The sequence below is a fragment of the Hibiscus syriacus genome, unplaced genomic scaffold (assembly GCF_006381635.1).
Source record: "Hibiscus syriacus cultivar Baekdansim isolate YM2019G1 unplaced genomic scaffold, ASM638163v2 tig00110704_pilon, whole genome shotgun sequence".
NCBI classification, from domain to species: Eukaryota; Viridiplantae; Streptophyta; class Magnoliopsida; order Malvales; family Malvaceae; genus Hibiscus; species Hibiscus syriacus.
The window spans coordinates 1,419-59,916 of NW_024062830.1; the positions used below are offsets into that span (position 1 = coordinate 1,419).

Genomic DNA, 58,498 nt, shown 5'->3' on the forward strand with positions numbered 1-58,498 from the left:
ATGAGAAAAAAAATCAATCATCATTGACAAAAGTAACCAAGTGGAAGGTGTCTATTCATACTCATTTGGAATAAAACAGTGCTTATACTAAATATTAGGATAAAGCAAATAAGAGGTTATTTTGACTACTGAACTTTTAAAAGTTATAAAATGGTTAGTACAGTGTTATAATAAGTGTAAAAAATTAATAAATTTAATCGTTATTTTATAACAGTTCAATAAAACTTAATGATTATTTTATAAATTTTAAAAGTTCAAAGACTTAAGTAATAATTTAAATATAGTTCATTATTCTTCGATGTATTCTACCCTAAATATTAAAAAAAAACTCTAAATCATATGCTTAATTGGCTTTAAGTAGGATCCAAGGTAATGAAAGATTGGTATTTAATTAAGTATTTCAAAAAGAAAATTTAAAAAAAGGTGGAAAAAAGGACTTTGGGGCCTCACCTCGAGTGTCCCAAAGGCAAAGGAATCACCCACATGTGATGACAGACCCTTAATAAAATGCTATAGAACTTTACTTGATAAATGAAGGGAACATGTCCCTTAAATGAAAGAATTTAAGTTCGAATAATAGAGACGATGTTATTAAAATGTAATTAAAAAAAAATATTTTATAAATTGTAAAACGAACATGAAAAATACCTTAATTTTAAAAGAAAATACCAATTAACCCTTGAAAAATGAGAATTTTATCCTACATGTTTAAGACATTATAATAAGATTCGTCAGTAGTTGTGAGCTATTTGATACATTAACACTCCAGTTTTTTAACTCCACAAATAGGATTGAGATTTCACCAAATATTTTTAATTGATTTTTTAAAAAAACAAAATATAAATTAATAAAACACATGACTGAATAATAATCCAACTTGTAAAATTTACAACAACAAAAAATCATTGTTATTGCATTAAATAATTATTCTTTAAAATGAAATTGAAAGTGTACAATTTGTTCTTTGAATGTGAAATATGTAGTTCTAATGTCTCCTCCTTGGGCTACACAAATTTTTTCAAGGACACATATACTGCCAAAAATATATAATAAATTTAATTATAAAAACATAGCATGTACAAGTGATCTCAGTGGTTAAATAGATTATTGCTCGAGCATAACATCTATAGGGATGTTTGAGTACTCATTGTCAAATGGTTGAGAGTCTTTCAAATATTATAATCATCTTATACTAATAAAAAAAATCTAAAAGCATATAATATAAAATTTAATTTTTTAATATTCTTAACAGATCGGGTCGGATTCATATAGAAGTTTATTTTTTTAAAAGAAAATTAGACCTCAACCTGACATGTATATCTTTCCACTGCACCCAATTTCGTAAAATCACACTTTAAATTTGAAGGTGAATAAGTCACAATTCAAAATTCTATTAAAAATTTAATTAGGATGTAATTCAAATTTCTCAATTAATCATTCAAGTTTGTAATAGTAACTGTTGAGACTAACATTATAAAAGTAAAAAAGAAAAAAAATCAGATTATGTCATATTAAAGAAAATTGACTAAACCCCAAATTCAAATATGATACAAGGGCCAAAAACCAAATACGACCATTGTCTAACCGTGCATGCATGTATGTGTGTGTGGTAAGGGCATGATTAAAGGAAATAAAATTATAAAAATTCATTGTTTCTCTTCATTTATTTCCTTTAATTGAAATGTAACATAAACTGCAAAATTGTCATATTCACCATTATGTCTGGTTTTGCAAGCTCTGTCTTTGGTCTGAGATGTTAAAATCAGCCCTCCACTTTGTATCATTGTGTCTGTAAGATTGTCAAAAACCTAAAATTTATGTTTTATTGATTCTTCAATACTTGAATTATGGATAGCTCTTTTAGATTTGGTTTTGGTCTGGGTTGTATGTTGTTTTTTATTTTTTATTAAAAAAAAATATAAATAAAGTTTATTTATAAAAGGATATATTTGGATCTGATACTTAGATGGATTTTGTTAAATGAAAATATTAGATGTAAGAGAGTGATGTGATGCCGTCTCGTGTAGTTTATGTTTTTTTTTCTATTGATGATTTAATTTCATTCTTCAAACTTTTAATATAACTCTTTAAATTTATACACCATGCTTAAAATCTTACGTCTATCTTTCATTGACTAAGTCAGTTAAAAATGCAAAAGAGATTGCAACAGGTTCATAAAACCATATATCAAATTCGGGTGAGAAATGACTCGTAAAACTCACGCTATATGTGTTAAAATTAAACTATTAATAATATTAATATTTATGTTATTTTTTATAAAAGAAAATGTAATATAAGATTTTCATGTGCTTAAAGTTTATTTTGGAGTTTGAGTTCAAGCTTAAACTTAGCTCAAGTTTGAACATCAATCGAGCTAAGTATGAGAATATTTCATATTCAAGTTTTTTTTAGCTTGAGTCGAGCTTGACAATTTTAAATGCACGAGCTTTCAAATCGAGCTCAACTTTAAGCTTTTTTGAGTGAAGTCAAACTTAACAATACTCAACTCGTTTACAACTCTAATCTTGCATACGAGCTATGGTATCATTTGAACTGATTGTTGAGAAATCTTCAACTCATTTATAAAAAATCTAAAATATATTATCCGTAGGTTGAACTCTTAATAATCAATATTAATAGTTTGATTGATTATCATGTAAATAATACTTCGGAAACTTTTTATAAAAAAGTTGGAGATTAATACTAATTTATAATGTATTATGGGTTGCGAAAGAAAGAAAGAAAAATTTTAGGTAGTCTGAAGTGATTACAAGATAATATTTGTATAGAATCTTTTTTAGTCATTAACAACATACACCTTATAAATACAATTATTGAACTCAAGACCTCTAGAAAAATAATACACTTAATACAAATCATGTTGGATTACAAGGTTTAATTGTCCAGGATCATTTGGTTTTTTGGTGAAAAAATGTTTCTGGGTATTGAATTTGATGCTAGAAAAGATGATGATGTTGGTGATCTTAATGCAAATCATGTTGGAGTTGATGTGGTAAGTCTTGAATCTGTTAAAGTTTGTGATTTATCGTCTTTGAATCTGAAGTTGAACAATGGGGAACCATTGAAATCTTGGTTGATTATGATTCAGGCTCTAAGATTTTACAAGTTAGATTGAGTAAATCCGGTGCAAAACGACCTTTCAATCCGATTCTAATGTATCGTATGGATTTTTTAGAAATGTGGGGTGATAAAGATGTTTATGTTGGTATAATATCAAGTAATATTGATGAATCTTCACATGGTACTAGTAGTAGTAGCAATGTGTATTCATGGAGTTTTAGAGTTAGGCATGTTTCGAGTTCGATGCATTCATTTCCTGCCGAATCCGCAACGTATTGTGGATAAGGACAGTGATGAATTTAGATCAGGGGAAAGTGAATTTTGTGCATTGACATTCTTAGTAGGGTTGATCTTCGGTACCGGGTGCGGAGCCTTGTTTGCATTCGTGATCCTGTTTATGTGGGCGATTTTAGTTAGTAGGCACACGGTCTTCCCCATCGGGAGTCAAGCGAGTTCCGAAGAGATAAGGTACGAGAAAATTGATGTTATCATAGAGAATGACAATCAATTTGATAAGAATTAGTAGACGAAAACTTATATATAGTTAGCGTGTGATCGTCGTCACTGACTTGTGTGACAAGCTAATGTATTTTTGCTGTTGTGCACTGCTCTGTATGTATATAGCCTGTAATGCAATGCAGTCATTGCCTTTTGCAAGATCTGTTGCTTCGATTTGAGTTGAATCTTTAAATGTTTCTTTGAGTTCAAGAATCGTCGTGTCGGGGAAAAGAGCGGGAAAATGGAGGAAAGAGTTATGTGCCATGAAAGAAATGTTTCATCTGAGAAGTTCCTTATGAATGTATTGTGCTTTAGCTTTTGATTCACACAGCAAGTGTTCTAGTTTTTTAAGAAGCTTATATTGTCCGAAATCTATATACGACATGCGATCGGTTTACGGAAACTTGTCTATTCTTTCATCAACAGAAGTATATAAATTTGATTATTTGATTCATTGTATCGGGTATATACTCGTATCCGATATCTATAGTTCGGTCTTATTGATGAATTTTATATGATTAATGGTATCTATTGTCTTTTGACTAGTAAGTTGTTACAGCCTGAAATCTTGTTTGCTTTTATTTCAATGTAAACTTAATGTTTAGTTGCCCTTATTTAATTTGTGAAAGTTATTGTTCCATTGTCATGGAGCTGAGAGTCCATTGTGGAACATAAGAAGATATTAAATACACATATTAAAGAGGCTTGTTGCATTTAGAACTATAACTCACTTTGATCCTCATTAATTTTTACCTATTCCAGTTAGACTTCTTCATGGTCGGCCCAAACCCAATCCAATGTCACAAACTTGCAGTTTTTTCTATTATTTTTTAGACATAATGTTAAAATTAACCCTCAACGTTTATCAAAATTATCATTTTGTCTCTTATTCTATTTTTTTGGAGCATTTTAGCTTCTAACTTTTTATTTTTGGGCAAAAATGTCCCAACATTTGATAAATTAGTCACTTTGTCCCTTATTTTTTTTCTGGGGCATTTTAACCATCAACATTCCATTTTAGGTTAACAACGGCACTATTTTGGAGCGTCAATCGTGTGTTAACTAATAGTTTTTATCTATAGAGGGAGTTTTTTCCCTAAAGGGAAATGTTGAGAGGCCAAAATGCTCAAAAAAATAGGGGCCAAAATGGTCATTTTGGTAAACGTTGTGAACTATTTTTGATATTATGTCTATTTTTTATTACACTTTAAATTGTGGGTTTAATCTTTATATTTTAATATTATTATTTTTTAATTTATGCTTTTAAAATTTAAAATTCTAAATATATAAGAATTAAAACCTATAATTTATACATAGTCAATGGGCGAGGACGACAAGCAACCAAGACGATATTGTCCATAGAAAAAATAGAAACAAGATTTTACATTAGGGTTGCATACTTAAGAACTTATATTATAAATTTAAGGAGTATAATATTAGATTATCAATAATAAATATAAAATATATAATTTTAAGATTAATTAAGTTTGATTATTAATTTTGTAAATCGTTTTTAAGTTAAAAATGCATTTTAAGTATTAATAATTAGTTTCATTTAGTAAAATAAATTTAAAAATAGATTACGTGTAAAGAAAATTTTATTACTCGGGAACCAATGTTTTAAAGAACTTTTTCTAAAACAGAAAAGGTTGATGTGGCAATTAATTTCAAGTTAACACGTTATTAAGCAACGTGGACGACACGATATAAGCGTCAAGGTATAACAAGCCTTGAATGGTGTCTTGTAAATATTTACATTATAGTTTTATATCTGTCATATTTATTTTATAATTTGTTCGAATTAGTTGTTATTTTCTATAATTTTTTTAAAATTTAAAATTAAATTATTTTCTTAATAATATAATATATTAGAGTGAATTTACGCGACCCGACTTTTGGAGATAAGATTTGAATCCACCTGAAATAAATATACATTTTGAAAATATATTTCTTTTATTCAACAAAAATATGGATCTTTACACCAAAGAAAGCAAAACTCGAGAAAGTGCCATTGATGGTGCTCAAAGCGAGGCATGGAAATAATTATTACAGCCAACAAAACTGCTGATAAACATTACAAGACAAGGGACAATATCAGCCATGTAAAATAATTCATCATTATCCCCCAACAACACTTGTCAGTAAAACTAAAATCATAATCAAACTTCCTTTAAAATTATATTTTAATTTCCAAATTTTAAAATTTTTAATATATAATTTTAAAAATCTGTACCTTCAACGTAAAATTATACGTTTATATATATAATAATAAGCCATAGTCCAATAAAACTTAGACATTAAATGTAACCATCAGAAAATTGATAAATTATATGTTATGATTTTTTTTTAAAGTTTTCTAATGATTGAATGTTAGTATAATTGTTTATAAATGTGTATGTAGTTATGATAGGTCTCAATAATCACTGTCCATAATAGATAAACAGTTGATTATAAAATATATACTTTTTATGATGAAGATTAAACACGTAATTATATAATTAATAGATAAGATAAACATTCATATACAACTTCACACCTGTGATATATAAATGTACATTGAAATATATTACTTTGTTATAATGTAATATTTGTTTAAATTTTTTTTAATTGTTAATAATATATATATCCTCCAAATATAACTGTTCAAATTCGAAATTTTTAGTGAAAAATATTTTTTTTTATCATTGAAATCACTTAATAAATTTTAAGGTACACTACTCACTATATCTCTTTAATACACATTTTTGTATAGTTCTAATTTATTTAATACTCATTTTCTATTAGCTTAAATTCTCATTGCTTTGAAAATACATAATATCTTATATTGATTTAAGGTCAATCGTATCTTTTTAATAATTTAAAATGATTAAAATGTAATATTTATTTATATGTACACACTTTATAAATATAATTATTTGTATTAATATCTCTAAAAATAACAATATTTTTTAATTAATGAGGTCGCTAGATGAACTCATTTTACATTACTTTTAAAAATATGATAAAATTGTTGATTTAATATTTAATTTTATATAATGTTTTCAAAAAGTATGATAAAATTTTATTTAATTTAAAACTGAGGAGTTGAATATAAGGTTGTAGAAGGTGCCAAATGTCCAAATCAATTCGAGAGAGAGAGAGTTAGGGGACCCTACAACATTCCTTTGTGGCCCATAAAGAAAGTCTCCCGAATTGATGGATACATTTAACCATATAATATAACACCAATTATATGGTTGCATTTGTCCTCTAAAAGTCTCAATTCAAAATGACTTTAAATGTCCATTTAATTTTTGAGACTAGGTCAATAAATTTTACAGAATTATAATAAAATAATTATTAATATTATTGTATTATTATATTTTAATTACTATTTTATAACCGTTAAAAATATTTGATAATTTTAAAATCTTAATTATTAAATAATCATTTGAATATGATTTGATGAATTTTAATACAATTTATCCTTTTTTTCAATGGTTATGTGTAATTTTCAGTTGCGTGATACTATTCGTTGTTTTTGCCGACTTGCATTTTTCTCTTTTGCGTGATTCATTTGGGTTTCGTTTTCAAGTGCGTATCCCCTTTTTTACTCTCTCTAACTTTCGAGATTATTTCATTCAAAAAATAACTTTCGAGATTATATTAAAAATTGGTAAACTACACAACTCATCACTAAATTATCTTATCACTATTAATTTAATCACTTAAATTTAAAAAAATCAATTTAATCACTTAACTTTTGCATCGCCATCTCCCCCTAATCCACTAGTTATGAACTCTCTATTACGGTCACCACTAATCCGCTAGTTATTAACTCTTTGTTCCGGTCACCACCAACACCTTAGGTAAGACATTCGTCTCTTTTTCCCTCAATTGCTTACACATATTGAATCCGACACACACCCGATGCCTTACACTTCTCTAAACGCTTGCCCTTACTCTTGTGATTTTTTTGGGAGGTTTTTTGTTGGCTTAAGATGAATGAGTGTTTATGGGTTGAGGATTATGAGAGTTTAAAGAGTTTGGTTTCTTGTTTAGGCTCATGGAGGGTGTCAGGGTACGATTGAAGGGTGTGGACGATAAGAGTGAAAAATTGAGTTTGAGGTTTGAAAATTGGAGATGAGGAATTAGTGTTTGTATATGAGTATTTTATTGTTTTATTTCAAAACATATATGTCATTAAATACTAATAAATATATCATATCATAGAAAAATACTAATAAAATAATCCATGTTATATAGTGACTAAAACATGAGCAATTTGAAAATTAAGTGATTAAATTAAAAATTTTAAATTTAAGTGACCAAAATAAGAAAGAAGATGATTGAGTATGAATGGTGTAGTTTAACCTTAAAAATAAAGTAGATTTTAAAGTTTCATTTTATATTCTATTTGTTCGGATAATCGGCGTTTTTCCCGAAAAATCATCCTTTTAATTTAATATTATCGATCAGGCATCAGTCATACTATATTTTTCGATCTAACAACATTTACAGTAAGGCGCCCCTGCATCGCGTTATAAGCTGATTTGGCGTCACATGGGGTAAGGCGTGCCCCCTGAGGCGCACCTTATGCTGACATAGATACGCGTATGTATGGCGCGAGACAAGGGTCGCGCCTTAAGCCACGTAAGATATAGCGCGGGGCAAGGGCCGCGCTATTCAATTATCTCAATTATCAAACATGTTATTTTCCCAAACTTCTCGGCTTTAAGGCATCATCTCTCGGCTATAAATAACCGTCTCCCGTAAACTCTCTTACCAACAATCCTTTCAATAAGTAAATAACATCCGACAATCATCTTATATTTGATTTAGAAGTTTGCTCGATCTTTTGTTATAAGGTAATTTTGTTATAATATTTATTTTATAGTTATATATGATTATTTGAAAAAATATTATATTGATTGTTTTCAATTAATTTATGTGTTGTAGAATTAGAAAGTGGGAGCATAAGTCGAAATATTTTTGCGGTGCATGTAATAATATAAAATTATATTATTTAAATTATTTACGTTTATGTGTAAAAAAATTATTCTGTTATATTTTGGTCATATATTATTTATTTAATCAGGTTTGTTTCAGTTGTTTTTTTTGCAGATATAATATTGTTGTACTTTTAAACTCTAAGAATGACGTGACTTTTAGCTATTTTTTATTATGATGGAGAAATTCAAGAAGATGAAACCGGCGGGTTATTTATAAATACTATAAATAAATTATACCTTAATAATAGAATATAAGAGTATTTGAAAGAAGTTGAGATAATTTGGTATGATGAAAGTGATTGAGAATTGAAATATTTATAGGGAGGGATGGGTGTCAACGGGCGGGGATAATTTGGTAATTAAAGGTATAGTGCAAGGCAGTGTCAGCATAAGGTGCGTAGCAGGGGGCGCGCCTTACCCCACGTGACGCCAAATCAGCATATAACGCGGTGCAAGGGGCGCGTGATCGGGAAATATAATCTAACTGGTGCCTGATCGGGAATATTAAATTAAAAAGATGATTTTTTTGAAAAAAACACCTGAATAATCTAAATCAAATATTCTAAAAATATTATGAAGATAACTCTCTCAAACTATCATGTTTCATTATAACGTAAGGATTTAACTCTAAATCTTATCGAGAAGAACATCACTATATTAATTAATTTTTATATATAATTTTAAACTATTGAATTCTTATTATGATTTTAACTTGAGCCCAATGTACTTGTAATGATGTAGAAATATTGGTCCAATTGATAGAACAACCACCAACTATAACAAAATACATTGGAGATAAAAAGTAAAAACTCTTTAATTTTTTATATTTATTTTTAATTTATATTTAAGATTTATGATTGTCTCTTTTAATAATTTATTTTTTAATAGTACATATACCTTATCATTATATATTTATAAAAAAACAAATTGATATCGTAATTCATCTTTTAAAAATCCATTGTAAAAATATATTTATTCGTATTTAAAATTTGAAACTATCTCTCTCAATGATTCAAGTTCTCTTGATAAGAACATAATTTAGTGTACTTACCGTCTTACCCAATTGTATATTTGGATAACCGTAATAACTTATAGTTCCATTGATAATTAGACGTACGTTTACATTTTGATTTTTTTAATTAATATTTTTTTAAATTTTTTTATATAATTATATAACTATAATTTGTATTATTAAACATGACATATAAAATTTTAAATTACATTGATAAATATTCTCTTATACGTTGAGAATTGATATGATAACGTGCTTTCATAGCCAAGTGATTACCCTTTTGATATTTGGGAAACAATATCTTGATATTTTCTCCGATTAATACTCTTGTTTTTCAACGTTTATTTTATTTTATATTTAAATTGTAACTTATCAATGTAATTAATAATAATCAATATTCAATTCAGAAATTTCATCTTTGAAAAATCTCTTATGGAAAGATATTTATTAGCACATGGCGGGGGACATTAGAAATTTATTTGATGGAAGTGTTAATTGATGCATTGTGCTTCAAGATCAAATACAATTTATTGATATTTAATTGGTGTATATCAAATTCCTTACTATAATCATTCATATTTGATATATTAATCGAATAATTCAGATCATAATATAAATTACGTCTACAGAGTGTGTGTATGCCGTTGTCAATTGATTAAAAAAACTATGAACAAATACTACATTTGTAATCACCACACACAAACAACAATAATAATATATAAATTTATTGTAGGAGCTATCGTCTCAAAAATTTTTTTATAAAAATGCCAATATTTAAATCATTAATTATTTAAGATAAATTAAGGCGGTTGAGAAAAATATTTTTTAAAATAATCTGAATGATTAGATAATGATTATTTATAATCTTTCTTAAATATTAATAACGCACACATATATGCAATTGCTTGATAAATCTTAAAATGTAAGATTCTCCTATTAATTAATTTATTTTAATCATAAATATATTTGTGTAAAGTGTATAAATGGTCCCTTGATTATATGTCATTTTGTTAAGTTTCTTAACTATTAAAAGTTACAAAATGGTCTTATGATTATAGAATGTTTTTTTGTTGAGTCCCCCAACTATTAAAAGTTTCTAAAATGGTCACTCACTATTTTATGTTCCATACTCGACATTTTGTTAAAATTTGATGATCGTTGAATTGGACTTAACTTGAAGATTGAGATATGATTAAATCATATTTAATGATGTTTGGCATCGCCGTTACTTTTAAGCTTAGCTTGACAACATAATCTTTGAAGGACTAGCTCAATTACATAATGTAAACGAGAGCCGACCCACGGAAGCTGCTCTCAACCAGGCATTGGGGGCAGCCTACTATCTCACCTCCCCCTAATCACATTGCATATGGGAATAAGGTTTGTTGTTATTGTTGTTGTTGTAGTCAACAAGTTTACGTCTAACTTAGACGAACGCCAACTTTTCAATGAATGACGGTAATGACCATTTTGTAACTTTTAATAGTCAAGTGATTCAAAAAGAAACATCTTATAGTTGAGGGATTAATTTGTTATTTTTAATAGTTGAGAAACTTAACTAAGCAACACCTTATAAACATAATACCATTTGTATACTTTACCCCAATATATTTTATTGTTTATATTTAGAGTTTTTTATTCATTTATAGTCAGAGTTTTTAATCATTCTCTCAACCATTTAAATTGTTTTAAGGAAAATATAATATACTTTATCATTTTAATTTTAAAATATTTTTTTAAAGTAATGTTAATTTTAAGAAAATATAATATAACTTATCATTTTAATTTTAAAATATCTTTTTAAAAGTAATGTTACACACGCCTTATTTCATAGATTTTAAATTCTTTAGTGCTAGATTTAACTTAAAATTTGTTGTTGTAAATGAAAATAAATTAAATTAGAAAGTTGTTTTTATAATATAATCGACAATTCTATTAAAATAAAGAATAAAGTATATTATATATGATTAACTATGTTCAAATGATTAAACTTGTAAAAGTTACGTAATCATCTTTAAATTTATGAATATTATGAGATGATTATTAAGTTTTATTGAATCGTTAAAAAGTGGTCATTAAACTTTATCGAACTATTAAAATGCTCATTAAATTTTATCGAATTGTTAAAAAATGATTAATAAATTTATTGAAAATTTATAACTACTATAACATTGTAGACTTTAGGAATGGATCAAGGAAGACATGTGGGGCAGTTGCCCCCTAAAAATTTGAAATTCTTATATTTTATATATTTTCTTTATATTTTCTATTGATAATATATTTTTATTCCTCCTAAAAAATTTAAGTTCATCCCTCCTAAAAAGTTTAAAATTCATCCCCTAACATAAATATTGGGTCTATCCATGATTGCAATGATCATTTTGTGAGAGTTTAATAAATACAATATCATTTTATAATTTTTGACAGTTTAACAGTCAAAATGATCATTTAAATATAGTTTAATTACCTAATATGTAATTTGCCCTAAAATAAATATTGACGAAAAGGTAAAACCCCATAAAATATTTTTTTTATTTTTAGTTGGCTAAACTACATTTTCAGTACTCAAACTATCACTTATTTTTAATTTTTGTCATCTACCTATTTTTTCTTCAAAATCATACATAACTTTAGTTTTGGTCTCCTCTCGTTAAAAAATTAACGATGATATTGATGCAACACTATAAGATAATGTCATATCATCATTGAAAAATAAAAATTCATATCAATAATTATGTTAAATTTTTACGGTAGGTAACTAAAAATGAAACTGAAACGTAACGTTAGGCATGATTTTAAAAAATAGTTGGGTGACCAAGTATAACAAAATTAATAGTTTAGATACTAAACTTGTAGTTTACCGTTATTTTTGTAATTTTTTTTTTTTGGATAATTCGTTATTTTTGTATTATATATACGTGTTTGTGTGTGTATATATATATATATATATATATATATTTGTGGATTTGTGTGCTTAAAGAAGAAAAACTTAGAGAGATCAGTTACCGAGACATTACTTTCCCGCACCAAACAAGAAGACTGAATTTGTTTCTTTAACCAAAAAGACCCAGATTTTACTTCGCTTTGATCCTTTGCCAAAAACCCAGAAATTTTCCATTACTGGGAATCAAACTTCTTTCATTGACTTTGCTAAGTTCTGACATCGAATTCAATAACATAATCACATACAACAAATAAAAGAAGAAGAAGAAGAAGAAGAAGGTTTAATCCCCAATCAGCAACCATGGCGTTCATAGATATATTTGCAGAAGAGAAAACACGAAGACCAACAAGATCAAACTGTTTGGCTCTTCGCGGAAGAAGGAAAAGAAGAGCCAAACATGGTGGAAGAAAGCAGAGATGAACCCGAGGATGATAAGTTGACTGTTAAAGTCCCTGAAACTGCTCATCAAATAAGCACTGGTAAATTTCTAATCCTGGGTTTTATTTTAATTTGATTGCAACACATTGTTTAATTCTGTGATATTTTTTTGGATTTCAACGCTTTTTCTCGTTCTTCCTCGTATTGTACTGTATTTGCTGCTACACTTTTTTATCTTTTCTTTGTTTGTGGCATTTTCATACTGTTTTGGGGTTTTTCTTGGGAGTTTTCGTTGTAATCATTAAGCGATTTAAATTATAGTTGCGATTCTCTTGCGTTTCACGGTCGCATATATAACAAATGCTAATACGATCATCTACACAATTTATTGTAAATTATAATAATTTTAATTATTGCAATATACTGTTGATTTTTCATAAATTTTTTTCGTAATGGAACAATAACGGTAATAGCTGTCGTTATTGGCGCAATTAACCGCTATCTGTTAGTTAGGACCGTGCTCCACTGTTATTGGTGTGAATCCACTTTACACTGCAACTTTCGATAATAGTGGTTTCAGCCGTTATTGGTGTAAATCCACTTTACAATGTAACTTTCGATAACAGTAGTTTCAGCCGCCACCGCTATCGTTATATAAAGGCTATCATCTCGTTATTGGAGCGTTTTCTGGTAATCAAGGGTGAACTGAGGGAAGCTGGCGTCCCTAAAAATTATGAATTCTCAAATAATTTAAGTATTTTTTTATAATTTCTATTGATAATATATTTTTTATTTTTTAAAATTTTATAAACTTGTCGGGGTCCATTCCTGCTTGTAATAATTAAGTTCATCAATAGTTTTGATCCGATTAGGCTCCGGTTTCCGTTTTGACCTTTGTGTGTGGCTTTGCAGATTCGTGGTTCCAGGCAGGTTTTGTCTTGACCACTGGTATCAACAGTGTATTCGTCTTGGGATATTCCGGAACCATCATGGTCCCTCTCGGCTGGGTCGGAGGTGTAGTTGGTTTGCTTCTAGCCACCGCGATATCGCTACACGCAAATATGCTTGTTGCCAAGCTCCATGAATTCGAGGGAAAGAGGCATATCCGATACCGAGAACTCGCAGCTCAAATCTACGGTATGTGTTGCCTAATTAACGTTTGATGTTCTTCCTTGTCAATTTCGATTGTTGCTTGATTAGCATATTGTTTTCAACAGGCAGAGAAGCTTATTACATCACATGGGCATTGCAATATGTCAATCTGTTCATGATCAACCTCGGATCTCATTTTGGGTGGTTCCGCTTTAAAGGTAAGATCCGGATGTTAAGTTGTTCAATAGAGAGAGACGATTTGAATATAGTTTGCGATTCAGAAACCTGTAAGATACGTATTTTATGCAGGCTTTTTATGTCCTTTTCAACGAAGAGCATACCATGAAGCTTCCGCACTTTATTGCCATCGAAGGACTTGTGTGTATTCTGTTTGCTGTTTCGACGCCCCATCTGTCATCACTAAGAATATGGCTAGGATGTTCGACTGTTCTCAGCTTGATATATATCATCGTGGCGTGTGTGCTGGCAACTAATGACGGTAAGTTCGAACATTGCATTGAAAGTTATTGTAGGTACTCTGAAGTGATAATTGAATCATCGACGGAATAGTTTAAGGTTATCCTCGAGGTGAATCACTTTTGTCTTGGGGTCGAATGCTGCAGTCTAATCATTCCTTTTAATAGACCAAAATATTGATCCATGTTTCTAAGTTTGAACCATAAGAAGCTTTTAACCTTCATTTGCATATCAATTATGCATAAAGAAACCGACTCGATATTTATCCGTCATCAGTTAATCAGTCTAGTCTCATTCGAACTCCGATATTCTCGTTTTTGTGTTCACATTTTCTGATTTTGTTGCTGTAAGTTTATGGTTTTCTGCATTTATATGGCATTAATGATTCTCATGCTGTTATAGGGACTGAATGCCCCGCCCCGAGATTATACCATACAACAGAGATCGACCACCGACAGAATTTTTACAACCATCGGGGCATCTGCAAATCTCGTTTTTGCTTTCAATACCGGAATGCTTCCTGAAATACAGGTGGGTGGATATCCAGTTGTATCTCTATCAAATAGGAGGATTTAGCTCTAACGAATTCTTTATTTTTTCAACTTGTCGATGTTCGTTTACTGTCGCCTTCTAAACATTGTTCCCAATAACAGGCAACAGTGAGGCAACTGCAGTGAGGAATATGATGAAAGCTTTGTACTTTCAGTTCTCTGTTGGAGTTGTACCGATGTATGCCGTTACTTTTATCGGCTACTGGGCTTACGGGTCTTCAACACCTACATATTTACTGAACGGTACCAGTGGCCCGGTTTGGGTGAAGGCAGCTGCAAACATGTCTGCCTTCCTGCAATCAGTTATTGCTTTGCATGTAAGTATTCTTATTTGTATTTCCTGGTTTTCGCAAACGCCTCGACGAACCCTGATCAGCTTCCTCATTGCCATAGATATTCGCAAGTCCAGCTTACGAGTATTTGGACACTAAGTTCGGAGTTCATGGAAGTTCATTGAAAGTGAAAAACATAGCCTTCAGAATCGTAGCGAGAGGCAGCTACCTTATTGGAAGTACGCTGGTGTCGGCTCTCCTGCCTTTCCTCGGTGATTTCGAGACACTCACAGGAGCATTGAGCACGTTCCCCCTGACATTCATCCTCGCAAACCACATGTACCTCGTGGCAAAGACGAAGCAGAACAAATTGAGTTCCTTGCAACGGTTCTGGCATTGGCTCAATGTCGGTTTCTTCGGTCTCATGTCTCTTGCAGCAACGATTGCCGGTATAAGGCTAATTGCCGTGGATTCCAAGGAGTATCATATATTCGCCGATGTGTGAGTAGTAATCTGTTAAGAATAGATGAAGATGATGGGGTTGCAGATGTTGGAATTCGAACTCTGCGAGACTTCGAGTTTTCTTCTCGAGTGATTATTTTCATTTTAGATGAAGAGGATGGGGTTGTAGATATTTGAATTCGAACTCTGCGAGACTTCGAGTTTTCGTCTCTAGTGATTATTTTCATTTTGAAGAATTGTATTCTTTTCATTTGCAACCTCTGATTCAACTGTGTGTTGAGGAAGGGTTAGTATAGTATTGTTGATAGTAGCTTTACTACTATGAAGTGTGTTTATAAATAATGGTGGAAAAACTTTTTTTTTTAAATTCATTTAAGTGTTATTGGAGTAAAATTAAATGAAAAAGAAAAAGTAAGATGTTATTTGATATAAACTTTGATTTGGGTAGCTTAGACATCGTATTAAAAATGTAAAACTATCAAAATTACAAATAAATTTTAATTTTATGTAATTACATATGCAAATTGTCGATTGGATTCAACTTTTGAAAACTATTGAAGTAGCTATTAAAATAATATTATTTAATATATAAAAGATTATATTTATTTAACATGAAAATAAACGAGTACAGTTATTTTTTAAAAATATATATAATTAAATCGAGATTAAAAATTTATCTGTACAAGTGAATAAATATTAAAATTTCATGTGTATAATTGACTAAAATCAAAATTAATAAATAATATTATATATTTAAATATTAATTAGATATTTATTTTTAAAAAAGTTAAAATTATATTTATATACTTATTTAAATAATATTAAATAAATAGATTTTTAATTGTTATATTTAAATTCAAACCGAATCGTATCTAACCAAACTAAACTAAACTAAACTAAACGATCACCGGACCCGATCCAAACAGATTCAATACATATACACAAATTTCTAATTTTTTCTTCATACGATACGACGACGTATTGTATTTAAAAAGTGAAATGACAGAGTCACCTCTCTCTCTTTCTCTTATTTTCGTTTATAATTTTCCTCACGTTTCGCTCTTTTGTAATTTCCCTTTGGATCTTCTCTTTTGAGTTCTAGATTTCAATTCAGTTGAATAAAAGCATTTAAATCGCTTTTGTTTTTGAAATAAAACCCTTAAATATCAACGAAATTCGAGAAAAAGCAGTTGAAAATTGCAAAACATGTCGAGAATCAGAGATCGAACTGAAGATTTCAAAGATGCTGTGCGGCAGTCTGCGATTTCATCGGGTTTCAACGAGGTAAACAATTTTTCCCCTTTATTTCGTGTAATTTTTTTAATAATTTGAATATTCTCATTGTTTAATCTATTTTACAATTCCCCTTCAGATTTTGTTTGATTTGGATTTTTTTTGGGGTGTTGACAGGCTAAATTGGCAGCGATAATGGCGTCGTTCATAATCCATAAACCACGGAAAACGACGCCTTTTACTAAATCTGCACTTAAAACGGTTAAGTTTGGAAAACATTTCTAAATTGTTGTTTTTGTTTTTTTATGACATGGAGTTTTGAGTTTTTTTTTCTTCATATTTTTTGTTTGTTTAATTAGCTGGAGAGTATTGAAGCTTTGGATCAGTTCTTGTCAAAGCACCGTAAAGATTATGTGGATCGTCATAGAACAACAGAGCAAGAAAAGGACAGCATTGAACATGAAGTAATGCTGCATGTTTTAGTTTCATATACTATTGTGCCTTTCTTTACTGAGGAAAATTCAGCTGTTCTTAGTTTTATCAGTGACATTTTCGAAGTTTGTTTTCGTGTTCTGATTGCGTGAATTGTCTAATGATGAACAAGTGTGCGATCTCTCTTCATTATTGGGCCAGGTGTGACATGTGGTTGGATTGTGATTTGAACTTTAATGCCATGCAGAGTTAAGTTTTTAATTTCTACTGATCTAGCTCAAAGGTAGTAATGTGTTTTAACGCGGTATATATATATTTGGGATTTGCATTTAAAGTGTGAAGAATTTTTAGCTGGTTTTGGATTTGGTGTTATATGTTCTTGATCGAATGGTGCCAAATGGTAGGATGCAGATTTTGATGATTGGGTATATGTGCATTTTGCTTTTCTGCTTTGCAAGTCAAGTGGAACTGGTAGATTATAAAGTTTATAGCAGTTATTAGTTCCTAAGAGAGTGTTCGATTGCACATGGTTCTTAGTTGCTTTGATTCACCAGAAAATGGTTTTATTGTCAATTAATTAAGTTCATGATTGTGAGTATTAGATTCTTTACATCCTATGTTGTATGTCAAAATTTGATGCAGGTTACTGCTTTTGTTAAAGCTTGCAAAGACCAAATTGATATTCTAAAAAATTGTATAAATGACGATGAAGCAAGTTCAAAGGGGTGGCTGGGAATCAGGGATACCTCAAATGCTGATACCATTGCGCACAAACATGGAGTGGTATGTTTAAGTTCTTCCTGTTTATTGAGAGAAATTGGTTCTAAGACTTATTCTATTTTCTACAGTTATCTAGCTTAATTTGATTGATTAACACTGTTAATCTTGCTTCCTGGGGGTTAATAGCTCTAGTTTGTCTCCTTCCTGTTTATTGGAGCTACATGATCTTATCAAGATTCAAAAGTCCTTCATACTTTTTCTTTTCACGTTTTTACACAATAATTTCAATTTCCTTTGTGGTAATATATTATGTCATCGACATTTCTTCATTCAATAGCCTTTTATTTCTGCAATGTACTGTTTTCTTCCTCTAAGAGAAAAAACTAGCAGTATAGTTAGCTTGCTGAAAGAACATCTTTGGTTTTCCTTAACACTAGGTACTAATTTTAAGTGAGAAACTTCATTCAGTCACTGCACAGTTCGATCAGATGAGAGCTGTTCGTTTCCAAGATGCTATCAATCAATGCCAAGAAGGAAACTTAAGAGGTCGTTGGTTCAGATTCTGCAGATGCCTCTAAACCATACAGCTTGGAGCCTAGAGATACCAATGATAATCAACCCGAATCTCTTAGAGTCAAACAGGAATTACTGGATGATGAAACCCGTGCCCTTCAGGTAATCAGAATACTTATCATGATGAAACCCAAATCTCTTGTTTTTTACTGATCATGGTAATCAGAATACTTCATGGTAGAATTCATATGGCCTTTGCCTTCTACGTGGGTTCTTCTATTTTGTTCTTGCCAAACCACATAAAAAAAAATGCAGTCCAGGCCAACCTGAGGGTGGTGGCTTTTAGGCTCTGGCTGGTATGAAGGGTGGAAATTTTGTTAATCAAATAGTTAAGATTCAAAGTAAGAAAGTGGTTATGAATCTTAACCGTTTGATTAACAAATTTTCCATCCTTCATACCAAGCAAAGCCTTAAGTTTTACCCTTGCAATTTGCCACTAACCATTGAATTCTATCCAGTGAACAGCATTGCTGCCACAAGCATTTAATATTTCTTCCCATAGCAACTTAGAATACGAGCATGTTACGAAAAGATGATTTCTGGTTTCCAATGCTTCACCACACAATCAGTAATAGTTTGATAAACCCAGGAGTGTAGCCTACTCCTAGTAGGAAGTCTATCCAACGTGGCTAGCCAGGATATGAAAACATGTTTAGGTATAGAGAGCTGACCCCATATGTATGCCACGGTACCTTCTCTTTTCTATATCCAATGAGATCCCAAGCCTTAGCAGCCTTGTAACCTTACCAATCCATTTCGACTGCAGATTCATATGGCCTTTTCAATCACGCCCTTATGTAATTCGTTTCTGAACTGAAGATGCTAATTGCTCTACTTATTATTTAGGTGGAGTTGAGTAGTCTTCTAGATGCTGCTCAACAAACTGAAACTAAAATGGTGGAGATGTCTGCTCTGAATCACCTAATGTCCTCGCATGTGCTGCAACAGGCTCAACAAATAGAACATCTTTATGATCAGGTGTAAAAACATTCCCCTCGACGTTCACTTTCTCTTTACACAGCCTATATCTTTTGCTAATGTTACTGCATCACATGAATCAACTGTTTTCCTCTTTTACGTTATTAATCCATTATTACATCAAGCTCATTTATGAAACTGATTTGAGCAAGTTTGATTGTATAAACTGGATTTCCTTTATGGGATGATTGTATAGCTCGAGTTGTTCCACATAAGCTAAGAGAGAAGCATCGATAGGGCTATATGCAGTTCATTACAGTAATTGAATCAAAGCATTTCGGTATGAGATAGTGTTAACTTTATTTGTTCATCCCTAAGCATTGGTTTTCCATTTCCCCCTCTTTTAACACAACCTCAAAATCGGGACGGTCGTTTTTTTCCTTACCGCAGGCAGTTGAAGCGACAAAAAATGTAGAACTCGGTAACAAAGCTTTCTCAAGCTATCCAGCGGAATAGCGGCAGCCGGACGTTTCTCGTGCTTTTTTTCCTCGTCCTCACCTTTTCAATCTTGTTTCTTGACTGGTATAACTAAACAAATTGTACTTGTTACCATTATTTCTTTTAGTGGGAGCAAATCAAGTATTTTTCTTTTCATTTGTAGTTTACTTAAATGCATATGTTGGACACATGAATATGGAGATATACGCTTCAAAGTTTTTCGGAACACACAAAAAACTTTGGAAGCTTCTAATCAAATTTGTACCAAATATAAACTAATGATGGTTTAACAAACAATGCTTATATTTTTATTCGAATTTTATTCAATTTATAAACAAACAATGCTTATATTTTTTTAGTCCAATGACGACAACCGACGACCACAACAAAGAGAATGCATCTTTAAACCCTTTCTTCCTCTTTTGTTTTCTTGTTTTCTTATTCTTCTTTTTTTCCAAGCTTCATGGCCTTTTGGTCTTCCAAGAATGAAACTAGTTTTCAAATGAGAGTTAAAAAAGTAAAAGCTAAAGATACTTTTTAATGAAACTAAATCTCGTGGCAAATATATGACAATCAATGATTTAGCATGCCATGTCAGACGTTTCGTGAGTAATAGAGGTTAATGGCTGAAGTGATCGTTTTGTTTCAAAAAGTTAGTGACCATTTATGTAATTTTTCAAATTTTAGCGGTGATTTTTTTTTTATCCAAACTTTAATGACCGTGTAGTTTACCCTAAGAACAATGACCAAAATGCTAAGGCCCAAATCCAAACGCATATATTAATTGGGCTTGCGTACATAAATTTCAGCCACCTTATATAAATTCCGCAAATCTTTAGCACTTGTAATTAGGGTTTTAGGTCTCCGCATCGCAGCCACCTCTATCAGGATCCGAGGGACTGAAAAAAGGCTCCAGCATCCGAAAATGGTGAAGGGACGCCAAGGAGAGCGAGTCAGGTCTGTTTTGATCTTTCCATTAACCTTTTTAAAACCCTAATTTTCCATTTCATTTCCCCATTTTGAGCATATGGTATTTCAGTTCTTAGGTTTCACTTGCTGTTTTCCATTAATTTTAATTGTTTTCAACTCATTATTTGCAGGCTCTATGTAAGAGGAACCATCTTGGGTTACAAGAGGTAATGGAACCTTAAAACTTTTTTGTATTACTTCAAGCGCCATTTTTGTTTTAGGAACTAGAGAAAGATCTTCGGTAAGTTGGATATTTAACGAATATTTGAGTGAAATGAGCTTGGTGTAATCTGTTTGGAAAAGGAAAATTTAGCTTTCTGGACTTGAATTTGTGTATTGGAACAAAGGGTGTGATTGAATTTCTAGGTTTTTGGGGGACTGAAATTAATTTATTTTGTAAACTAAATTATGAACGTGTTCTGTGAAAGTACCCGAACAAAGGGTGTGATTGAATTTGGATTGGTGCTTATGATCTTGTTTGGTGCCTTTGGGTGTTAGGTCGAAGTCAAACCAGTACCCGAACACTTCACTGATTCAGATCGAGGGAGTTAACACCAAGGAGGAAGTCGCTTGGTATGCTGGCAAGCGAATGGCCTATATCTACAAGGCTAAGGTGAAGAAGAATGGCTCACACTATCGCTGCATTTGGGGCAAGGTAGCTAGGCCTCATGGTAACAGCGGTGTTGTTCGTGCTAAGTTCAAGTCTAACCTTCCCCCCAAATCTATGGTAAGTGTGTTATATCTTTGTTGACAGGCTTATGTACACTGTGCTTTTAGTCTTACATGTATATTTCGGTTCCTTTGCAGGGAGATAGAGTTAGAGTTTTCATGTACCCCAGCAACATTTGAGGTAGTGTTGATTCCCCAGTTTATGATCTTTCTTAGTTAATTTCTCGGTTTATTTTGATTTGTATACAAGGAATGACAGCATCAGTGATGATTCACATATTTACTGCATCAAGTTTAAGCCATTTGTAACCGGCATTAACATTTAACCGAACGGTATAAGCAGCTTTAGTAATTTTCCCAACTGTTGTAGTTTTTTTCGGTTTCCGATGTTGTGATCCTGATTGCTGCTATATGCTTATTTATGCCTCGTTTTAGCGATATTATGCTTACCCCCGTTTGTGAAAACATTTTGAAAACTAAATACTACTTTTTTTCTTTTGTAGAGTTGAAACAATTTGTCCAAGCTCCCAAATGTGATATTTTTCTTCTTTCCCTGCTGTTGTCTCTAGATGCTTGACGCCATTCGGTTGACGATCCAAGTGACTCTCGCCCTTCCCAAACTTTTTCAATGCCGTGTGTTGTTCTGGCTCTTTACAACGGTAGATGGAACTCTGCTTTTGTCTGAATATTTCTTCTATCTCGGATTTTTAGACATTTGTTGATCGACTTTGATGTATTGGTTAATCAATTATTCATGAACTGAATAGCAAGTTTTGAACTTCATGGGGATTGCATATTATTAATTTGTTTTCTTTCAGATAATTAAATATGTTTTCTACCTGTTCATATTAGCCCTCGATACATGCGTTAAGGTTCGATTCATGGTAGTTTGATGGTTGAAGTTTTTCAAGAATTTTTTTGAAATTTCGAGCTAAGAAGAATGTTCGACAATATCAATATGAAGGTGATACAACATAATTGTTATATACTTATAATTCAAGTGAATTACACCTTACATAAAGCATGCATGTGGACGTAATAAATCGAACAAGAAGAACACTCAAAGTGAATGAAGTTTATTTTTTATTTTATTAATTTAATTCTATTAAAAGAAGGTTGAAGTATACAATTGATATTGATTATGATACGTTGTTTTATTGAATTTCATGTTATTAAAAGTTATAAAATATTATAAAATAATTTTTTGATTATAAGGTGTTTTATTGAATCTTTTTATTATTAAAATTGTAAAATAATTATTTAACTAATCATATATTTAAAGATCGACGTTTTAAAAAAAATAACGGTTATTTGAACTTGATGTTATCATATTAATTGAGATACAATAATCGTTTGAGATTCTAAGATCAAATTTTAGTGTGTATATCATAGTAAAATTAACGTTTAGCTTAGATTATCGTGAATTTTTTTAACGAAAAAGGATGAGTTTAGAACATATGAAGAGTTGTGTAATCATTTTACAACTTTTAATAGTCCATCAACTTACTGTTAAGATTAAAAAACTCTTTGTGCACTTTACCCTTGAAAGAATTCAAGTTTGATTGTTGACTCATAAATTGTTATGAATCTTGTATATATAATATTCATGATCAACCGTTACCACATTTTATTGTTGCCTTAATTAAACTAAAGGAAGCATGAAATACATGAATGCATTTTCTTTAAAGATTAATTAGTTCACAATTAAAAAAAATGGTGTTACGTATATATTAATTGGCAATTTCATTTAATAATTACATCACAAATATAATGAAAAATAAATACATATTTTAGAATAATTTCTTACAATTATCTTTCTTTCCATATGAAATCACAAAACCACTTTGATTTTAATTTTTTTAAATCTCAAAGACTTACAAGTCAAAGTTAGCTTTCCTTTGTCCATACATTTCCCACTAATTTAACATTGAACCTTCAAGCAAATCCCTCAACAAAAAGAAAAATAAGAGATTTATTATATATGAATATGATATTTTTTTTAAATTAATATTTGAAATTAAAAATTAAATCGAGATTTAAACTTGAGACAAAAATAATTAAATTTCATTTTTAAAAATAAGAGTTAATTGTATCATATATCATCAAATTTTGACCATCATTCTAAATTGGTCCCTGATTTTTTTAATATTTCAATTTCATCTCTAAATTATGGCTCAAATTGTAAATTGATCCTCAAACTTTTAAACATTTCAAATTTATCCTTAAACTATGACCCTCGTTCTAAATTGATCCCGAAAGTTTTGAAAATTCTAATAATGTCCCCCTAAATCATTCAAAAATTTAAGGATAAAATTAGAACATCTAAAAGTTTGAGGATCAATTTGAAATGAGAGTCATATTTTGAGAACATCTAACACGATTATCTAAAAAAAGAACCAGGTTTATATCAATTTATATACTAAATCAAAATAAAATAAATTTCGATAATTAATCAAGATTAATTAATAATAATCCCCTCCCATGAATAAATTAAAAGAAAATACAAATGCGTTTACCTTCTCTTCTTTAAAATCCTTCTTGCATTTCTATTTTTATTATTGTTCTTCTCTCAATGAAATTTGCAGAGAAATATCCACATTCTTTCCCTTTTATCTTCTTCAAAAACCTGATCTTTCCCCGAATTTTAGTCAAAATTAGAAATTTTCTTCTATTTGCAGTACCTTGATTTGGTAATGAGGAGCCTGAAACCTTGAATTAGAACCTTGGAAGTTAATTTCATCAAATTATTACCCAAAAATCCATTTTTTTACAAGAAAAGAACCGTATAATTTCCCAGATCCATCTTCATATAATTCCAATTCCCTTCTAATTTTCAAAACCCAGCGTTTTTCAAGATACCCAAATCCTCAAAACGCCTGAAAAATGAAAACCAATTCGAGATTCTTCACGATCGGGCTAGTAACATCCTGGTACTCATCCAACATTGGTGTCTTGTTGTTGAACAAATATTTACTGAGCAATTACGGCTTCAAATACCCAATCTTCTTGACCATGTGTCACATGACGGCTTGTTCTTTGTTGAGCTACATCGCCATTGCATGGATGAAGATGGTCCCCATGCAGACGATTCGATCCCGGGTTCAGTTCCTGAAGATCTCGGCCTTGAGTATGGTCTTTTGTGTGTCGGTTGTGTTTGGGAACATCTCTTTAAGGTTCCTCCCGGTGAGTTTTAACCAGGCCATCGGCGCTACGACGCCGTTCTTCACGGCGGTTTTCGCTTACTTGATGACGTTGAAGAGGGAGGCTTGGCTTACTTATGTTACCCTCATCCCTGTTGTTACTGGGGTCATCATTGCTAGTGGGGTATGTATTTTGGCTAATCTTTGGCTTCATTTTTTTGCTTTTATTTTCTTGGTTTCATAGGATTTTGATTTAATTTTGCTTTAATTTTGTTGAAATTTGTGTTGGTTTGGTTTCTTAAATTTCTATTGGAAATGTTAGCTCCTTTATTGTGTGTGTTCATGGAGAATTTAGATGGAATGTGGAAAGGATTCGCTTTATTTTTATTGAATTATGTTGGATTTATATGTTTCCGAAATTGAATTGATAATATAGATAGCGAAATAATGTGGGAATCTGATGCTAGTTCCCTCCATTTGAATTAAGCTAATATGATTATTTTGATGTGACATGAAAGGTTCAAGCTTCAAATTATTCTCTAGTTATAAACCATTCGTCGATAGCTGAACGTTTGCCGCACGAAAAGGTTGAGTACGAGTAGATGATAAGCTAGAAACTTAGAATTATGATCTGAGTTATTTGCTTTAGTTTCTATTCAATTGCTGAAACATGTAAGATTTAAAGTATATATCTTGTTATTTGGAACTTTTAGGAATGCACCGGATTTTCAGCTTAATTTGGAGGTTTTTAAATCATAATTATCACAATTTGTGGATTATCTTTTTCCTTTTTCTTGGTTCGAAACTTCTAATGAATGATTAAATCGTAAAGTTTGAAATGTCTTTGTTTTGTTTATGATTCATCGATGCTTCTCGTATACCTCGCTTCTCTATTGTATATTTGTGTGTTTCGTTTGTTGTATTTAGAAGTGTGTGGTCTGGACTCTTGCGGCTTTAATCGATTATAAAAACCTTCAGATGTCCTGCATTATTCTTGTTATCTGCTTTTTAGTTTAATTAATCTGTTAGAATTGATCGTTATCATTCATTTTCTTCCATGGCCATAGGGTGAACCGAGTTTCCATCTATTTGGTTTCATCATGTGCATTGCAGCTACTGCTGCAAGAGCTCTCAAATCTGTTTTACAAGGAATTTTACTTTCTTCCGAAGGGTGAGAAATTTTTTATGCCTTTGCTTCTGTGTTGCGGTGAATGGCATAAGTTATATGTATTTACGTGAAGTTCATAGATTAGAAATGAGCGCTGAAAAGTTCTTGTAATTTTATTTTAGCGAGAAGCTGAATTCCATGAACCTCCTCCTCTACATGGCTCCCATAGCTGTTGTATTTCTACTCCAGGCAACGCTCATTATGGAAGAAAATGTGGTCGGTATTACCGTTGCCCTTGCCAGAGATGACGTCAAGATCGTTTGGTATCTAATATTCAATTCAGCGCTTGCGTACTTTGTGAATTTGACCAACTTTTTGGTCACGAAACACACCAGCGCCCTCACTTTGCAGGTATGACATGCGTGATACTTATGTCCGGCTTTTATCTAACTGTTTGGCTTTTGGGAAATTTGCTACTTTTGGTTTGCTGTCTTTCCTTATAAAGAAAAAAAGAGATGGATCGTGTGAACCCTTTATGCACCATGAAATTAAATTGGCATAAGTAGACTTACTAGATTATGAATTTTTCATATGAATAGCCGTCGCCGGTAATTTCATGCACACGTTCCTTTATTTTGGTATCACCGGTGCCGATATTTGAACTTGCAATAATTTTAAGCTTTTCGAGATACTTAGGTTTTTGCTCTTGCAGGTTTTAGGAAATGCAAAAGGAGCTGTAGCTGTGGTGGTTTCGATTTTAATTTTTAAAAATCCAATCTCTGTTACCGGAATGCTCGGCTATACTCTCACAGTATCTGGGGTCATACTCTACAGCGAAGCCAAGAAACGAAACAGATGAGGCCATCATCGGGGAACACGATACGTGCGTGAACGGTCATAAATTTCGTTTCCATTTTCGCAAAGAACATCAACAATGTTCAAAGAAGAAAGTTACGGCAATGCGGTAGCGAATGATGACATTGATTTTTCACCTTAGATTCTTTTAAATTTTCCCTGGAAAATTCGGGAAACCGGTTTTTCTTCTTTATCGGCTCGGCTGCCGGACTAATCGAGCATTCGGAAACTCAAATAAGTGACTTATTTGGTCTCATTTTTATGTTTTTTTATTCATTCAGGAAAAAGAAAAGGTTGTAGAATTGATCTTTACAGTTACACAGATTTATCTGTTATTAACATTTCTAATATTGATTATTAATGAAAAAACCTCATAATTGTACTCATTTTTATTGTCTAATGTGTTGATGTTAGTGTCTTTATGTGCGGATTTCATGGACGATGGATTCGTGCATTACACAGAATTTCTATCAAAGAGTACTAAATGATCTAACATTATATGTCATACATGCATGCATGACATGTATGTTAGATCATTTAGGGGCATATATCACATCACAATATTATCAAATATATTTATAAATTTATTAACCTTTTTAATAATTTTTAAAAAATTAAATTATTCTAGAATTTCAATAAATATTTTACATTTTTTCTTTAAAAAGCTTACAAATCTCAAGCGATAGAATCACGTTGCATGCGACTTGCGACAGTAATATCTCAAATAAAAACTGTTAAAACTTAACATATATAACAGTTAATTAGATCATAGATCTTCAAATTATAACTCTCATTTTAAATTAGTTCTTAAACTTTTGAATATTTTAATTCATCCACAAATTATGACTCTCATTCTAAATAGTCCTTAAACTTTTAATTTTATCCCTAAACTATGACCCTCTTTCTAAAAGTCCCCAAACTTTGAATCTTTCAATTCATTCCCAATTTCATCCAATATGTAATTAAATTCAATCATAGTTTAACCTAAATTTTTTTTTTTTTTTCAAACATATAATAATATAACTTGGCCTAATAATTTTATTAACAAGGGATGTGTTTATTATATACATATAATTTGAGATGAAATTAGAATATTCAAAAAGTTTGGGGACCATCACATATCTTACAAACATAGGAACCTTAGCCACACATCAAATGTGAGATGCTAATCTCACCAGAGCCTAACCCTTTCCTACGCCACGTGTCGCAACACGGTTAACTCCTTATCTGCTATCCCATTTAAGCCTCTCAAACCATATCAATCTTTTTCTTCTTCTTCTTCTTCTTTTTGAAGTTCTAAGAGAAAAACCCTTTTCGTTTTGCCAATGGAGACTGGTATCACGTGCTGTGCTCGTGGGATGTTCTTCCTAGTGTCTCTTCTAAGCACTCCACTGCATTAGTCTCCCTCCATCCATATTTCCTTCCTTCAGCTCAAGGGTACATAATTATGTATATATACATATATGTATTAATGCAGTTAATTTCAGTTAATTTCATCCTGATGTATGTGTTTATGTATGTGTTGCAGAGCCTTAAATCGAGCTCGATATTTGGTGAATCGATTCGGGTTGTTCCTGTTTAGGCCTTGACGTACTCACACTTCTGCAAATACGCGTGCTCCGAAGAAGTTCCCGAGCTTCAAGACATGGGAGGCCCTGCTGAAGGTCTGCAATTTTCTTTTCACGGTTTCTTGTGGTTCAAGTGAACCTGAATATGTAGTCATAATGTATCACTACATGTAACAGGTGGATTCAGTGTTGCTTTCGACCCACTCGACGGCTCTAGCATTGTTGATACGAACTTCACCGTAGGTACCATCTTTGGGGTGTGGCCTGGTGACAAGTTAACCGGTGTAACAGGACAAGACCAAGTTGCTGCAGCGATGGGAATTTTCGGTCCTCGGACGACATATGTTCTCGCACTTAAGGACGTCCCCGGCACCCATGAATTCCTCCTCCTTGATGAAGGTACTTGCAGGTTGCAACAACATTTAAATTCTGCAATCATGAAAATGATTTTTTTTCAATGGGGCCTTAATCAGGAAAATGGCAGCATGTGAAGGACACCTATGAGATTGGTGAAGGAAAGATGTTCTCCCCTGGGAATTTGAGAGCCACATTTGACAACCCTGAATACGATAAGGTTCGAACCTACTGAGATTTCCGACTCTTCATTTTTCTTAAACTACACCTATCCAACACACGTGTCAAGCACATATTTAGATATAAGTATGGGTATTTACTCTCTAAATACATAGAAAAACCGAGAGAGAGAAAAAACATACCCAAGCCAGACACATATCATACTCGGAACTCAGACCCGATTTAGAGTAATATAAGCTTTGAGATGTCCATTATTTAGTAACTTTTACCCTTTTAATGAAACAGTTGATCAACTATTATGTGAGAGAGAAATACACATTGAGGTACACTGGTGGAATGGTGCCTGATGTCAACCAGGTATATCCTACGCTTCTTCTACTTTATCCTTTAATTTTCATGTCATGGCTTAGAATACAAAATAGCCCTTGAACTTAGAAAGTTTGGTCAATTTGGTCCCTAAATATTTCTGTAGTCAAATAGGCCCCTAAACTTGATAGCTTAAACTTATTTTGGGGCCAAATTGACCTCTGAACTTATAAGTTGCTATAAAAAGTTAAGGGATAATTTGACGAAACTTTAAAAAGTTTAGGGGCCATTTTGATCTTATCAAGTTCAAGGTCCATTGTTGCGTTTTATTGTCAAATTTAAATAATTTAATATTTGTTCTTTTTTACCCTGCAGATCATTGTAAAAGAGAAGGGTATTTTTACAAATGTGGCCTCACCATCTGCCAAGGCCAAGCTGAGATTGTTGTTTGAGGTTGCACCATTGGGGTTGTTGGTTCGAAAGCCGAGATTATCCGGTTCGAAGAAACTCTATACGGATCATCGAGGCTCAGTGCAGGGGTCCCTGTTGGAGCTTCTGCCTAAATAAACAATGTTTCACTTGTTTTCGTTTTCAGACATTTTTTTTTTCCTTGTACCTTAATCATGTGGATGAAATGAAATGCTGAATTATGATGACACTTCGACTTTCGGATTCGAATTCTCGATAGTAACAGATAGAAACTCCGGTTTTCGAATAATTATCACACTGATCTATCTAAACAGTGCAACTAAATCCAAAAAAATGGAACTTCCTAAGAAGTTAAGCCCTGGAATTATCCCCCTTTGCATAGCCTTATCGGTATAATCAAAGGTGAGCTATTATAGCATTAGAATTGCAGTCTATCACATATACGACATTTCTGTCAATACCAAGAGGAAAATCATAGATCCGAGAACCCGTAGTATGGTACGAATCGTGTTTTGTTCCCCCTTCAATTTTATCTCTTTACATGATTAAAGTTACGACCTTGTTTGCAGGCCGTTGAAACCGGAAACCGGAAATGGCGTGGATCGGTTTGTGGGATTCTCCTCTAGACGAAGTCTGGACTGTTGTCTCGCAAACGAAAAGATTATCACAATGGATGCCGGTTGTTGAGCGTTGCACTGATTTAGCCGGGGACGAAGGCATTCCCGGGTACGTCCGTCTAGTCTCAGGCTTCATGTTCCCTCGACACGACGGAGAAAGGTCGTGGATTAAAGAGAGGCTGGTCGCCATGGATCCGACGTCACACAGTTATGTTTACAAAATGGAAGCAAGCAATGTGGGATTAGATGGGTCTGTGAATTCTTTGAAATTTGTGGATTATGGAGATGGCTCAACGTTGGTCAACTGGTCATTTGAGATAGACCCTTTAGAAGGTACAATTGAGGATAGCGTCATTGATTATTTAGGGTTTCTCTATAAATCCTGCATTAACAGGATCCAAGGTGCAATTGAAATAATAGTAAATAACCTATGTTCGTTTATTTACAATTTATACTCATGTTCGTTTAGTGTTTATGTTTTAGTTATCCACCTTTTAAAACTTTTGATTTTAACACCAATTTTTAAATTTCGTTGTGTAACCTAACTGTTAGTTGTGTAAGTTGTGTAACGGTCGTAGCAAGACATTGTGTTTTTGACTTTTGAGTCGTATATATGAAATTAACCTAACATTTCACTCTTCTTCTTTCCAATAACTGACCTCTTTCTCTACTGTCGATTGATTGCCATTAACAATCATTTGCGAAATAACTGGTATCAATTTTGGATTTTTCCATTTTTGTTGTTCAATCCAAGTGCAATCTCGTTAGGATGTCAAATGCAAACATTCTTCAACAGAACTAAAAGATAAGGGAAAGGCAATGCGTATCCACGTGCACAGCATTATTAGGTTTAAGGTGGGTGTATTTCCTTCATGATATATGCTTACCAAAATCACTAATCGATCAACCTCAATTCTAGTTGTCTTTAAGGCCAAGGATCTCGACCAAAAACATAAAGTTACTACCTTTAAAACAAGCATCTTGGTAATTTATTAGTGGGATCAATGTGGGGTTTGCAAGAGGTCGAATTCTTCCGTTAGCCCTTACACTATGTGAAAACTATGGATTTAGTCATTGTACTCCAATTTAGTCGTTTTATTCTCCGTAAATGGTTGTTAAATTTGTTGAGTCAGTACTGCGATTAATTTATGAACGAGTTGTATATTTAGTTTCCGTTCTCAAATTTGATCATTTTAAGTCCTCGTAATATAATCATATTATTGAATAATTTGGATCAAAAGTGAATTTCAAAAGTTCAAAAAGTATGTGGATTAGAATCCAAAAGCTATGTATGGTACAGACTAATGACCGAAATTGACTAAATCAAAATCTAGGCAAGTTGAGCCACTGAATTATATATAATTTGATTTTGAGATTAGTCCTTTTTTTTTTAGAAGTGATTCCTAATATTTATTTGTTTTTTTTTCATTTACCTTGTATGTCACCCAATAAGAATGTGCCACATGTTAAGTTCTATATTCTAGTATTTTTGGTTGGGATTAAACTATGAACAAATTGATAGTTTAGGTATCACTTTTGACCCTAAAAAACTTTATGGACTAATTTGGAAATTGAGGTATAATTCAGGGGTCAATTTGTTAATAAAGTAAAAAAAAAACCCACTTGTTTTAATTTTCTCAGTTTCTAGACAGCTGACCAGGGTATTGATTCACCATGTTTGAAAGCCATTTCTCAACTACAAAAAGATATATTATCTCTAAATTCCTCACCGTCATTACATTTATACATATAGAAAATTACCCACCACCGTATTTGGCTGTTTCATGTACATACACTTGTAACCTTCTGGAAGGTTGGTTGATTACAAGATTATTCATAGTTCCTGATATAATTGATTTAATTTTTTAATCTAAAGGCTTAATTGAGTATTAAAGTAATTAAATATTTAAGTTTAATTAAAAAACATGTGTTTAAATTATATTCTTGTTTATTTCTAGTGATAAAGTTTTTTTTTTCAATATAAACTTCATGCACGATTAAACCAAAACTAAAATATTGTTGAACTAGAGGCTTATTTAGTTATATTATATATATTATATAATATGAAAGTAGTGGAGAATTAAAGATATGAACATCTTGGGGACTTAAATGTTGGAGAAAGTTGCACGAAACTAAAAAAAAAAAACATTTGTGATGAAGGAAGAGTCCGAGAAAACAAGGTATATATGTGTGCAGATGGGAAGTAAGTTTCAGACACAACTGAAGTATCAGTCGGTCGATAATGGCAACCTTTGAGAACATTCCTTGACATCTGCTAATTTGTGTAACATCCAAGAAAACTTGTCAGGTTTTGGCATCTCTTCTTCATTCACCTAACCAGCTAAAATGACATTGCATCAATGGTGATCGACTGAAAAAAAACTATAAAAAGGTGGTTTGCAGAAACTGGTTTTTTTCTAAACCTAGTAGTTGTAAGAGAAGACAGAACATAGTTTCGACACGACGGAGCGAAAAGGATGGCTTCTTGGGTTCAGACATTGCTGTTTATGTCTGTCGTGTTCCCTGCAGAATTGGTAGAGTGTAAAATCCGGCATTACCATTTCTCTGTAAGTAACTTTAGTTACACGGTGTTTGTAGTTGTTTACTCGTTTATGCCGGTTCCATTTCCGGCAAATCATGTCTGTTAGTAGAATACGGTATGATTTCGGAAATAGGAATTCGATCGTACCATTAAAGAACATGCCATTGTGTCATGTTGTGTTATTAATAATGTTATGGTGTTGGGTCTATTCAGGTGGTCTTGAAAAATGCAACAAAGCTTTGCACATCCAAGGCGATTTTGACGGTGAACGGAAAGTTTCCGGGGCCGACTCTTTATGCTCGAGAGGGCGATAACGTGCTCGTGAGAGTCACGAATCATGTTCAATACAATGTGACAATCCACTGGTAAGCAAGTTCATCACAAGGATCCTATACAAATTAAGTGAGTCTAAAATTGCAGATTGAGATTGCAGGCATGGTGTCCGGCAACTCCGAACGGGTTGGTCCGACGGACCGGCTTATATCACACAGTGTCCAATTCAACCGGGCCAGAACTTTGTTTACAACTTCACATTAACAGGTCAAAGAGGGACACTCCTTTGGCATGCACATATTTCCTGGCTGAGAACAACCATGCATGGTGCCATTGTTATCTTGCCCAAAAAAGGAGTACCTTATCCGTTTCCAAAACCCGATAAGGAAAAGGTCATCGTATTAGGTGAGTTTCGGACTTCCCGGCACCTCGAAGCTTGTTTTTTCCCGAACAGAATGTGTTCAGGAGACTATATGTCGATATTTACAGGGAATGGTGGAAGCAGATACCGAAGCCGTGGTGAACCAGGCTATGCAAACCGGTCTGCCTCCGAATATATCGGATGCACACACGATTAACGGCCATCCTGGTCCAGTTCCTAACTGTTCTTCTGATGGTATTACCTTTGGACTATATATAATCTTGTTTTGTGTTCGATCATAATCGTAAAAGTCGTAATTTCTTTCTATCGGGAAGTCGGAAAAGCGTGTCAAAAACCATCTGGTCTATGGGAAGAAAGGACTTAAACTAGCATATTATAAGAACAATGTTAATCATTTAAGAGTTGTATCATTCGGTGAATGCAGATGCATATACTTTACACGTCGAAACCGGAAAGACCTATTTACTTCGGGTTGTAAACGCGGCTGTTAATGACGAACTCTTCTTCAAGATTGCATACCACAATCTGACAGTGGTCGAAGTCGACGCCGCATACACGAAACCGTATAACACCGATACATTATTTCTTGGTCCGGGACAAACCACAACTGCACTTCTTAAAGCAGATAAGGGAGTTGGCAAGTACTTAATAGCCATATCTCCATTCATGGACACCATTGTCGCAGTTGATAACGTGACCGGAGTCGGATACTTACGCTACAACCGCACCCTCGCCCTAACACCAACTACCTTGGTCAGCATTCCTTCCGTAAATGCAACTCCAGTGACGTCGGTTTTTTCTGATTCACTTCGAAGCCTTAATTCGAAAGAATATCCGGCCAATGTCCCTTTAACAGTGGACCATTCCCTATTTTTCACCATTGGTGTCGGGATTAACCCTTGTACCACGTGCATCAATGGTAGCCGAGCCGTAGCGTCTATTAACAACATCTCTTTCCTCATGCCAACTACAGCTCTCCTTCAAGCACATTACTATGGAAGAAACGGGGTTTTCACAGATGATTTTCCCGGAAAGCCTTAATACCGTTCAACTATACCGGTACTCCACCGTCCAATCTACAAACAAATAATGGCACTAAGGTATACAGGCTGGCTTATAATTCAACAGTTCAGCTAGTGATCCAAGGGAACAATATAGTAGCACCCGAGAGCCATCCGACACATCTTCATGGATTCAACTTCTTCGTAGTCGGTAGAGGGGTCGGAAACTTCGATCCGGAAAAGGATCCATCAGAATTCAATCTCGTCGATCCCGTCGAACGGAACACTGTAAGTGTACCTACTGCAGGTTGGACTGCAATCAGATTCAGAGCAGATAACCCAGGTAAATTACAATCAAATCTTATCGACGAAAAAGAAATTGCAACCTATATTACTTGTGTAGCAAGCAATGTCTTCTTCATAAATCATGAACTGTCTATTCAGCTTTACCTTAACAACAAGCAACCGAATTTTTTCTTACAAGAAAACACATGTTCCAGTTCCCAGTTCCAACATTAGGTAAACTGTCTATCGTTTTAGGGGTCTGGTTTTTTCATTGCCATTTGGAAGTTCATACTACATGGGGACTTAAGATGGCATTCTTGGTGGAGAACGGGGAAGGCCCGGACGAGTCGATCGAACCGCCTCCGAGCGATCTTCCAAAGTGCTAAACGAAGTTTCGAGCCGCTTTGAGAATCAAAGTTTGAGGGATGTAGGGAGGAGAATCAGATAATAAACAGTAGATAATCAAAGGATTGTTGTTGTTTTTTAATATAAAAAATAGTATTTTAATTTGTATAATAATTTATACTTTGAGTGTATACTTATCTGAATATTTTTACTTATTTTGCAATTATGACTCAATTAATTTAGAAAATTTTCAATCAAATGCATGTAAGGGAGAGAGAAAAAAATTAATTTAAAAGATAGAAACTAACGCGCCAGGTAGGGGTCGAACCTACGACTTTCTGCTTAGGAAACAGACGCTCTATCCACTGAGCTACAGGCGCACTCCATGTCCAACTTTATTATTTTTGTTTAATAATATTGTTATTAATATGTATCAAATTGTAAGGGTAAATATAACTTTTGGTACCTAAGTTTGGCATCTATGTGCAATTAGGTTTTTAGTTTTTTTGTGTAATTTGGTACCAACTTTTATTTTTTGGGGTGCAATTAGATATATATTATTTTTAAATTTTATGTGTTCACGCTTAAAATTTTAACATCTAACTTTTGAATATGTAACACATTATCTCTCTAACTAAACAGCTATGAACCAAACAAAAGTGAATATATGCAATTAAAATGATGTTAGGTACCTAATTGCATCACAATTGCTCCAACTTCAACCACAGCGCAATGGTTGTCTTCTCCTTCAACACATCACATAGAATTTCATTTGAAAGGTGCAGATGTAATCGATAACCTTTTGATCTTTACGCTACTTTCCTTCAAGCCTCAATATTAAAAATATCTTATCTAATCCTAGCATATCATCGTCCAAATTCATCTACGCTAGAATCGTATGCATATTCATCTACAATAACACGAATTTGGTGTTGCAATCCGACAATAGAGTTTCATACTTCAATGATATTATCGTGATCGAGATAAGCAAATTAAATACTCTGATATCAATTTATTAAAATATATGTCGATAACGATAAATAGAAATAATCATAAGATAAAAGAGACGTCAATATTTTACGTGAAAAAACTCCTGACGGGAAAAGTCATAGACAAAAGATGAAAATTTTCATCAATTTCAAAAATGAAAGAATACAAGAAAATTACAAATAAAACTTGCTTAATAAAAATATTCTCAAATTAAATTTTCCACATTTAATCAACAAATAATAGAAAAAGGTATGATTAAAATAGACTTCAGACCACACAAATTCTGATAAAACTCTAACAAATGAGTTCAAAGCATTTAACTGACGTATAAATTTATTAATGGTTAAAAATAGTTGACTCAAATTTGTAGATAATCTTAAATTTATGATTGAATAACGTTTAAAAATTAATGAAATTATTGAAGTCCTACTAATAACGTCAACAAAAATAAAAAATTAAATTCTACTAAATTCAAGTAAAAAAATTAAATTTCATTTTTTTTCATAATATGAAGAATAAATTCATAGTCAAATTTAAAGTTACTTATAATTTAATTTTATATTAAAAATATTTTAAACCTCATATAATAACTATTTTTTTCCTTTAACTATTACTTATATTATCAAGTGAGACATTAATTATGTTACTTATAATTTTACAAATAATACAAAATCATAAAATTATAACATATATAGACAAATTAGCATATCTAAGTGAAAGTTGTGCATAGCTCAATACTTTTTATAATGGCCTTCTCTTTTAGGATTATCATTACAACTTTATGAACATTTGATATAAAAGTATAAATAAATATGTAAATAACTAATAAAAATACAATCAAAAGATTTAAAAATATAAGATACAAGTAAACACCTTTGATAATAAGACAAAAATTATACTATAAAATATGAATAATAATTGCTTGATTATAAATTGATAATGTCATCTTTTTGGACAAATAAAAGGAAAAATCTAATAAGAGAGAGATAAAAAACAAATAATAAATATCTTACATAAATAATTAAAATTTTATGAATAAAAGAACATTATAAAATCTCCATTCAAGTTCAAGTATCAGGTCGATTTAATTTTAAATATAATCAAAGTGTATATGATTATTGGATATCAAAAATCCTTTTTTAAATAAATCACAGGAATTCCTCATTTCTTCATTTAATAACATCCTCTAATTTAGTGACAGATCTACTAAGGGTTTTGGATGAGCACGTATATATGAAATCTTAATTTTTTGGGTAAATATTATTTTATTTATTATACCCACGCGAACAAATTTTTTATGTAGTTAATATATGTGTTCATCCTAAAATATTTCTGAATTCGCCACTAATCGAATCGATAAAATTATAAAAATAATACAACTCCCCTATCAGACACTTAAGTTTTTTTCAAGTGAAAATCTTCCCTTTAAACCCCCTCAATCCAATTCTAGCATGACATCTTCCTGTCTCTTTGATCTCATCCAGTTTCCAACAGTGAAAACCCACTATTTTTCTCCAATTTGTTTTCTAAATTTTCTTCACATCCCAATTTGATTAAATTATGTTTCTTCCCTTCAAAGAAAACCCATTCCCCCCCTCCCAAAATGTTTCCCACCAGTTTTTAAGTATCCAAAGAATCAATTTTTCCCCTTTTATTTTATTTTTACTCAACTGGGTCTTCAAAGAGCTTCAGCTTCTTGTTTCATTATTACAAAAAAAACACCCAGATTCTCCTGTCTTGTTCTTTGTCAAAATCCTCTTGATTCTTCAAAAGGTTTGTCTTTTTAGATTCTCAGGTTCATGCTGTGGGGGAAAAAAGATTGATTCTTGATTCCCAAGTAAAATTATTCTCATTTCATCTCCAACATGAGAACCATTCCCAAAGCTAAAGATAGCTTCTTTTTTATGTGATAATTTGTCAACCATGGAAGCTTTGTTTTCAACTTCTTTTATGGAAAATTTTGGTTGGCTTGACAATCATCAAGAAAACCAAACCACATATTGGACCAAAGAAGAAACAAAAGATTTGAACATGCTTTAGCCATCTATGGTGATGATGTTCCTGATAGATGGATCAGAGTTGCAGAGATGATACCTGGGAAACTGTCTATGATGTGATTAAGCAGTACAGGGAATTGGAAGAAGATGTTTTCGATATCGAGGCCGGCCGAGTTCCGATCCCGGGTTATCTCGGCTCGCCTTTTGCATTGGAATTGGTTGGTAACCATGATCTTGATGGTTATAGGAAGAGGACTAATGGTGCTAGAGGCCATGATCATGAAAGGAAGAAAGGTGTCCCATGGACTGAAGAAGAACACAGGTGATTTTTCTTCACAAACCAACTTACGGTTACTTACATCAGTTTTCTTGGTTTGCAAGTAAACTTTATAGTTACAAAAAATTAGGTACCAAATTGAATTTTAAGGAAAAGTTTAGGTATTGAAATGTATATTTAACAATGGTTTCTTTGATTATGGCATATGAAGGAGGTTTCTAATGGGACTTGTAAAGTATGGTAAAGGGGATTGGAGAAATATATCAAGGAACTTCGTTGTTTCCAAGACACCAACACAAGTTGCAAGCCATGCTCAAAAGTACTTTCAGAGGCAGCTGTCGGGAGGGAAAGATAAGCGGAGACCGAGCATCCACGACATTACGGTTCTCAATCTCACCGGCACCACTGATTTTTCGAATGATAGTAAGCCGCCTTCGGTAAACCAGTCTAATACTCTTGCATTGCAGCAAAAGCTAGCTAGTATGTCAAAAGCTGCAGGCCTTAATTGGAATCACCCCAATGATAGATTGGCTACGGGTTTCGATTCGGGGAATGGCAACCGGTTTACGTCCTCAAACGGAAATCTATATGGCAATGGCAGTGCTTATCGTGGACCTCATATCAAACCCCAAAGCTCAGTGTTCTAAAAATGTACAAGTCTGTTATTCTCTGTTGTACTCGAAAACGTTTCGATTTCATGATGTTAAATGGTTTGCTTGTTCCACAATGGTGAATGAAAACCAGTGTTCTGTAAATTCGTAATAATACGTTATTCGGTTCGTAAAAATCGGCTGTTCGGAGTATGAATCAAAGGAAAGAAAGAAAAAGAACCATCTCAGACCCTTGATTTTTTTTTCTGTCTGTAGTTCTTTGACAGGCTAAAGCCTTGTTGGATGATGATGGCATAAACCGAACCTCGTGAGGCCACGAACTGAGACACGACCGACACGTTCGAGTCGAGATCAATGATCTGTTACCGATATAATAAAACAGAAACTAACAGGCTGACTCATTTGGCACTGCCATGGAAATTCCTTTGGTATTTCTGATTGCTTGCTTCTGTCTTAGGGACCCCTTTTTGCCCATTTTTTCACCTTTTGTGGACTCAATATGGCCAACTTGACTCACCTTTGATTGCCATCACTTAGTAGAAGCTGAGTATGCATTCCACTTGATTTCAGCATCACATGCTTTCAACCTTTAGCAGAATATAGAAAGCTGCAATGTGAACATGCACACATACATACATATGTATGTATGTTACTGATCAACTTTATTTTAGTCCAATCTTAATTGGCCATTTTTTTTTTTTTGAGATTTTTCTCTTTCTGCCAACCCAACTCTCAGTGGTGGCAAGACAGATTCAATTAGCATGGTAGCTTCTGTCTTCTTCTTTTTCATATTGCTTCGAATTTTCGTTTTTTTCAAGTATTTGTGTCGGCAACGACGGATGAAACATTAGGGGTCTACTTTAAAAAAGAGTTTGAACATTAACATTACATCTGCTTTTCATGTTGATGTATGGTTCTACTTTAGGAAAGTATGTGAAGTATAGTCTATCGTTGAACAAATACATTAACATCAAGTACTAATTTACTTTCATGATGTGTTTCTTAATTTTAATATCGAGATTTTATCAGTCACCTTTAAAGAAAATAAGATATTTGTGCTTATGGAAGATAATTTAAATAATTATATCGAGTATAACAAACGGTTCACGCGTCAAGAATCATGAAATGTTTGAACAAATCATCCATGAAAGAATAAAAACTAAAAATATAAAAATTATTAAAAATTCTTTTAAAAATAAAAAATATTCAAAATAACTTCTAAATCTTCATACACGAATTCAAATAATATAAAATATTGCTAGTGATGTAACCATGATGAAATGACTTGGTTAGTGCCCTACCTATGTCACATTGCATGGTAAATCTATCATTTTCTATGCCACACAATGAACTTTTTTAAGTGTACTCAAAAGCTACAAATCAAACATGACACTATTTTTATATTTTTGTTTACATAAGATGACAAAACCATCTACTTTATATTTATATTTATTTATAGAATAAAATATTTATTTGGTGACCAAATTAAGGTGCAGATTATATTTTGATCACTAAATAAAAGATTTTATCAATTAAAACACCAACGTTAAAAAAATTGATCAATTAAGTCGCTAGTAGTTAAATATTTAACGATGATAATGACATATTTCATTTTTTAACTAAGATAATAATAATTTTAGACATTCATATTCACATAATCTTTCAAGTTGGTCCTAATTCAAAATAATTAGGACAATGAGTCAAAAAGTTAAATTGATAGAATTTATCAATATGAATAGATAATTTTATTGAATTAGGACCACACTAAAATTACATTCCAAGTAATCGCCTTTCATTGGAATTGTAATATGAAAAAGTATCAAAGTCCGCCTTTTGTAACGCATTAATAGGATAATTGTATTAAATGATCGTCAATTCTAGTATAGTGTACTAACTACCTGTTAGTGTAATAAGATAAGATTTAAGTCTTTTAAACCATGTCTAGAGTTCATGTTCCAATGTTGTGAATAGGGATGATAACATGTCAAATTTTTAACCAATCACATTCAGTTAGTGTAACGAGATAAGACATTAAGTCTTTTAAACAATATCTAGGGTTCATATTCTGACATCGTAAATAAGAATGATAACACGTCAGATTTTCGATCAATCCGCTTCGACCTGAGAAGCATACCCCTTCCACTCCAACTTCCCTACCCAAATTTAGAGAGGTTTCATTCACTCCAAAACTTGATATGAATTTTGGGATAAAAACTCACATCTAATTCGACATATATAAAAAATTCTTACTTTTATTCGACAAAATAGATACATGATTGAAAAAATATATAGAGATGTGTATTATAATAATTATTCATAAATAAATAGAAAAATATATTATTACCTTGGGTCGGATCGAAAACTTTTCACTCTAAATCCAAACTAGATCTGACTCAACTTCATCCTTTACAATACCTGACCTGAACTCAATTTATTTTACAATAAAACTCAATAAAATAAAATCAATTTACTCTCTCTAATTATAAATGAAACAAATTAAGTTAAAATAGACTATCAAATCCAACTCCTTTTTACAAGTTGGATGGAAAAGCACTCTTTTCCCCACTTTATTCAAACACTATGATGAAAACCTTTGGGAAAGATTACATTACATACTTTTTTTTTTTTTGCGATCTTTTTATTCTTTTTCTCCATAAAGAAAATATGGCAATCTTAAACTTTAACAATAACCCAATGACGAACACTCAAAATCCCCCATGCAATATTAGACCTACCTTTTCTATATATATACAAATCTTCCCATTACATTAGCATGATGTATTTTGCATTTTGGACCCTTCTTTTTGTACATTCTTTCGCAAAGTTTATATTTATATATGCTTTGGCTTCACATGAGTAGATTTGAATGTTTTAAGATGCACCAATATTGATATTTTATCAGATGAGACACTAGATTCTTTAAGTAAAATTAAAATTTCAAATGTTAGCTGATATAATGAATGGAATAAATTGAATTAAAAAAAACCACCTCATAATAAGTTTCTACAGTATCTGATCCTGATTAAACGATCAATATATCATGTAGACGTGATTAAACAAGAAAAATCTGACTTCTTTATCGGATCAAAAGGACATCAAGGATTTGGTTTTGTTTATAGGGGGATTTGTGTTAGATTTGTTGTGATCCATTATCACAATTAACAACACATTCTACACCTTTGTGTTAAAGGATTAAAATGTGGAGGAAAAATGATGCCACGTTACTGGTCAAAGGTTGAAGGTTTGATTGTGGTCATGGGTAGACACATGATTTTATGTCAATGGGTAAATTTATAACATTTTAGGGATGATAATACATTATCAATAAAAAATATAAAAAAAATTAAAATATAAAATAACTTGAAAAGTTTAGGGGACGACCGTTTCCCGCTCTTCTCGAGCCTTGGTTCATCTTGCCTGTGGTTTTATTTTTATTTTTATTTTTCTCTGTATAAAAGAATATAAACCTTGTTATTTATTAAGAACAAGCCCAAACTGCACATTTTTCAAACCCAAACAAAGTAATAAATCCAACCCAAACATCATTAACATAAAATATTATTAAATCAAATAAACTATCAAAATATTTATTAATCAATTAATTTAAATGAGATACTGAAATAACTATATTAAAAAGATAATTATTTTATTCACGATACTCCAAATATTATTTAATTTTTTTTACTTCCAATTATAAAAGGAACACGGTAACTACAGTTAGATACAATATACCCTAATCAAGTATTATGCCATTCTAATTGGAGTTTGATTGTTCAGATATTTAAATCTTACTATTCTTAATGTATTTTAAAAATATTTAAGGAATCTTATTATCATATTGGGTTAAGTCCATAAATGGTCATCGATTATAAAATATTACTTTGTTGAGTCTCGACTATTAAAAGTTATAAGATGATCCTTCGACTATAAGATAATATTTTGTTAAATCCCTCAATTATTAAACGTTACAAATTAGTAACTCAGCTATTCATATGTTCCAAACTCGTCATTTTCTATTAAAAAACTTGACAATAGTCTGAGTTTGACATTAACCTGCTGATTGAGGATATGACAAAATATTATCCTAGAACCGTTTGAGTTGTTATTTTTTGGATCGACTATTCGTTTATATTATGTTTTCGAGCTAATGCTTGAAATATTATTATATCAAACCAGTGTTTGAAAGCAACGACGGTGCCAATAGACATCATTAAAATATAATTTTATCATATTACAATTAGCATGTTAATGTCAAACTCATATTGTTGTTAAATTTTTTAACGAAAAAAAGACTAATTTAGAATATATGAATAGTCAAACAACCAGTTCATAACTTTTAATAGTTTAATGACTCAACAAAACACGCTCTAAAATCGAGAGTCGTTTTATAACTTTTAATAATCGAAAAACATAACAAAACAACACTTTATAATTAGAAACCATTTGTGTACTTATCATATTCATATTTAAATATGTATAGGGAAAAAATGAAAAGTTGGATGCAACTGTCGTTTCATTTGTAATGACACTGAAATGTACACTGAAATGCAAAGGTGAAAATGATGGGAAAGAGTAAGAGGATGGTTGAGGTCAGTTTCATGCAACACAGACCACTTACTCCATAGCCGCCGGCCCCATTCTCAATGCCATAATTGGTTCCAGCCTTCCAAAACGAAAACTAATATAAGCAACAAGTTCCAACCCATGGATAAGAAAAACTACACCTCATAATCTTTACTTCAATCTGAAAATTCGATTCGAATGATCTAAATCTAAATTTAATCTAAAACCGTAACCTCTAAACTATAAACACTAAACTTACTTGAGCCTGAAGTTACTCACAACAACAAAAATTACTTTAAATTGAAACATTTCAAGTGTCTGTCACTGTCAAATGTTTCTCAAGCTAAGATTCAACCTGCAGAATCAATGTAAAATGTTGTATTCTTGTTGCATGGTAACCCACCAGGAACAATTTAAGACTGCAAATGCTTTCAAAATTACAGACCAAAACACAATCTTTATTACAAGACAGTCGAGAAATGAAATCGGAAACGAAAAATATCAAATCGGAAACCCTCTAAACCGTAAAAGAAAAAGGGAAAAGTAAAGTACATAATCTGTATAAACAGAACGTGGATCGGAAACTTGGGGGGGGGGGGGGAAAGGGGTCATATTTACAGCACCGGATCCAATGGAATAACAGTATCTGGAAAATCTGTTCTTGGTCCAGCTAGCGAGTAGTAGGCGAGTATATGAGCCGGATGTTCGAGCAGAACTGTCTCTCCAAGTTGATTAGTCGTAACGACTCGTCTCGCGGGAATTAGCTCGATATTCCAGAATGGTCGAGCCATGGCTATCAGATCGCGACCTGATTTTGATGATGCTTTATATCCTTGCACCCAGAAGTACCTCAAAGAAGGTAACTGCAACGCGGCATGTGCGAGTGAGCGCTCGCTGAAGCAGCAACCCCTCATCTCAAGTTTCTGCAAGCTAGGACATCCCTTAGAGAACTCCAACAGTCCAGTATCGGACCCCCCGACATATCCCAGAAGCATCCATCTCACATTCGGACTATATCGCCCAATATAACCGAGACCCACATCAGTCAAACCACCAGGTCGGAGATAGAGCGCAAATCTTCTAAGCTTTTCACAGCCTCTCAGTAGAGCTCGTACTCCATTGTCAAGAGGCAAATCTGTTATCCTTTCTTCCCGGTCAAGCAAAACAAGACGAAAATCACAGAGATTTTTCGAATAAGTCCCAATGGATTCCAACGATGCATTTGTGATGTCGGATACATAAATGGCTATATATTCCAATTCAAGGCATCCCTGAGCTAAAGCTGATAATCCTCTATGTGAAACCGCACCTTCTTCATCCCCCATTCCTTGCTCATCTGCACCTCGCTCGATTCTAAGCCGCTTTAGTTTCTTACAACTTTGAGCAAGAACTTCTAATCCTGTATCTCCAATAACATTCCTCGTCTGTCCATCAAGAAAATACATTTAATAAGACATGATCGAAAATTAAGAACGAAAGCTAACAGCATGTCGTTTCTAGAACATTCCTCGGGATTTTGCATTATCTGAAAATATCGGAAACCTCTTTTGGTCATTCAGCACATTCAACTACTGAAAATGTCAATGACAGATAAAATTTGTCACAAGAAATGCTAACATTCTATAACATAATGCCAAAGCTCATTCAAAACAACATTACACGAAACACAAAAACTAATAGACGGACCAAAGACTGAAAAAAGAACCCAATCCACGAAAACAGTGCAGCAAAATGTTAAGAAATGGTAATAGATTTGTGATTCTACCTCGAAACTTCTAAGTTGGGGCATCGTTGGATTAACAAGCAATGATCTTCTGTGTCGAGCAACGCATAGAGGAGATCCAACTTTTTAAGCGACGATGCAAAAGGAATCATGATCGGCATTTCATGACTCCCCATGTATGTTAAACCCAAACGGCATAACTTCGGGGGGAACTTTACGACATTATACCTGTCCGATTGCTCATTGTTGAACGAACCCCCACAGAATTCTTCTAAAACAGAAGCAGTACGAAAGAAGCCAACAAGATCCAGAATTTCACAATCACTAACTTTCACAGAAGTCAAGTTGCTACAATTTCTGGCAATCTGTTCAAGGTCTTTGAAACTCACTTGGACAAGATCAGTCATGTAAAGTTTAAAGTCTCAAGAACAGAGTTATTCATCGCAATCTCGTGAAGCCATTCTCCGTCTCTCTCGATAATTGAGCTCTCCTCTAGAAACAAGGTTCTTAGTTGCCTGCAGAAAAATATAAAGATTTAAAATCATAAACAATGAATTCGGTATCTACTAATATAACACCAGAAGCATAACTAGCTAACCCTTTATCTTTTACTTCTTTGCCAATTCATCGAGTTTTAATAGCTATGAAACCGTTTTTTCGTATAAATCTCAAACTCGAATCATCTCCCGATGAAACACAGCACATGGACTTTCATAAATGAACCATTAATTGATCGATCACGAAAAAGCTCGGAAATTGCTATCGGCATACTATCATTTATGCTAGAATACCTTGCTGCAACCTCATTATCTCGTAAATATTCATGACATTCTCTAATCAACTTGAAGCATTTAAAAACAAGAAGCAAATCCTCACTAGTGTTTCGAGACAAGAATGAATACGTACGAATTCAAACTCAGCCACTCTCCGACATACAAAACATCGACAGTTCTCACGATGAAGTGACTGCCATACTCGTATCGCACGTATAAATCCGATTCATACACCAAGAAATAGAAAGATCTACAAATACTAATCCAGTTGTGTCAATAGTATTTTCAGCCAAAATTTACCATCTATCCTATCATATCAAATTTAGAAACGAATCATTAAGCATACCTTATAGTAAGCAAATTCAGGAGGAAAATCTAGCAGCATGAGTGATTAGACTCGACTCAGAATTAAAGAATGAATTTAATCGCAATTAATAAGCAAAATTAACACCATCAAGCTAACAACTCGCGAATTAAGCATCAGAATTTAAAAAGGAAATCGAAAATTACCGGCACAAGCTTCCAATATGGAAGAGTCCATCAGTTGAAAACCCAGAGCATTTATCAAGCTTCAAAGCCTGCAAAACTTTCCCTCTAGACCGAGCCAAAACCTCGAGATCCAAATCTCTAACAATCATCCTCCTAAAATGAAGCGATCTCAAGCAATCGAAGTTCTCCGCTATTTCGCGCACCCACGGCGTCACGTACCCTCCCCAATCATCGGGTATCAAATTGAACATCGCTGCCCGAGGCTTTCCCTTCAGTTTCAACGATTCCAAGAACGGAAAACGCCGCCGCAACCGATCGGTCGTCGTCGTGTAACAAAACGCGATGGTTATGTGCTTGCGAGACAACGAATCGAGCTCGTACCACCTCCGGCAGACCAGCGAAATGGCGGCGCGGTCCCTCGGGTCGTGTACGTACTGCAAGACGCATTCCAATACGACGTCGGACATGCCGGTATTGAACGACGCCGTTCTCTGCAGCTTTTTATCATTCTCCTCCATCCAAATAACCAAATCGGATCAAAACGAACCGGAACAGTTTACTTTTCGAGCAGAAACGAGAAACGGGAACAAAAAAATACCGATCTGTAATATTCGGAAGCTTCTTTTATATTCAACGAAGAAGAAGAAAACCAACGACGGTGGGATCCGAAACCGAATGGAATAAGCCCATATATAAAACAAACAGGGTCGGGTATGCATAGGGTCGACGAGCCATGAGGAAGAAGAAGAAGAAGAGAAATCTCACACATCAAACTGAAGAAAGAACAGAGCTGGGAAAAGCTTTTTCTAGTAGATTGAAGCTAAGAGAAGAAGTGGACGGTGGAGATTGATTTTAAGGATATGACCGAACGGTAGAAAATGAAACTACGAGATCAAGTGCGGCTCTCAAATTTAAAAAATAGAAACAAATTAATGAAAGCGACGAAATGTATAATATAATCAATTTTAATAAAATATAATTAATCGGGGTGGAGTATGACGTGGGGGGTTTTGATTGGATGCGTTGTCTGTACAACGCTACTTTTAGTGCAGTAGATTCCTACTATCTTATGGGACAAATCTATAACGGTAAGAAGTTCGATGTTAGAAAACTTTTTGGTATAAACACGGTAATTTATGTCTTAATTGAATAATTTGTTTTTTAAAGTTTAAAAGGTTTTATATTTTTTATACAAATATTATTTTTTTTCAATTTACACGATATATATCATTATTTCATAAGGTTTGATTTTCACCATATGTACTATCATTTTTATTTATTGATAATGAAATATAAAAATTCACAAAAATATAATATTTTGACATATCTTTAATTAGAGATGGATATATGATTCAAATTCAACCGTTTTTTAATTTAACTTAATTTTTTAGGATCACTTTTTGAAAATATGAGTTTTGGTCGGGTTGAATAAGATTTTTTTTAAGGATAACGTCGGATCGAGTCAAGTTCAAGATAAAAAATATTCAACCTAACTAGACCGGTAATATTAGTATAATTGACTTTTATATATGTAGTAATAATTGATATATTACTCCTTTCAATCAATATTTTTTCGATTAGATTCTTGTTTTACCTAATAAAAATGAGAATTTTATGTGCCGAGCCGGAAGTGGATTTTTATCTTAGAAATTACATCGATTTTCAAATCAAGTAAAACTTCTCTAAATTTGGGTTGAATCGAGTTTGATGGGTAAAAAACTTAACCCGACCCAACTCATATGCATCTCTATTTTTAATTATATTAAACGTTGAAACACTTTTGATTCTATATTTTTCTACAAAAAGACAATATCAATCCAATTAAACTTAACGTATGTATTAGTAAAAATTAAATCCATTGTTTTTAATATTTAAAATCAGTTAGTGTGTTTCAGATATATTTGTGTGGAACAAAGAATGTGCAAATAAAATAATATTAATTAAATATTCTAATAAAAATAAACCAAATTTCAAGAGGAATGTGCAAATAAATAATATTAATTAAATATTCTAATAAAATAAACCAAATTTCAAGAGGAATAAGAACAAATAAAGTAAGCATTGCCCATATCTTGGGTTAATCTAGAGAGAGAAAATAACTTTATAGAAAGTACTTAATTAACTTTTAAAAAGTTCTCAATTTAGTATATTTTTTTGACAAATTAAAAAGATTCTTTTCTAACTATTTCTTGTAGCTACAGTATATCAATAATTGTTTCGATGAAATTGATAATAGTTTTTAGCATTATGTTTTTAAAAATTATAAAACGATAATTAAATTTATTGAACTATTATGAAATGATCATCGTGGCAAAATAATAATAATAAAGTTCAATAAATTTAATGATCATTTTATAACAACTTGATAATTTTAATGACCATTTTTTGTAACATCATGATGAGAAATTTGATACAATTCAATAAATTTAATTATCATTTTATAACTTTTTAAAAGTTTAATAGCTAAAAGTGTCATTTGAACATAGTTCAATGACCTTGTTATGTACTTTACCCAAAAATTATTATATACACGAACTAATTTTGACAGTTGAAAATTGCATTAAAATTAGTATTTATTATTGTGCATGCATCATGAATAAAACAAAAGACAAATGTTTTAATTGAAAGTACATAATAGTTGCTAAGGATCCCCAAATCGAGGGCTAAAATTTTACTTGGTTCACGGAATATAAGGTTATCAGTAGAAATATGATTATTAGCGAGAATAAGATTACTGAGAATGTTGTATTTTGTGTTTGGTTCGTTTAGTAGGAATGTAAGATTATAATGTTTTGTTAAAGAAATAAAAGATTATTGAAATACATATTTTACCAAATTGTTCTTATTATATATTTGTTTTTTTAATAAGTTGAATTCTACTATAATATTACTATAATTAATTTATATATTTGCTTTAAAAAATTTAAATTCATAAAATTTATATATATATATATATATTTTTCAAAATTGAAAAGATAAATATGTTTAATGAAAGTGTAAAATTTTATTTTAACCCCTGAACTTCATATAAAATTCTAATTATGGACTTTTTTGTAAATCTAACATAGTTTAAGGATAAATTTGCAATTTAATCTTTGTATAATTTTTTTATTCAACTACATAAGAATGATATTTTGAAGAAAAAAATTTAAGGGCATTTTAGTCTAAAACATCAAGAATGTAACAATACCTAAGGGAAGGAAGGTAATCACATTTCCGGTAATATATCAAAAAAAATATCACTTTTAGGAATAACTTATTACCGGGGTAGGGAATGTTTGTCAACCAAACGGAGGAATGATATTTCATTCCCCGGGTAATGTGAGATACCCTTAACCAAACGCCCCTTGGTAAAAAAAAACCGCTCTCTTTTGAACAAATGGCCGTGGCAATTTGGCAAGGAACCTGATCGTTTATAGAGAACGGTTGTGGGAGAAAAATACGATTACAAAACCAATGCCCTTGTCCACTCTCCGATCCCTATAAGAAAATGCTAATGGATGTGGAGAAACATCACCCATCCTATCTCTAAACCGGACGCAGTCTTTGTCAACCGAATTAAACTTGTCCTTGGCGATGGTAAATCCATCGATTTCTGGCACGACTTCTGGACTGAGGTTGCATCCCTAAAGGAATCCTTTCCAATAATGTATTTGCTGGCTCTGAACAAATCTGGCTATGTGAAGGATTTTAGCGAGAAGATAAAAGACACATGGCATTGGTCTATTGAACTTCGCAGAACCTTGTTTGTATGGGAGGAGGAAATCTGGGATAGTTTCATCGTGCTTTTGAATAGAGCAACTGCTTCCTTGCCGTCAACCGATTATGTCATTTGGACTGGTTCACCGGATGGCCAATATTATCCGAAGCGGTTCTGCGAGATCATCTCTTCGGCCGATTCTGCTGAAAACCAGGTGTGGAATCTTGTGTGGGCAAAATTAGCCCCACTTAAAGTCGAATCGTTTGTCTGGAAAGCTGTGCATGGTAGAGTTCCCACGTTAGTTGAACTCTTGAAGCGTGGAGTTGCCCCAAGCAATAGTCCTAATTACGTACTTTGTTGCAAAGAGGCTGAGTCTATTGATCACTTATTCTTTCACTGCGAATTGGCCTGGTCCGTCTGGATGAAATGGCTGAGTTTATGGTGCATTTCATTCACTTTCCCTGGGGACTTTAGATCAGCCTTTCATGCCTGGGTCTCTTGCCCAGTCAAGCTCAACCTTCAACCAATCTGGAAACTAGTTTTTTTTATATGGACTATAAGGCTGTACAGAAACGAAGTCGTGTTTAAAAACGATAAATTCTCCCCGGATCGGATATTCGACCTTGCATTACTTGGAATCGGCTTCTGGGTCAAAGTAAATGGCCTCAAGCGTTGGCATCTGGTATGGATCTCCTTCATTATCCCGATCTGGTTCGATCTTTGAAAATGTGAGTTTTCTGGGGCAAAGTTGTTTTAGAGTGCTTCTCTGGCTGATTCTTTAGTTTTGCTTCCCTGGTATGCGATTACTATGGTTTTGGCTCGATACAATATCTATTCAGGTGTCTTAAGCCTGGAGTCCCTTTTCAAGGGAATTCGTGTCTTAGTTTCCCTTTTCAATAAATTTATCTCTTCTTTTAAAAAAGTATATCAGATGTTTTAAATTGTTGTAATCATTGAATTTTCTAAAATTATAAAATAATTATTAAATTATTGAGTTATTATCAAATAATAATTTATTTTATCAAAGTATTATAAAATAATTATTAAATTTATTAGAATTTATTATTATAACATTGTAATGATCTTTTTCCTTTTTAAGACAAAGATGTCCACTCAATCCTTACAATCTTTTTCTCAATTTATTTAGAATGCAAATTGACAGATTTATTCAATATTATATAAGATTAAAAAATAAAATAAACACACCGTATGGCCGGCTAAACTCACGATATAATACACTCAAAATAAATAATTCACGATCTAATGTACTGCCTATATTATTTGCTGAAATAGGGCGAAATCAACAGTGTGACCGTAGGTCGCCATGCCTTCCGGGCAACCTACTACGTCGCCTGGCTTCCCGGTAGATAATGGACGTCTGCATGGCACATGCACGTCCCCAACAGGTCGCCATGCATTCCCCCAACCCATGCACGAGGAAGTTTGGTCGCCAGCAAGGATAAGTTTGGTCGAGGCTTGGTCGCCGGGAGTACATGGCGACCTTGTAGGTCGCTGGGAGTGCATGGCGACCTTGTAGGGGAGTGCATGGCGACCTTGTAGCTGTGTTGGGTGTTGGGTGCTAGGGACGTTGGGTGCTGGGGACGTGCATGGCGACCTGTGTTGGGGTGTTGGGTGCTGGGGACGTGCATGGCGACCTGTGTTGTGGTGTTGGGGACGTGCATGTGCCATGTAGACGTCCATTATCTCTGTGCAGCTCTCGGGAAGCCATGGCCCATTATCTCTGTGCAGCTCCCGGGAAGGTATGGCGACGTAGTAGGTCGCCCGAAAGACATGACGACCTACGACCACACTGTTTATTTCAGCAAATAATATAGAGAGTGCATTAGATCGTGAATTATTTATTTTGAGTGCATTATATCGTGAGTTTAGCCTCGTGTGGCCAGTGGGGAAATTAAAGATGTACTATCTTGTCTAACAAGTTCCACCACTTTCCTTGCTAAAAAAATAGTGAATAGTTATGTTGTGCGGTCTTTTAATTTAAGATGATTTTAATTTAAAATGTTATTATATTTAACTTAAAAATTTTATAAATTTAAAATACTTTTAATTACAATTGAAATATTACTGTATCCAACATAAAAATTATACTTTTTGATAAGATTTTCGGTTGTAACCAATTTCTTACATTTTTTTCAGCCTTATGTCAACAAATTATATTTTAGAATTATCTAAAAATATTCCACCCTTTCCATAAAGGATAGGATTCATTTGCAATTTGTATTTTTCATATTCTTACTATAAAATATCCTATCTTTTTTTCTTTCAAGATATTGTATTTTCTTAATGTATATATTTCTTAATATATAAAGAGATGAAGCCTTAGAATTTTTGGGGAAAAAATTAAAGGTCTAAAAGTACAATTACGTCAATTTTTAAAATAATATTATTTTATTGAAAAATAAGGCACACTTAAAAAAATTATAAAAAGATGAATACTACAACAATTATCGCTAAATATATAAAAATATAATATTATCCTAGGTCAAGAATATTTTATCTTAAATTTAAATCTGATTACATCATCTTTTATAAAATATAATCATGTCTAAATTCAAATTATTTTTTAAAATCAATTTTATAAAATTAGATCAATGCTTATCAATTCATGTCGAATTAACATTAATAATAATAATAATAATAATAATAATAATAATTAAAAAAATAGAGAGAATAGCGTCACCTTCAAATCAAATCAAAAAGTTCATATAAGAAAGAGATATTTGGTAGCCAATAATGGTAAAAATCCATTTATTTATTTATTGAAACTTGCATTAATTTCAAACCTTTACTAACCATTGTTTTATCATATTTTCAAATCTTGATCTACTAGTAATATTATATTAAATATAATAGCTAATCATTTTAGTCAATTTATTTAAATATTTATTAAAAATATTATTTTGTATAATAACCTTTACAAGTAGATTAAGCTTTTATTTAATTGGGTTCATTTTGATCACTCATTCAAGCAAATAATATTTTAAATCAAGTATAAGTAATATAATAAAATTCATCAATTTAATTATTTAAAATATTTTCACTTGACTCGATGGTACCATTCCATATGTACCAATATACCAAAATTATAATTAATTAATAGCTTAAGTGTACATTTACTACTTAAACTAAACAATCTTTTCAAGTTGACATTAAAAAAATTACTCCTAATTTCGTAAATGAATTTTAATTTCATCCACTGTTTTGAGTATTTAATTATATTAACTTTTAATGACACGAAAATCTAAAATTATATCATGTGTCAAATATGATATTATTATATATATATATATTTTCTTATAAAAATTAAAAATCTGTGAAAAATATCAAACATATCATAATTATGGATAAAATTAAAATTTGAATATCAATTTGAGAGTAAAAATTCGTTGAGTTTCAACATGAGATAATATATCTAATTTATATATCAATTTGAAATTACAAAAAATTATAGATACCAATTTAAAAATGTAGGTAATATATGTTCAGAATATTTTTTAGTCAATGACAACATACATCTTGTAGACGTAATTGTTTGAATTAGACACTAAGACCACTCAATGAGTTCATAATTGTGTATAAGGGCGTAATGAACATAATGTTCAGTGAATTGTTCGTATAGTATTCGTTTATGTTTGCTTGTTAAGCTAAATAAACGGGTATGAACAAAATTTTATATTCATTTAATAAATGAACAAACACGAACATAGGTGTATTCAGTTCATTTATGTTCACTAATAAACTCTTTTATAGACTCGTTCATTTATGTTCATGAACAATCACGTTTATCAACTTGTTCATTTCGGTTCATAACAAGTTGATTTACTTTTTTTTATATATTTAAAATATTGGTGAATGTAAAGATTGAACTGAACATATAGTGAAATTTGAAGTTTAAACTGTAAATATTAATGAGTTTAAGCACCAGTAGCGTGTTTTATCATTTTTTTCTTTAGCATATTTGATTTTGTTTAATTTCTAAATATATAAACTAATATGTTTGTGAATGTTAAACGAATATATAAACGAGTATGCTTGTGAACGTTACAAAAAAAATATGTTTACGATTGCTAAACATAAGAATACAAGCATCTTTAAAAATAAATAAATTAATTAATACAAACATTATATTATTCGTTGAAAGTAGATTCATTTACACCCCCAATTGTGTAAAAACTTATATGAAGCTTACGTTAGCATATTTATAAATAATTTAATTTATGCTATTTATATATAAGAAATGAATAGTTATTGATAAGAAAACAAAAGCGACGTGCCAAAAGTTAACTGACGGCAGTTGGCTAGATCAGATGACAGCTGTACCGCAACCAATGCTTTGTGCAAAAAAGTCGATATTAAACACTGTATTACGTAGCGGCTGATATTAGAGACAGGAACGTGCAAATTTAGATATCAAATTCGATCATATTAACAAATTTAGATATCTACAAGTTTTAAATACCTAAAATATTGATTTATATTTGATCTTAAAAATGAATATTTGATTTTTTTGATCGGATATTTAAATATCTAAATCCGAATATAAATTTTAATTTGAATGTAAAAAATAATTTTATATTTTATATTTTGTGACTTAATGTAACTTATTTGATACATCTACTATATATAAATATATTTATTTAATTACTCATACATAATACATAATTAAATTTTTATTGGACTTGAGCTTTAATAAATTAGTGAGTTATTCATTTATTAGTCTAAAGGCTATCTAGAATCTAAAAACTCAATTTTCTTTTCAATTTTTGGATAATTTGAAATTGAAATTTATGATCTGTATCTAATCTGATTGTTCAAATTTTTTCCAACTATACAATCTGAACTATTCGAAAATAAAAACAAATAGGATATCTGAATTTTCATATCAGATCAACGTATAGATCAGATCCTATTTTTTTGCATACCAGCAATTCGAGTTCATAAAAGATCTAATTTTGCTTGTAGTCCCTTTATTATTCCAATATTCAAGATCTACTTCCACTATTTTAATTTATGGTAAATTACACCAGTGGTCACTGATTTATGCTCAAATAATTATTTTGGAGACCAAACTTTTAAAATTAACAAAACAGTAATTAAATTTACAAATTGATCATTGTGATGTTATGATTAATTATACAAGTTTGATAAATTTAATGATCATTTTGTAATAATTTATAGAATCCAATAATTATTTTATAATAATTTGATAAATTTAATACTTTTATAAGTTTAAAAGTTTAATGACCAAAATGATCAATTGAACATAATTCAATGACATCTAATACACTTCAACTTTAATGTAACATAACTTGGATCTCTATATTTTCATATACTTTATACTTTAACTTGGACCTTTAGTTTAACGTAAATTGTAAAAAATTGATAAATTAAAAGATAATTTTGTAATGAATTGATAAATTTAATAATTATTTTGTTACTTTTAAAAATTTAATTACCAAGATAATTATTTGAACATAACTAAATGACTTCCGTTATATTTAACTTTAATTTAACATAATTTAGATCTCTATATTTTTCTATATTGTCATTAAGGTTTAATAATATTATTATATTGTAAAGTGATGATGATTTAAAAAAAATTAATTATTTGATTGATATATAAATTTATTTCGATCGGATATGTTTGAATTTAAATATAATCTTGAGTAATTTTGACTGTATTACAAAATTACTAATAGAAAAAGTTCGCATCATCACTTTATTGGCAAAAAAAATAAGAGAACTATCAATTTAAACTCATCAAAAATATTATGAAAATATAAATGTTAAATTATATCAAATTAAAGTAAATGGATTAAATTATAAATTCCTGTATACTACATAGATTCAATTTAGAAATAGACCAAGTAAAATTCCCGTTGCAAAGAGTGTAAGTTTACACTTGGCAGTCATCAATTGGAAGTTTACTTTTGTCTATTCTGATTTGGACCAGAAATCATCTGGACAATAATGAAACGAAATGGTTACGTCAGACTATCAATATTGATAAGGGTAAACTACAAGTTTAGTATATTAATTATCATTTTCTGTTCCTTTTTGGTCACAAAATTATTTTTCTTCAAAATCAAACTTAACATTTAGTTTTGGTTTCATTTCTGTCTTGGTCGCTCACTTTTAAAAATTGACGATAATGTTGATGTATTACCATAAGTAATTCACCTGACTGTTGCAAAAATAAAGAAAAATATAATTTCAACAATTTTTAAACGACGGGTGACCAAAATGAAACTAAAACATAACGTTGATATAACTTTGAAAAAATGTTTGATGACTAAAACGGAACAAAAATGATAGTCGGGGTACTAAAAATATTATTTACCCCATAGATAAAAAGAGTATTAGATTAAAATATTTTTATTTTTTCCAAAAAAAACCCAACTCTTTTGCCAAATTGAGATTTTCTTTTTTAAATTATATATTCTTTTTGTGTGGATTTATACAACTCAAGTTGATATCATTGAAATTTGCTGGAAAATAATAGTTATAATGAATAATGAGAAGAATACAAATTAAAATATTATTAATTCACTTTCTCATTTTAGATATTATAGTTGGTAGGCACTAGGTATTGTTTATTTAAGAACCTAGGAGGATTTCTGATTTCTAGCCTAGCAACTTGCTAACTCTCAAATATTGTTTTTGGAAAAAATAATATATACTTACATATAATATTTTTTAATAGTATAAAGTGATTAAAAAATAATATTCGTTTAAGAAAAATAATTAATTAATACATATATATACCCTACATGCAGTGACAGATCCATTGATGGCTGAGAGCAGGTACGTGACCGCCTTAAAATTTTCTTGATGATACCTTAAAATTTAAATTTTCTTCGATCAATCACTTATTTTATTGACGATACCCATCTTGAAATTTTATTTATGCCCATCCATTCAAAATTTGTTAACATATATGTGTCAACCCTAAAAAATATTTATATGCCTACACAATAATTCAAACCTAATATATTTGAAAAGAACGACATTTTTTTTACAATTGAGACCACTGATTTTGTTCATCTTCTTACTTACATAATACATTACTATCCATTATATTACTCATAATACTCCAAGATTTTAAGACATTTTTTACCTTAATATATTATTTTTAAAATTAAATATGAAAGTGACATTTATCTCTAATTAATTATTAAAATAATGTTTGTAATTGAAATTTAGGACGGACACAATTAATTGGGTACAGTTTTGCACACATAAAATCCAAATTCAAAAAAGTGTGACTGATTGGATAAGCTTTTACTTGCGTGACACGATCTTGAAAATTTGCAACTGATGAAGTGCACATTTACTAGGTTTTGAGCCATACACAGTCAATGATAAAAAAAGCAACGAAAGAAAAAAACAAATTTTATCTAAAAAGAAGAAATGCACGGTACATGTCAAAAATACATGTTAGCGAGATCAAGAGTATGGTTAGGTGACAAAAACGACATACATGAATAAGTATCATCTTCAATCACATCATTAAATCCCATATTCATTAGATGTTGATTTTTCCACTCATTTAAATATAACATTTTAAACATTCATGCAATAGTTATCACTTTACAATCTTGAAAGATAATAAAAAAATAAAATAAAATAAAAGATAATATTTGATAATTTTTTAATTTAGTTTGTTAGAATAAAAAAATCTCACTGTGTGAGACAATTTCTAGATGTTTTGATTCATCGGGGGCAAATTAACTTAATAAGTTAATACCTAGTCTAATTATTTATTAAATATAAATTAATTCCCATCAATCAAGTATATAGTTATCATCACCATCATAATGACCTACAACCTTTCATTCATGATAATCCTAATTCCTTTTTTACTTTTTAACATCGAGTGTTTGTCATGATTTAAATCATCAAATTGATCTTGATTTTTGGCAAAATTTTCAACAACAACAAAAATAGATGTGGAATATTCTTATAAAATGTAGCAATGATTCAATTCGGAAATCAAAGTAGTCATGTAAACATCCACGTGTATGGGTCCTTGCTATAAATTTCGTTATATTTTTTTTTTGAGTTAATTGCTTTGTGTGTCTTCAATCCTCATTTTAAATTAAATTAGTCTTTAAAATTTAAAATATTTTAATTTTATCCTTAAATTATAACTATTATTTTAAATTAATCCTCAAACTTTTAAACATTTCAATTTCATCC

At 31.6% G+C, this 58,498-nt stretch overlaps 3 protein-coding genes, 1 non-coding gene and 6 pseudogenes across 5 annotated transcripts; 8 read left to right on the top strand and 2 right to left on the bottom strand.

Moving 5' to 3' along the window:
• Positions 1 to 12,555: 12,555 nt before the first annotated feature.
• On the top strand, positions 12,556 to 15,840 carry LOC120138672 (annotated as a pseudogene).
• Positions 15,841 to 16,807: 967 nt separating this feature from the next.
• LOC120138646 lies at positions 16,808 to 20,288 on the top strand (annotated as a pseudogene).
• A 668-nt stretch (positions 20,289 to 20,956) lies between these two features.
• On the top strand, positions 20,957 to 22,581 carry LOC120138651 (60S ribosomal protein L35a-1-like). Of its 2 annotated transcripts, none has more exons than XM_039154077.1 (5): positions 20,957 to 21,089; positions 21,233 to 21,268; positions 21,600 to 21,828; positions 21,909 to 21,951; positions 22,274 to 22,581. In XM_039154077.1, exons 1-4 carry the CDS (start codon positions 21,058 to 21,060, stop codon positions 21,948 to 21,950), a joined length of 339 nt encoding a protein of 112 aa, XP_039010008.1. In that variant the 5' UTR covers positions 20,957 to 21,057; the 3' UTR covers position 21,951; positions 22,274 to 22,581. The 2 variants fall into 2 exon arrangements, with proteins under 2 accessions (XP_039010008.1, XP_039010007.1); XM_039154076.1 differs by having other exon boundaries at positions 22,330 to 22,553.
• A 1,716-nt stretch (positions 22,582 to 24,297) lies between these two features.
• Positions 24,298 to 27,256, top strand: LOC120138648 (probable sugar phosphate/phosphate translocator At3g11320). The gene is made up of 4 exons (XM_039154074.1): positions 24,298 to 25,094; positions 25,978 to 26,081; positions 26,201 to 26,429; positions 26,731 to 27,256. The coding sequence occupies exons 1-4, from the start codon at positions 24,654 to 24,656 to the stop codon at positions 26,875 to 26,877; spliced, it is 921 nt and encodes a 306-aa protein (XP_039010005.1). The 5' UTR covers positions 24,298 to 24,653; the 3' UTR covers positions 26,878 to 27,256.
• A 942-nt stretch (positions 27,257 to 28,198) lies between these two features.
• On the top strand, positions 28,199 to 29,902 carry LOC120138668 (sedoheptulose-1,7-bisphosphatase, chloroplastic-like). The gene is given in 7 exon segments (XM_039154090.1): positions 28,199 to 28,243; positions 28,456 to 28,537; positions 28,619 to 28,840; positions 28,915 to 29,015; positions 29,261 to 29,332; positions 29,657 to 29,750; positions 29,753 to 29,902. Coding segments are annotated over 7 exon segments (708 nt in total). The 3' UTR covers positions 29,845 to 29,902.
• Positions 29,903 to 30,043: 141 nt separating this feature from the next.
• LOC120138627 lies at positions 30,044 to 31,383 on the top strand (annotated as a pseudogene).
• Positions 31,384 to 32,765: 1,382 nt separating this feature from the next.
• LOC120138654 lies at positions 32,766 to 35,261 on the top strand (annotated as a pseudogene).
• A 201-nt stretch (positions 35,262 to 35,462) lies between these two features.
• TRNAR-CCU lies at positions 35,463 to 35,535 on the bottom strand. The gene has a single exon. It is a non-coding gene; the product is annotated as a tRNA-Arg (tRNA).
• A 2,215-nt stretch (positions 35,536 to 37,750) lies between these two features.
• Positions 37,751 to 39,219, top strand: LOC120138649 (annotated as a pseudogene).
• A 4,785-nt stretch (positions 39,220 to 44,004) lies between these two features.
• On the bottom strand, positions 44,005 to 47,330 carry LOC120138653 (annotated as a pseudogene).
• Positions 47,331 to 58,498: the final 11,168 nt, after the last annotated feature.

Bases quoted from the DNA above. Each gene is read 5' to 3' on its own strand.
- LOC120138651 (XM_039154077.1), top strand. From the start codon at position 21,058: ATGGTGAAGGGACGCCAAGGAGAGCGAGTCAG. The intron at 21,090-21,232 runs GTCTGTTTTGAT...CATTATTTGCAG, and splicing joins CGCCAAGGAGAGCGAGTCAG to GCTCTATGTAAGAGGAACCA. The intron at 21,269-21,599 runs GTAATGGAACCT...TTTGGGTGTTAG, and splicing joins ACCATCTTGGGTTACAAGAG to GTCGAAGTCAAACCAGTACC.
- LOC120138648 (XM_039154074.1), top strand. From the start codon at position 24,654: ATGAAAACCAATTCGAGATTCTTCACGATCGGGCTAGTAACATCCTGG. The intron at 26,082-26,200 runs GTGAGAAATTTT...ATTTTATTTTAG, and splicing joins ATTTTACTTTCTTCCGAAGG to CGAGAAGCTGAATTCCATGA. The intron at 26,430-26,730 runs GTATGACATGCG...TTGCTCTTGCAG, and splicing joins CCAGCGCCCTCACTTTGCAG to GTTTTAGGAAATGCAAAAGG.